This window comes from Oryx dammah, unplaced genomic scaffold (genome assembly GCF_014754425.2).
Source record: "Oryx dammah isolate SB20612 unplaced genomic scaffold, SCBI_Odam_1.1 HiC_scaffold_26, whole genome shotgun sequence".
Taxonomy (NCBI): Eukaryota; Metazoa; Chordata; class Mammalia; order Artiodactyla; family Bovidae; genus Oryx; species Oryx dammah.
This window is the reverse complement of record NW_024070210.1, coordinates 5,091,959-5,164,047: the sequence shown is the minus strand read 5'-3', so window position 1 is coordinate 5,164,047 and position 72,089 is coordinate 5,091,959. Positions and strand designations below refer to the sequence as shown.

Sequence of the window (72,089 nt, the reverse complement as noted above, 5' to 3'; positions counted from 1 at the left end):
TTTATAAAATATTTTTAATTTATATTTTTCATTGTCAAAATATGATGACACATTTACAGGAGACTTGAAAAATATAGAAGAAGGTTACATATGGTTTCACTATACATTTTATGTTCTGTTAATGAGACAAATACAAGCTGGAATCAATATTGCCAGGAGAAATATCAATAACCTCAGATATGCAGATGACAACACTCTTATGGCAGAAAGTGAAGAAGAACTAAACAGCCTCTTGATGAGCTGAAAGAGGAGAGTGAAAAAGTTGGCTTAAAGCTCAGCATTCAGAAAACTAAGATCATGGCATCCAGTCCCATCACTACATGGCAAATGGATGGGGAAACAGTGGAAACAGTGTCAGAATTTATTTTTCAGGGCTCCAAAATCACTGCATATGGTGATTGCAGCCATGAAATTAAAAGACAATTACTCTTTGGAAGGAAAGTTATGACCAACCTAAACAGCATATTAAAAAGCAGAGACATTACTTTGCAAACAAAGGTCCATCTAGTCAAGGCTATGGTTTTTCCAGTGGTCATGTATGGATGTGAGAGTTGGACTGTGAAGAAAGCTGACCACCGAAGAATTGATGCTTTTGAACTGTGGTGTTGGAGAAGACTCTTGAGAGTCCCTTGGACTGCAAGGAGATCCAACCAGTCCATCCTAAAGGAGATCAGTCTTGAGTGTTCACTGGAAGGACTGATGTTGAAACTGAAACTCCAATACTTTGGCCACCTGATGCGAAGGGCTTACTCATGTGAAAAGACCCTGATGCTGGGAAAGATCAAGGGCAGGAGGAGAAGGGGACAACAAAGGATGAGATGGTTGGATGGCATCGCCAACTCAATGGACATGGGTTTGGGTGGACTCCAGGAGTTGGTGATGGACAGGGAGGCCTGGGGTGCTGTGGTTCATGGGGTCAAAAAGAGTTGGACATGACTGAGCGACTGAAAGGAACTGAACTGAAGATTTGTACCTGGAGTTTTAATATCAAACTCTCAAAAATTAATATAATGAATAAACAGAGAGGTAGAAGAATATAGTAGACCTGAAAAGCATGTGAACAAATTCAACATAATTAAGATTCAGGCAATATTCACACAACAGTAGGATACAAACTCTGTTCAAGTTCCATAGACTGTAAACTAGTAGACACTGGAACACATCCAGGGACTTCAGTTCAATTCAGTTCAGTGGCTCAATCATGTCCCACTCTTTGCAAACCCATGGACTGCAGTACGCCTGTCTTCCCTGTTCATCATCAACTCCCAGGACTTACTCAAACTCATGTCCATTGAGTCAGTGATGCCACCCAACCATCTCATCCTCTGTTGCTCCCTTCTCTTCCTGCCTTCAATCTTTACCAGCATCAGTCTTTTCCAATGAGTCAACTTTTTGCATGAAGTGGACAAAGCAATGCAGTTTCAGCTGCATTATCAGTCCTTCCAATGATCATGCAGGACTGACCTGTTTTAGGATGGACTGGTCGGATCTCCTTGCAGTCCAAGGGACTCTCAAGAGTCTTCTCCAACACCACAGTTCAAAAGCATCAATTATTTGGCGCTCAGCTTTCTTTATAGTCCAACTCTCACGTCCACACATGACTACTGGAGAAACCATAGCTTTGACTAGTTGGACCTGTGTTGGCAAAGTAATGTCTCAGCTTTTCAATATGCTGTCTAGGTTGGTCATAACTTTTCTTCCAAAGAGCAAGTGTCTTTTAATTTTATGGCTGCAATCACCATCTGTAGTGATTTTGGAGCCTAAAAAATAAAGTCTGACACTGTTTTCACTGTTTCCCCATCTATTTGCCATGAAGTGCTGGGACCAGATGCCATAATCTTAGCTTTCTGAATGTTCAGTTTTAAGCCAAGTTTTTCCTTCTCCTCTCTCACTTTCATCAGAGGCTCTTTAGTTTTTATTTGCTTTCTGCCATAAGGGTGGTGTCATCGGCATATCTGAGATTATTGGTATTTCTCCTGGCAATCTTGATTCCAGCTTTTGCTTCTTCCAGCCCAGCATTTCTCATGATGTACTCTGCATAGAAGTTAAATAAACAGGGTGACAATATACAGCCTTGACATAGTCCTTTTCTGAATTGGAACCAGTCTGTTGTCCACGTTGAGTTCTAACTGTTGCTTCCTGACCTGCATACATATTCTCAGGAAGCAGGTCAGGTGGTCTGGTATTCCCATCTCTTTCACAATTTTCCACAGTTTGTTATGATCCACAAAGTCAAAGGCTTTGGTATAGTCAATAAAGCAGATGTTATTCTGGAACGCTCTCACTTTTTTGATGATCCAGTGGATGTTGGCAATTTGATCTCTGGTTCCTCTGCCTTATCTAAATCCAACTTAAAGATCTGGAATTTCATGGTTCATGTACTGTTGAAGCCTGGCTTGGAGAATTTTGAACATTACTTTGCTAATTAGTGAGATGAGTGCAATTGTGTGGTAATTTGAGCATTCTTTGGCATTGCTATTCTTTGGGGTTGAAATGAAAACTGATTTTTTCTAGTCCTGTGGTCATTGTTGCATTTTCCAAATTTGATGGCATATTCAGTGCAGCACTTTCACAGCATCATATTTAGGATTTAAAGTAGTTCAGCTGCAATTCCATCACCTCCACTAGCTGTGTTCACAGAAGTGCTTCCTAAGGCCCGCTTGACTTTGCATTCCAGGATGTCTGGCTCTAGGTGAGTGATCACACCATCGTGATTATCTAGGTCGTGAAGATCTTTTTCGCACAGTTCTTCTGTGTATTCTTGCCACCTCTTCTTAATGTCTTCTGCTTTTTTTAGGTCCATACCATTTCTGTCCTTTATCGAGCCCATCTTTGTATGAAATGTTCCCTTTGTGTCTCTGATTTTCTTCAAGAGATCTCTAGTCTTTCCCATTCTATTGTTTTCCTCTATTTCTTTGTATTGATTGCTGAGGAAGGCTTTCTTATCTCTCCTTGTTATTCTTTGGAACTCTGCATTCAGATGCTTATATCTTTCCTTTTCTCCTTTGCCTTTCTCTTTTCTTGTCACAGCTATTTGTAAGGCCTCCTCAGACAGCCATTTTGCCTTTTTGCGTTTCTTTTTCTGGGGATGGTCTCGATCCCTGCCTTCTGTACAGTGTCGCGCACCTCCGTCCATGGTTCATCAGGCACTCTGTCTATCAAAATCTAATCCCTTGAATCTATTTGTCACTTCTACCATATAAACATAAGGAATTTGACTTATGTTATACCTGAATGTTCTAGTGGTTTTCCATACTTTCCTCAATTTAAGTCGGAATTTGGCAATAAGGAGTTCATGATCTGATTCACAGTCAGGTCCTGGTTTTGTTTTTGCTGACTGTGTAGAGCTTCTCTATACAGCCAAAGCTTCCCTTTGCCGCCATCTTTCACTGCAAAGAATAAAATCCATCTGATTTCAGTATTGGCCATCTGGGGTTGTCCATGTGCAGATTCTTCTCTTGTGTTGTTGGAAGAGGGTGTTTGCTATGGCCACTGCATTCTCTTGGCAAAACTCTATTATCCTTTGCCCTGCCTCATTCTGTACTCCAAGGCCAAATTTGCCAGGGACATGAAGCAAGGTGGAAAAATTTCATGGTCTAATTGCATTTAAATAATACAGAGTCTATTCTCTTATCAGTGTGGAATTATATTAGAAATCAATATCAAATAATGTTTGAAAATGATGCACAAATTTTTAAGAGCAATGTGACATTTACAAAGAGAGATGTTTGACTTAACCATTGAAAGTCTCCATAAAATTATACTATAATATGTAATACTTATTGTGTTAGATCATAATACTAAGATCAATTAAGAAAATGTTATTCTTTCATAATTGTATTCTGAACTACTTGGAGATGAATTTTCTAAGAATTATTTTAAAATAACATTTCAGTAGAGAAAAGAAAAATATAACAAGCAAATATGACAAAATGATAATTCTTTAATTGAAGTTTGGGGTTTATTATGTTATCTTATCAATATTTATGGATGTTTCAAAATCTCATATTATAAAATTTTGCTACAATATTAATAATGATAATAAAATGCTTTAGCTTCTCATCTACCATCAGTAGCATCCAGATCATTAACGTTCACTAAAAGTTGCTATATCTTCATTTAAATTAATTTGGGAGTATATATTTACTAAGAAATATTTTGTTAACTACTCAGCTTTATGAAACTGTATGTATTCTTGAAAGTTGTAAAATGTATGATTCTTAGAGTGTCATCTAGCTTAATTCAGTCAACTTCAAAACAATTCTCAACACTTATGGATTTATTTTAATAAATATTTAAATTTAGAAAACAGTTTTAAAAAAGGAAACAAAATTATATACTGATGTCTACATATCATTGGTGCATAATAGTTCCTTTTCTCATTCAGTTATTGCTTCTTAATATAGACAGTGAGAATTTTTTTTCATTGCCTATTAAAGACTTTCCCAGAAAAGTTAGAAAGAAAATATCATAAAATTCATAGCATCCTGAGTCATTCAGTCAGTAATTATATATACTGTAAAAGAAAGTCATCTTGCTAAGATTTCTTGAAAAAGAAGGTAAAGTTATGGAGATTGCTGTATTGCATATAGCAGAAAATCAATGTAATAAATTCCATATTTTATATCCACCTGGAAATACATTAGATACATTCTGATCATTCCCCACATTCTTGCAACTTTCCGTAATGCACATGGGTTATGTTTCTCTATAAACAAAGACTTTTCAGATAGCTAGTTAACCACATAGTCAACTATAATCTTTGACATGATATAAATTTGCATCTAAATCATTCTTCATGTATAAATTTCTAGTCACATTCAAAATTAATTGGAAATCTCCCCTAAAGCTTATACCATATAAAGGTCAGTAAAGACATAGTAAAGACCTGGAGAAGGAAATGGCAACCCACTCCAGTATTCTTGCCTGGAAAATCCCATGGATGGAGGAGCCTGGTGTGCTTCAGTTCATGGGGTCGCAAAGAGTTGGATGCGACTGAGCGACTTCACTCACTCAAAGACGTAGCAGCAATTATTAAAAACAAAATTGAATACAAGGTGAGGATCTTAACTGACCACTTTATCTAGAGATATTTCATACAAATATGTTTTTATGCTGTAAGTTCAGAATAAATAAGTCTGATAATTTTTAAATTATCTCTAGCTAGAGCAAGAAACAGCAAGGGTACTTGTTATGTGGACTTCAATTACTCAGTCTTATTAATGGTAACAGCAATTTGAAGATTCATATGGACATGGAATTGCATGGTAAAGGGGAGCCATGAAGAGGGAAAAATACATTCTTATTTGAAATAAGTCAACACAGGCACAAACAAGTCAGCTCAGTTTCTTCTTATAAAATTGTTCTTAACTGCTTAGAAATTTTAATCCAAGTTTTCCCATCTGTGCTGGGAAATGTATCTATCATCTTTGATCTATAACTAGCCATTGGGTTCCTTGAGGGTCACTGAGCCCTTACTTCCCGGGTTCATCTCCTAGAATGAACATATAATTTATCTTCCAAAGCACAACAGGATTTGAGAGGGCAAGAATGAATTTTGAAAAATTGCACTGCTCTAATAAGCATCAGTATGAACAGCCCTGGACAGACTGGAGAGTCTGCTTACCCTGTGCATGACCCCTCTATTCTTTTCTCTTAATATTGATTTTATTTTTTGCCTTCCCATTTGACACTAGTGGTGGTAAAGAACGAGTCTGCCAATGCATGAGACATAGGAAACAGGAGTTCAATCCCTGAGTCAGGAAGATCCCCTGGAGGAGGGCATGGCGACTCACTCCAGTGTGCTTGCCTAGAGAATCTCATGGACAGAGGAGCCTGGCAGACTACAGTCCATAGGGTCTCACAGAATCGGACACAACTGAAGAAACCTAGCACATAAACGCTTTTATTTTTTCTTTACTTTTTTCTTTGGCTGTGTAGGGTGTTAGTTGCAGAGGGTGGGATCTTTGCTGCATCCTGTGGGATATTTCAGCCTGCAACACAAACTCTTTAGTGGTGGTATGGGCTCCGTTACCCCATGGCATGTGGGACCTCTTAGCTCCCCAACCAGGGATGGAACCCCTGTCCACTGCACTGTACAGTGGATTCTTACCTGCTGAACCATCAAGGAAACTCCCTCTCTTCTAAGTCATAGACAATAATTAGAAGAAGACTGTGGGATGTGAATCTTTGCTATAAAATCTGGATCTCAGGAAGTCTGTCAGATGTTCGCCCAATGTGGAATTTACAGGACACACTGGACCCAACAGTAATTTAGGAGAGCACACAGATTAACTGTCTCCTTGTTTGGAGTTCCTTCAATACCCCTAACCGCAGCACATCCCTAACCTCATTCTCAGGGTTATATACTTACCTTCTTTCCATCTCCCCTTGTTTGGTTCGAAGTCTTCTCACCCAACTGAGGAGAAGCTGGCATCAGATCGAATCTGTTACTTGAATTCTCTCCTGAGATATGTGTTCTCAATCACAGCATCTCAGCACAAGTGGTAAAGAATCCGCCTGCCAGTGCTGGAGATGCAAGGGATGCAGGTTCATTCCCTGTATCTGGAAGATCCCCTGGATAAGAAAATGGCAAAACACTCCAGCATTCTTCCCTGGGAAATTCCATCGACAGAGGATCCTGGTGGGCTACAGACCTTGGACTTGCAAAGAGTCGGACACGGCCGAACAGACACATGCCACACCTTAAACATAATGATGTATTTCAGAGAACGTATGGCATCAGCCTTCATTCCTCCGTTTTCTTGCTGATTACCGGAAGGTCTGTCTAAACCAAGATGTCGCATTTAAGCTATTAACAACATGCATCTACTAAGCACTTGAAATTGTCTAGTGTAAATTGAGATGGAGTTAAAGTGTAAAATACACATTAGATTTGCAAGGTTTGGTATGAAAATCATAATGTAAAGATTTCATTAATAATTTTATATTGATTACATTTCAAAATGGTAATGATAACCCTGTATGCAAGACAGCAAAAGAGACACAGATGTATAGAACAGTCTTTTGGACTCTGTGGGAGAAGAAGAGGGTGGGATGATTTGGGAGAATGGCATTGAAACATGTATAATATCATATATGAAGCAAAATGTTAGATATATGTGGTAAAATAGAATATTTTATTAAAATTGACTTGCTTTCCTTTTTTAATGTTTACCAGGATATTTTAAATTATATATACAATCTTCTTTTAGCTCCCACTTTATTTTCCTGTTGGGCAGTTCAGGTAAAGATTTGCCCTGCTTTGTCTTCTGTTGATTATGGAGTGCCTTGCCTTTTTCTGTCTTTTATATCTTATGGCATCAGCCAAGACTGAAGGAAATAATATTTTTCAGTCCACATTTAACCTTTTGCAGCCTATTGAAAAAATGTTGCTATGCCATGTACTGTGATATGCTAACAATCGAGCACCTCCTGTGGTATCAATAAGACTTTCAGAACAGAATCCAGTGCTTCCTGTGGTCCTGTTTAGACACATTTTCAATAGGCAGAACCGCAAGGGCACCCCACTCCAGTACTCTTGCCTGGCAAATCCCATGGATGGGGGAGCCTGGTGGGCTGCAGTCCATGGAGTCATTGGGAGTTGGACACGACTGAATGACTTCACTTTCACTTTTCACTTTCATGCATTGGAGAAGGAAATGGCAACCCACTCCAGTGTTCTTGCCTGGAGAATCCCAGGGATGGGGGAGCCTGGTGGGCTGCCGTCTGTGGGGTCGCACAGAGTCGGGCACAACTGAAGCAACTTAGCGGTAGCAACACCCAGCACAGCCACCAGCACTACCTTCTATTAGCATTGCATGTCATAAGATACTCCAAATGCAAAATGTTACATTTTTATATTAATTTAAGGAATGCATTTCATATAACCTTGATTGTTATTAAACCAAAAAGAACATTCTTTCTGATTGAAATTGCAAGATGTACAATCACCTGCAACCCACTTCCTTATGTAGATCGCATCAGCCAAAAATCAATCTCTCTTACCGCAGGATTTCTTCTTCCTTACCACCCGTTGCCACTGGCAAAGGAAGGATATTTTCCTGCTCTAAGAGAATACAACAGTTGTTCCTTATTTATAGTCAGGAAGCACATACAATTTTATATCTCCTAGTCTGCCTCCTATATGTTAGCAAAGATATATATGTGTGTATACGTGTGTTTTTATGTGTGTGTGTGTGTATACATTTAAACTATATTCTTTGTATCCACTGTTATCAGTTATTCAATAAAAGCTACTTTCATGGCATTACATACTTTGAGATGACCATTCATAGATGTCAAAGAAATAAATTATCATCCATGGTAATCTGACAGTTACTTAATGTAACTAAATCTTTACTGAATATATTAATGCATGCCTCTCACACTAAACATTCATAAGACTCAGGAAAAAATAAACCTCTGTCCTGATTTATGGATGGAAAATTGACTTCCAAATTTACTATCCACTACCAATAAATAAAATGATTTTAAACTTTGTTAATTCTTCACTCTGCTTACATTAGTTTTTGGTCAATTTAATCCATCCCAGGAAATACACTTGGCATAAACATGGCTCAGAAGAAATGAATCATTGAAATTCATTCCCCCACACACACAAAAAAAGGAACTGTGCAGAGATGGCTCTGAATAACTACCCAACATTATCTTCCCCTTGTAACTCATTTTTTGGTTTCATTGTCTGTTCCTAAGAAAGCTAAAAACATCATTTGGAAAACTGCTGATGGCTTGGAAGATGGAACATCTCAAGATACGGCCTGAAGTCCAAATGCTGTATAACAATGGAGTGAATAAAAAGATACAGATAGAGTGAATTAAAATGTTGAGCCCATTCACCTGTCCTTTAAGCTATGTAACTCTTATATGTGAATTTATTTCACATGTATATGTGTTAAGAAAATATTTGTTAAGCAGGGAAATATAGTTGGGATTTGGCACAAAATGCATTAAATAGTTATCAAGCATCCTTTATGACCCAACACACTAATATGTGTGACTTGAACTGTCACCAAAATTGACAGCTGAAAATAGGTTGTCACATGTGTGCTTCAAGGTGCTGTAGGATTTCAGAAAGCAGGGACAGTTGAGAGTTATGAATTATCAGAAAAAAAATTGTTTATTCCCCTTAGCAATGATGAATGAGAAGTGGGAACATTGATTGGACACCATAATATGTCATTGAGCTTTTCCAAATACACTGACATAAACATGGAAGAAAAATGCTATTTTTTTTCTCATATTTTGGCTTTTCAATTGAACATTGTTTTCAGTTTTTAAGCAATTTAAAGTGTGTTGTGACAGTTAGAGGTAACATACATAGCGTGACTGCAGAAGTCTTTATTCCAGTTGTTGTGCTTTTATATCCTTACCATCATGGACATTTATTAATAAAGGGAAAATATAACAAGCAAACTTTGCAGACAATCTGCAAATATGTGGTGCCATTTCTTTTTAACAAGAAATACCACATACCTGTATAAACAGAAACTATTATCTGGACATTTTTTGAAGCTACAATTAATTTCCCCATTATTTCTTTCAGAAACAAATTGAAGGAATTAAAATACATCATTTACAGAAATGCCTGTTAATTCTGCTGTAATAAATTGCTATTTACAACATTATGGAGTCCCAGCTGATTAGGTGTGTGTTTGGAGAGGGAACTAAGAGATAAAACTTTGTGTAGCACAAGAGAGAATGCTTCTCCTTTGGACCAGTTGTTTTGGAATTAGTCAGACAGAAACTTATACCTGAAAGATATGTATTTAACCTTTTTCCTTATTTTTTTATATACTCTTTATTCCAGCTCTGTTGAATTGGATTCAAGTCAGTGGGCAAAGATTCTTCAAAAGCTGAACAAATTATAGTCTCAGGAACTCAAATTGAAGGCATTTTTTTGTTGTTTTGATCAACCACAAAACAGTAGAAATGTAGACAATGGTCAAGCCATCAGGGATCAAGCTAAAAACATATAGAATATTCACAGTGTTAAGAACCATGGAATCTGCCACTGAGGCTAAACTATGACTGACCCATCATTTTGCTGGAGTTGATTCTTCTCAGTCTTTTTGCAACTAGCCTTTTAAATGGGTTCCAGAGCTTAATTAACAAAGGCTCTGACAAGTAATTCCTTAGAAAAAGAAAAGTCTACTGCAAAAAAAAAAAAAAAAATTAGGCTATGAACTGCAGTTTGTATCACCAAACAGTCGGATAGCAAAATTAGAACTGAGAATACCTAATGTGGATGTCGAATTTAGGGTCCCTCTTAATTCAGATCACAGACACAGAAGAACAATTATACTATTTTTTCAATATGATTTAACATCTTCTGGCCAAATCTCATTCTCATGTTTGACTATTAAGGTGAATAGTACTAACGCAATGCAGGCAGAAATGACATCTCTTTATAGGTCCTATCTAGGTCCCTTGAGAAGCTATTTCTCTTGTCAAGAGGTAAATTGCAAAAATCAACTCTGGCACTTCTGTGGTGGTCTAGTTGCTAAGACTTGTGCTTCTAATGCAGGGGCTATGAGTTAGATTCCTGGGCGAGGAAGCTCTGAGTGCCTCATGGTGTGACCAAATTAAAGAAAAGAACTCTGGAATATGGTAGCTAACACCATATATTGAATATTTTATTACACCTGATATCAAATAATTTATGAGAAAATCAATTTAAATTAGGGTTCTTTCTCTCAAACATATGTTTGATTTGTGATATAAACATCACATTTTAAAAATGGAGTAAAATTTATGTGTGACTGCATGAGTGTGTGTAAGTGGAAATGCTCACTTAAACAATAGTAATCTATTGTAAAAGCAGGTTTAGAGAAATGATGACTCCATTTTCCTTTGAAAATGACACAAGATAATATAACCTCTTAATTATGTGGAAAATGTATGCATACATTTAAACCTAAATGTGGCTTTATTTATGCTTATTTTTGTCAAACATTTCAAAAACACTTTTTGTCAAACATTTCAAAGACATTTGCATACAGGACTAGGTGAGATATAAATGCAAAGTGAAATTAGTGGAAGCTCTATGCATTCTACATGTATGTTTAAAGGGTAGTGCTATTGGACAGGCAGTTCAGTTCAGTTGCTCAGTCATTTCCTATTCTTTGCAAGACGATGGACTGCAGCACACCAGGCTTCCCTGTCCATCACCAACTCCCGGAGCTTTCTCAAACTCAAGTCCATCAAATTAGTGATGCCATCCAACCATCTCATCCTCTGTCATCTCCTTCTCCTCCTGCCTTCAATCTTTCCCAGCATCAGGGTCTTTTCCAATGAGTTAGTCCTTCACATCAGGTGGCCAAAGTATTGGTGCTTCAGCTTCAGCATCAGTCTTCCCAGTGAATATTCAACACTGATTTCCTTTAGGATGGACTGGTTTGATCTCCTTGCAGTGGTAGTGTGATATAGTAAATATGTTCTGAACTAGAAATCAGAAACCTTTTGAGTTCTGATTTTATCATTAACCAGTTATGAGCCCATAGATTAATCACTAACATGATTCCAGACTTTGAAAATTAAAAAAAAAAAAAAAAAAAAAAAAAAAACAAAAAACTAGGCCATATATCTCAAAATATTTTTTGAATCCTCTCTGATCTATATTCCTAATGTAGTCCATTTTTTCAACAAACCCTTATGAGTGCCTGCTATGTTTTTGCCAGTTTTCCTTTCAGGTATAAGGAAAATAATCATAACTCCATCCAACAGCATCTCAACTTTAATAAAGCCAAGTCAATGGGAAGCTATGAGTTAATGCTGTGTGTTATGAAAAACACAAAGTGTGGTGCTATGCAAAATAATGCCTGGGGTTACTCTTGATGAACTAATAAGGTAGGGCCATTTAGAGGGTGCTACTCAAAGTCAAAGCTAAAGGGCGGAAAAAAAGATCCAGAGGGAAAGAATTCCAAGGAAAGAATCAACAAGTGCAAGAACTGAGAATTAATCAGAAAAGAGCGAAACAACAACAAAAACGGATTAGTAGGCCTGGAACCAATGGACAAGGGGGATTTGGCGGCCACGCCATCAGAGAGAAGATCTTGGAAAGAAAGTGAAAGTGTTAGTGACTCAGTCATATCCTATTCTTTGGGCCCCCATAGCCCCCATGTGACCCCATGGCCCCCATGTGAGCCCGCCAGGCTCCTCTGCCTGTGGACTTCTCCAGACAAGAATGTTGGAGGGGGTGCTAGTCTCTTCTCCAGGGGATCTTCCCCACCCAGGCATCAAATCCAGGTTTCCTGCACTGTAGGCGGATTCTTCACTGTCTGAGCCACCGGAGAAGCCCCGTCAGCATTTGGTGCACGTATTTCATTTCAGACGCCTGATAATGGCATGCCCTGTTGACATTTCTAAAATGATCACCCTGGTTGTTCATGGGGATGGGACGTGGGGGGAATTGTTAAGAGGATTTCTCGGTTTGAATTGCCAAAACAGAATGCCATAAACTGGGTGGCTTAAACAACAAAAATGTATTTTTCACAATTTTGGAAACTAAAGACTGTGATCAGGGTGCCACCAGCTTGATTAGCTTATGCTAAGGACTCTGTTCTTGGTTTGTAGATGGCCGTGTTTGGTCATCTTGCTGCCTGAGGGAGAGGGGAAGTAAGCTCATCCCATTCATGAGAGCTCCATCCTCAGAAGCTAAACACCCCCCAAAGGCTTCCCCTCGTAATATCACACTGGGGTTAGAATTTCAACATGTGGATTTGGTTGGAGTTGAAGACAGGGGACACAGAGGGCACAAAAGTCTTCACTCTATGCAGAGGGAAGGTGGAAGACTGTTAGACCGTTAGTAAGTATTAGGATAATAGCAAGAACTGATTGCTGTGTTAACAGAATGAATGAATTGAACCTCAAAAATGTTTGAAACGAAGAGTTGGCAGGAATTGCTATGATGGTTTTGTTTAGGGGTGAGGGAGAAATCAAGGCCAGATGTCCAGGTTTTATGTTTGAACGATTAAATAAGATGACATCATTTACTTTAGTGGGGAGGAGTAAAAGAGAGAGGGCATTTAGAGGGTGTATCAGGAGTTTTGAACTGATTTATTGAGATGCTTTTAGACATTCAGGTGCAGATGGATAAGTCAGTAGCTAAGAAGTTTTGAACTGATGGTAGAGGTTTGGGAATATAGCTAATCTAGAAGTCTTAAAATCACAGCAGCTTTTCCACAAAGTCTAGGGTAACCTGAATGGTTTAATGGGAACTTAGATCTGGATGTTTTCAGAAGAGGGCATCACAACCTTGAGGATGGACCTCAGCAAGACCTGGTACTCAGATATTCATGATCAGGAACTTGATAACGTCTACACATTGAGAACTGGTCTCTTTCTCAGGGAAATGCACACACCATTGAGTGCACATAGACTTTATCTTAATTTATCCATTCATATATGTGGCCATATGGAACAGATATTTCAAAAACAAAAGTAAGAATTTTCATAGTAAGAATTTCTAAGATGAGATCAAATTTTCTTCTGGACCTTTCTTGTTCAGTTCAGTTGCTCAGTCATGTCCGACTCTGTGTGACCCCATGAATCACAGCACATCAGGCCTCCCTGTCCATTACCAACTCCCGGAGTTCACTCAGACTCACGTCCATCGAGTCGGCAATGCCATCCAGCCATCTCATCCTCTGTCATCCCCTTCTCCTCCTGCCCCCAATCCCTGCCAGCATCAGGGTCTTTTCCAATGGGTCAGCTCTTTGCATGAGGTGGCCAAAGTACTGGAGTTTCAATCCTTTAATGCCTGTGTTCTCATGCCAATCTCACTAAAATTAGAACTTCCTACAGTAAAAAGAATGTGCTATGTATGGTAATAGTTAACCTAAGGTAGTCTTTCTCTCTCCAGGAATGGTTTACCAATGGCACCATAAATACTTTGGTGAAGATTTTCTTTCTTGAAGAACCTTGGAATTGTATTTGAATGGATGTTATTGATACTCGCCCTGAAAATCATGCTCTAAGGATCCTATTCCTGACTAATCCTTAAAAATTTTTTTTTCTGATTAGCACATTCCTTCTCTGAATATATTAATGTACTTAATGAGATCTCAGTATCCTCAAAAATTATTTACTTTAAATATATTTGCATACATCTACATTTTGTATTGACTTAAAATCTTAGCTTCCTGGTAGCAATGCTATATTTTCTTTGGTGCAACTTCTCGGGGTAAACAATTTTTAATTCATTTTCCCAGTGTGTCTGACCATATGCGACCCCATGGACTGTAGCCCACCAGGCTCCTCTGTCCATGGAATTATCCAGGCAAGAACACTGAAAGGGGTTGTCATTCTCTTCTCCAGGGGATCTTCCCAACCCAAGGGTTGAACCTAGGTCTCCCACATTGGAGGAAGAGTCTTTACCCTCTGAACTACCAGGGGAGCTGTAATAGGTGCCTAATAAGATTGAGAATCACTGAAGAAACTTTTAGTAAAGCTTGCTTGGCTGTATTTATCGAAATAACCACAAAGACTAAAATTTCCCTCCATACTATGAATGGAAGAAAAATAAAATATATTCATGATATGTTTGAATTATCCATGTATTCAATTAACCATATTTTTGCCAACCTCAATATGTCAGGGAAACATGGTACTTTTATAGTAGTTTATTTCTTTAATTTCAGAACTCAGATGACATTATTTAAACATTCATTTCTTCCAATCTGGGAACCCAGAAAAAAATTATTTTAAAGTAATTGCAATTCATCTAACAATTTACAGATTACACTCGAAACTCCAAGCAATTCTGCTGTTTGTGAAATTTACTGGTCAGTAAATATTAAGCCAGGGCCTAGAAACTCCTGTCTCCTAACATTCAATCTTTTAACATTGATAATCAAGATTTCTTGGCTCTCATCTATGAGAGTGGTACTTTCTAGATGTTTTATGAAGAATATTTCATTTAATCAGCACACAAATCTATAAGATAGGTTATTGTGTTCTCTTCACTATATAGCAGAAAGACTGAAGTATTTAGGGAAAACATACTCTGCTTAAGTCTTCAGAACTATGAAGAGATAGCATAGGATTTGCACCAAGGCAGTATGAGTTCAGAGTTCAAAGCCCCTAAACCATAGTGGTAGATGATGGGAACTAGCACTCTGAGTGGTTCTCATTTTCATGACACCTCAGAAGCATGATCATTTCTCTGAAGATTTTTTTTTAAATTTTTTAATGCCGGGAGCCAGCGTGAGGAACTCCGCCCATGGCAAAAGTCATGAGGAAGGAGGCTTGGCATACGCAAAGGCGTGATCAAGCCTCAGGAAACCCCCTGTTCCCGAGCATCTACCCCAAAACTAGAGTCTGTTTTATGCTCTCCCCCATAACCGTTTCTCTCGGAGAAGGAGTAAACGTGCAGCTCCAAGGCAATAAAAATTCCTGGGCGTGACAAGAGTGTTTCAGCTTACGGACTCCTCTGAAGGTTATCTAGCCCGCCTGTATAGGTTCGTCCAGCCACATGTGATTGTTTACAGCCTCCCAACCTGAGAGGCACGAGATGTTTTAGACTTACTAAAGGCAAATTCTTTTGGGGAGTTAGAAATTATTAGTATAGTGGGTTGGTTAGGAACTATATTGGTGAAGGGTTTTTCATTTGTTGTGCCAATAATTGCTGCTAATTCCCTGCTCTGGGTGGGACAAGGATGTCTCAGGTCAAACCTCTCTGCTGACAGACTAGCTTGTGTGACAGGATTATCCATACTCCTGCCACTAGCACATGATTGTTTACTACCTCTCAACCATAAACAGCACAGACAGTTTGGGAGTATTTTGAGAGTCTTAATTAGCATAGGGCTTTTCTCATTGTTGAGTCAATGATTGCGCCAGGCCTCCATATCCTTAGGCACCTGGGAATATATTAATCAATGTATTTGGAATATAGAAAAGGAAATATAGTAGTTTTGATGTTAGCAATACTAGACTTTTTGAGTTAATGGATTTTCTCTTTTGTAATAGATCACTGTGCTTTGTTATAAATCACTGTGTCCTTGTTATGTAAAAATGTAACTTTATCACTATCTTAAGACTAGATAGATCTTAAGGGGAGCATTGGTGAAAGGATTTTCATTTGTTGGGCTGATGTTTGCTGCTAAATCTCCATATTCCCTGCCCTTATAATGAATATAACTAGCATATAGGAGAAATAAGCATTAACCTTTAAGCATATAGGAGAAATAAGTATTAACCTTTAAGATTAATCATGTTAACCTTGAGTTAAATAAATTCCTTTCTTGATTATAATTCACTACACCCTCACCCTATAGGAATGAAACTTTATTTGGAGGGTGGTCCTGGTTTAAGAAAAAACACCCTTGGAAAAAATAAGTTTTTTGGTTATCAGAAAGAAAGGATCATAAAATGTCAGCAGATCTCACTCATGGCCAGAAGATGATATAATATCCCTAAGACCTTTTTTTTTTTTTTATTCATTTATGTGAAGAACCTGATTTTGATAAAGGTCAGGACTGCTGACCCCCGCGTGACTCCATATTCATCCCTATGTGTAACAAAAGGTATATAAGCAAACTGAAAAATAAAGAAATCGGATCAGTTTCCAGAAAGACTGATTCCCCCATGTCGCTTCTTTCTTGCACCCGTTTCTCTGGCTGAATTCCCATCTGGATTCAGCCTCCTTTTCTCCACTACACTATCTCCTACTACACTATCCGTTTCTAATCTCTCTATATATCTGTAATTAAATATGTATTTTTCCAAAGACGCCGACGCTGTCCCCCCACCTTCGAATCACCCTGGATCCACCGGGGCTGGACCCTGGCATTTTAACTTATGAAACAGCTATCCATTTTCCTTTGTAACTGACAGACTATATATATATAAATATATATGATATGTATATATATATTATTTATATATATGACAGTTTATTTTATATATATATAATCTTATGAAGGAGTAGGGTAGTGATATAGCTCTTAAAGAAATAATTTACAGCTCAGCATTCAACTTTGCAAATGAATTCTATACTCAGTTCAGGATCATGACCAGATTTATATAATATTACCTAGCACACACAGTAAAGTTTACAATCTGCCATACATATACTTTATATATGCTGCTCATTAGCTAAAAACATGCTATGCTAATAAAGTCAAAACAAAATGAGTTTTGGGAATTACTTCCTAATTTTGTTTGAGTCCACAAGTATTTAACTTCAACCTACCTTCATTTTTTTTCCCCTTCCCTATAGTAAAACTGCAACAAACACGAGTCTGACAATGTGCCTATATAACATTATCTTATCATGCAAAAAATAGCAAAATGTATAAAAGAGTTCAACTTCTTTGTTTTTCCCAAATGTTATAATAAATGGCACCTACTTTTGGTTATTTCATAGATTCTCTATTGTTCTCACTCAGTCGTGTCCGACTCTGCAACCCTCTGGACTATAGCACGCCAGGCTCCCCTGTCCTTCACCATCTCCCAGAGTTTGCTCAAACCCATGTCCACTGAGTCGATATTGCTATCCAGCTGTCTCATCCTCTGCCCACCCCTTCTCCTCCTGCCATCAATCTTTCCCAGCATCGGGGTCTTTTCTAATGAGTAGACCCTTCGCATCAGGTGGCCAAAGTACTGGAGCTTCAGTTTCAACATCAGTCCTTCCAATGAATATTCAGGATTGATTTCCTTTAGGATTGACTGGTTTGATCTCCTTGCAGTCCAAGGGACTCTCAAGAGTCTTCTCCAACACAACAGTTCAAAAGCATCAATTCTTCAGCACTTAGATTTCTTGGTCAATGTCAAATTTTCTTTTGGACAAAGGTCTCATTAGTATCTCATTTACAAAAGAAAACATTTCACTACCTCCTGTTTAACCTTTATTCAACCACACTATGCCCTCAATACAATATATAATCTCAGAAAGTTGAGACAGTACATCCTCTCTGGTGCTTTCTCTGAGACCTGTAGAAATACTGGTGTCCTTAGTCACGGAGGGTAATAACTGATGCTCCTTCGTACCACCTTGTTTCTAATAAATTGGAAGCAGCTTTCACTCGTTTAACCATCACTAGTGCACTCCAATACTCTTGCCTGGAAAATCCCCTGGGCGGAGGAGCCTGATAGGCTGCAGTCCATGGGGTCGAGAAGAGTCGGACACTACTGAGCGACTTCACTTTCACTTTTCAGTTTCACACATTGGATAATGAAATGGCAACCCACTCGAATGTTCTTGCCTGGAGAATCCCAGGGATGGGGGAGCCTGGTGGGCTGCCATCTATGGGGTTGCACAGAGTCGGACATGACTGAAGCGACTTAACAGTGCTCCAGGCATCCCGTCCCATCAATTCAAGGGAAATAGATGGGAAAACAATGGAAACAGTGTCAGACTTTATTTTTGGGGGCTCCAAAATCAATGCAGATGGTGATTGCAGCCATGAAATTAAAAGATGCTTACTCCTTGGAAGGAAAGTTATGACCAACCTAAACAGCATATTAAAAAACAGAGACATTATTTTGCCAACAAAGGTCCATTTAGTCAAGGCTATGGTTTTTCCAGTAGTCATGTATGGATGTGAGAGTTGGACTGTGAAGAAAGCTGAGCACCAAAGAATTTATGCTTTTGAACTGTGGTGTTGGAGAAGACTCTTGAGAGTTCCTTGGAATGCAAGGAGATCCAACCAGTCCATCCTAAAGATCAGTCCTGGGTGTTCATTGGAAGAACTGATGCTAAAGCTGAAACTCCAATACTTTGGCTATCTCATGCGAAGAGTTGACTCATTCGAAAAGACCCTGATGCTGGGAGGCATTGGGAGCAGGAGGAGAAGGGGATGACAAAGGATGAGATGGCTGGACGGCATCACCAGCTCAATGGGCATGAGTTTGGGTCAACTCCGGGAGTTGGTGATGGACAGGGAGGCCTGGCGTGCTGTGATTCTTGGGGTCGCAAAGAGTCGGACATGACTGAGCGACTGAATTGAACTGAACTGAAGTGCTCCAGGAAACCTTTAAAGTGAAAGTGAAGTCATTCAGTCATGTCCGACTCTTTGTGACCCCATAGACTGTAGCCTACCAGGCTCCTCCATCCATGGAATTTTCCAGGCAAGAGTACTGGAGTGTGGTGCCATTTCCTTCACCAAGGAAACCTTTAGGGTGCTGCTATCCTGATCTTTCTATCAATCTCTGTTTTTCACGTATTTCTCTCTCTCTCTCTCCTCTTTTTTTTTCCTGTTCATAGTCCATTTAGCTAAACAAAGGAAGCCCAACAATTCTAAAGTGGGTAGTCTATCCCTTCTCCAGCAGATCTTCCCAACCCAAGCATTGAACCAACCAATCCTGCACTGCAGGAAATTTCTTTACCAACTGAGCTATGAGGGCAGCCCCTTTTGCTAAAAAACATGAGGCAATTTCAGAAAGCAAGAATAGAATTTTTCTCTGAGATGCTATTGTGTGCTTTTGAAAAAGCTTTCTTCTCTGCTATCCATGGAGTAGTTTACTGCTCTATACGCCATTCTCTGCAATTTGGCAAAGTCCTCCATTAAGAGTTTCTATCCTACTACTGTGAACTCTTAATACTTTGTCTGAAAGTTCTCCTGACTTTCGTTCTCTTGGTGTGTAGCAGAGAAATTTCTTTTAATTAAAGGTTCTCAAGTTAAGGATGATAGTAAAATCCTATTTTTGTAGCAGAGACAATACCAGGTGCTCATGGAATCCTCTTTACAACACCTCCAACACACTTCAGAGCAGGCCTCAGCCACCTTCGTATGAAATGGTCACACACTTACCAGGCCACTGGTGGTTGGCCCAGTCTTCAACACAATATGGTGTTACTTGTTCAGACATTAGGGATGAGCAGAGAAACTTCAGGTATCTGACCAATAAGTGCACAGAGAGGGTCAAGGAGGACTAAATTGAAAATCAATCCCTGCATTCTGTCATCAGTCCCTACAGCAAGTTATATAGTGTGCTGTTTTCCTACAAACCGATGTGATTATACATAAAATGAGACTGAACTAGATGTTACCAAAGGCCCCTTGCTTGAGTTCCTGTGAGTTTATCTTTGGTTGTGTTTACTGAGTTTAGATTGTCTTTTCCTGATACTACTTCCTGAGCTTCCAAATGCGCACTGGAAACTCTTTCTCTCCAGCCCCAGTGGCACCCTGTGAATGGCCACACCCTATCTATTGGCACACGGTATTGTAATTGTCTGTTTATTTGTGAAATGCCACAACTAACCTCTGAGTTCACTGAGACCAAGAACTCTGGAGCCTCACCCAGAGAGGACTCTTAGTATTGAGTAAATAATAAATCTTTTAGTGATCATATATGCCAAAGGGTTGGGCTTATAAACATATTTTACAAGAAAATGACAGATAATTCTGTTTTGACCAGAATTCTCTCTTGTCTCTGAAATGGCTGCAATGTGCTGCAAGCAACAAGACCTTTACCAAAAGCAGATGTTGTGAACTTGGATGGAGCCATTATTCAGACATGTGGAAACTCCAAAACTCTCTGTCACTATTTGGCTGCTGGGACCATATGTCTGCTCTGATATCTTGATTCAGAGATGTAGACTATTTTAATCAGGGATATATTATAAATATTTTATTTAAATCTCAAAATTACAAAGAATATTTAAACTTATATTTGGGGTCTCACATGGATAACTACCAATTCTATTATTATATGTTTAGCTCTTATCAGATTGGCAAATAGCATGTATTAGATCATATTAAGCTTTATTTAATATTATGAAAACCATTTTATAAGTTTCATGTGGATATCATATAGTTTTGGATGGTAAAATGTTAAGTTGGGGATATTATTACTAGTGTTTTCAAGTTATTTCTGAAGCCATACTTTTAAATTTCAACCACGGCCAATGTAGGCTAATTAAAAAGCATAATGTGGTTTTACTAGTCACTGCATTTTTCTTAGAGTTGTATTCATGACTAAATGGAGGTTGTGACTAAACAACTACCAAAACGCTGTCAAATTAGTACTTCATGATTACTCCTAGGAAATACTAGAATTTAGGAAAATGTTCCCAGATTGGCAAATATATACATATGTATCAAAATAAATATTTTATCATATAAATATTCTATTACAACAAAATTTCAGACAAGTAATCACTCTAATGATAAATAAAATCTTTACAAAACAGAATTAACTTTCTAACTATTGATGTTGGAGGTGGCAAATCCATTCAGTGAGAGGCAGCAGGAATGTCCATCGGTCGACAAGATAGTCAGCAACCAGGAAATAGAATGAGAAAGGAATAAGGTCAGGAAATTTTGTGAGACTGTAGGAAGCCTGTGAGACCTGTTGGACAAAGTATTAAGGAGTTCAATTAAGTTATTGAGAAAATGTTTAATTATGAAGTTGCTTTAGTTTCACCTTTTCTGGAGAGTAGCTTTCTTTTACTTTTCTACCTTTTTGCCCCTGACTTCCTTTTCTACTTCTAATGTGTTCCTGCAAAGCCATTTTAGTTATGTCCAGCTCTTTGTGACCCTATGCCAGGCTCCTCTGTCCATGGGATTCTCCAGGCAAGAATACTGGGGTGGGTCGTCATTTTCTTCTCCAGGGGATCTTCCTGCCCCAGGGAGCGAGTCCACCTCTCTTAAGTCTCCTGCATTGACAGGCAGGTCTTTACCAGTAGCACCACCTGGAAATTCTAAATACCATGAGCACTGTCATCAGAAAAATCACTGAATTCAGCGTAGTAACGTTATCTTCTCAATTCTATGATTCCAAATTCTTCAAAATTGATATTCTCTTTTTTATAAAATCATGAATAATATCTATGGTGAGCATTTAAACAAAGCCCTAGATATGACTGATTTTTCATTCATTTAAAATTCATCTTACATCTTAAGATGGAAATCTTGTAAGAGAAATAATTTCCTGAATCCATTTCTGCCTTCTAGTTTCTAGTTCAATGTAGAAGTGCCATGGCATTAATTGGAAGCATACAGAAGGATCTAGAAAAAAGTCATAAATCTAGAATCAAAAGCACAAAGTGTTTTAGACCCCTAACATTAAATGCTCTTATTTATTGCACTCCATCATAGCTTTTTGACAAAACCCTAGAACCTGAGCAGTCTTAGCAAAAGTTTTTGAATTGTGAGCAACAAAATCTGATGTTTCCTACCACCAGAAGAATGTATTAGAATAGAACAAGCATCATCTAATCTGTCCTGTGTGTTGTGTAATTCTTTGACTATAGAAAAAAACATGTTGAAAGTAGTCACCTGTATTTCTACTTGTGGTGATTAATTTCCTTATATATAAGCTGTCTTACAATTATTTTCTGAAAAGTCAACTGAAATATATGCACTAAATCACTCCTAATCAATAACAATTGCTTGGCACTGTTTATATCAATTTTCTTGTACATAAATACTCCTCCGTGATTCACAGGCTTCCTTGGTGCCTCAGATGGTAAAGAATCTGCCTGCAATGTGAGAGACCCAGGTTCGATCCCTGGGTCAGGGAGAACCCGTGGAGAAGGAAATGGCAACACACTCGAATTATTCTTGCCTAGAGAATTCTATAGACAGAGAATCCTGGCAGGCTACAGTCCCTGGTGTTGAAAAGAGGAGGATAGGACCGAGTGACGCTTTCACTTTCGCTTTTGCCTGTTCACTCTCAGATTCCCTATGGAAAATCTTATAGGCAGCTACTTTTCAGAAATTAAGTAAAGCAGTAAGAAAGATGAATTCATTTATTTTAGTCAGTCTGGATTATTATAATAAAGTCCATAGATCTGATGTCTCAAACAACAGAAATGTATGTCTTACAGTTTTGGAGACAGTGAAACCCAAGATCAAGGTTGCTGCTGATTCAATTCAGATTTGCAGGTACCCATTCTTTCATTTTGCCCTCACATGGCGGAGACTGTGAACCCTCTTTCTCTTCTTATAAAGATATTATTTGCATCACAAGGGTTCCATCCTCTTGATTTTATCTAAAACTACCTCCAAAGTCCCCACCTCTTAGTACCATCCCCTTCAGTGTTAAGGTTCCAATATATAGATTTGAAGAGGAAAGAGGACATGAATATGTAGGCCAAAACATCTTTAAATTAAAAAGTAGAAATGCTATCTGTCAAACTAAAAAAAGAAAAAAATCTTCTTTTTGTATTTGATATATATTATAAAGAAGTGGCATATTGTAAATATCAGTATTTTTACACACAAAAGGAAAACATATCAGAAGTGATGTATATCGTTTCCAGATCAAGAATTTAAGAAATAAGTATATCTCTTCACCCTCAACCATCCTCATTCTCCTCTTTTCCTGCCTGGAGGCAGAAAATGACATGTCTCTAGGGGAACAGGGAAGTCAAAATCTGGAAAGACTAGGCAGCTGAACCACCGTATGGAAATGAGCCATCTGCTGAGAACACCCTCTGTGAATCAGTATATAAGAAATAAGCTTTAATGGCAATTGGACTGTTACCACCCATGTGGGATTATTTTGTAATACAGCCTTATGCTAATCACTCTTTTCTCTTTCTTCCTTATCTAATACTTCTTGTATTTTTATGCTTTGACTAGATAAAATATTTCTCATGAATATTGTGCTTGAAATTGGAATTTCACTTGTGAAAATTTTAGGTGACAATATTGATATCGTGTTGAGTCATCCTCTCAAGATGGAAAGAATTCTCAATTTTTAAAAAGTTTTCTTTTTTCCTCAAAAATTCTTGGAGTCAATGATTAAATGACAAATATTTAAAGGTTATGTTTAATCTTACGAATGCTAAAACAATAAACACTTGCATGCAATCTAGAAATTTGTTATGTCAATTTTGCTCCAATTTAAAATTGTTTAAATATAGTGAACTCCAAAAGAGTATGTCTTTGTTCCCAAGATTATTCTGCCAAGGATAACTTCTTGGTATTTGTATTATTTGCCAGATTATGTATCTCTTTAAATACTCTTTTAGTTAATCAACAGCATTCAATTGTTGGAGCACTTAATTTTTGCAAAGAAAAACATGGATTTATAATTCTAATGATATCATTTTGGCAAAGAGATTCCAAAAAAGATTTTACTCTAGTTGTGTCTGGAATGCTAACATATACTTAAACGTGACTACTCACGTATTAACCCTAAAGCTAAATGGGTTGCTTTGATTGTATTTGATGTTTGAGAACTGATAATTATGAGCTTAAAAGTGCGATCACTGCCGTATTGATCGTGTACAAGATCACAAATGACAGAAATGACATGATGTGGGTATTTGACAGTTTCTTGGTCCAAAGCCTGAAGGCAACACTGAGCAGCAGATTTTTCCCAAATACTGAAGATGAACCCTAACATGTTAGTGTATGATTACTGCTTCCGCAGTAAGTGAGTTCACACCTCAGTACTTTCACACACATCACTCCCTTTCTCTCCATGTGACCCATCATTACCTCATCTGTCTGACAAATGTGTCTTTGCAGATCCACATGGATCAGCTCTGCTTTTCAAGAAGTCCATCTTGAACATTATTTTGTCAACATCTCAACCTCTAAAATCTTATGTCTCCTACTTAAAATTTAATTATTTGTTTGCATGTCTGTGTGTGTTGTGTATCTTACGAAAAGTGAAAGTGAAAGTCGCTCAGTCGTGTCCGACTCTTTGTGACCCCATGGACCACACAGTCCATGCAATTCTCCAGGCCAGAATACTGGAGTAGGTCACGTTTCCCTTCTTCAGCGGATCTTCCTGAAATAGGTATAGAACCAGGTCCCCTGAGTTGCAGGTGGATTCTTTACCAACTGAGCTATCAGGGAAGCCTGTGTATCCTATAGTAGGTCAATAAATGTTTATTGAACATCACAGTAGCATCTCTTTACAGGGTTTGAATATAAAGAATTTCAGATTTTTTTTTTGGCAATTTCTTGTTAAATAGGAAAACATGAGCCCACATATAGTCAGGCATTAATCACTAGTTTGCAATAAAATGCCTGACTGTGTGCCAGCTTATGACAGTGAGGACAGCTGATTGCTTTGAGCATGTGTGGGGATGATGGACTTACTGAGGTCAGAGGCATTTACTTGGTTTCTGGAAAACAGGAAGTGTGAGGGAAAACACTCACGGATAAAAGAAAGCTGAGGAAGCCCTGTAGTATGAGGAAGATCCCTGTGGTAGAGTTGGGAGTGTTTGCTGTTAAGTCGCTTCAGTTGTGTCCAACTCTGTGCAACCCCGTGGACTGCAGCCTACCAGGCTCCTCTGTCCATGGGATTTTCCAGGCGAGAGTACTGGAGTGGGTTGCTTAGCACCAACTTAGAAAGTTTCCAGCAGTAGACGTGGCTCCTCTGCAGAATTAGAGTAGACGTCTGAACACAAAACAGGGACATTCCTTGAGGAGCTGCCGATGGCTCAGGTGTGAGCACAGTTCTCCATGCTGAGTACACTTTTATTCCACGCCTGAGAGTCTCAATCACCTGTTGTTTAACCCCTGGGGCCTGGGATAGGGATGATGACAATAAAATAGCACAGTCTTTGATCTCTCTAGCAATAACTGGGGCTTCTCTAGTTGCTGTGTTTCATTCTCACATTTGGGAAAAGCCTTCAGTGTGTCAGCCCCCACCACCCACAGTGATATTTGACAGCCACCACCTTCTGTCCAGAAACAGCTTTGCTTGCAGCAAGCTCTCCCATTAGAGAAAGGCCAGCTGGGGAAATGGCCCTGACTACATAACACCAGGGAGCTTCCCAGGTGGCACTCGTGGTAAAAAACCTGCCTGCCAGTGCAGGAGATGTGAGAGATGCTGGATGGATCCCTGGGTCGGGGAGATCCTCGGGAGCAGGAAATGGCAGCCCACTCCAGCATTCTTACCTGGAGAATCCCATGGACAGAGGAGCCTGGTGGGCTACAGCCCATAGCGTTGCAAAGAATCAGAAATGAGTGAGGTGACTTAGCACGTATGCATGCATATAGCACCAGAGGATATACAACACTAGGTTAATTGCGCAGGGCATCCAAGGAGCAACACTCGTTTGAAGAAACTCCAGAGCACAAAAGAGAAAGGCCAGGATCAGAACAAAGAACAACAGGGTAAAACAATAAGCCAAACATTTAAATATGTTCTGATCGATATCTTCAGAGGAATATATTGGATCACTAGAACAAGAGTTAACAAACCAGGAAGATAAGCAATTAGAGATTAAGCAGTACTTTTATTGGCAAAATTACAGGAAAAATAGATGTGCTGAAAATACAGTTGAAGAACTCTCTGGAGAGTTGAAAGAGACAGTGGCATAGTTCAACCCTTAGTCACAGGAGTTCCAAAATAAAGAGGAAGAAGGGGATTCCTCAGCTAGGAATTTCAGTGGTTGAGACTGTGCTTCGAGGCAGGGGACAGGATTTGGAACTCTGGTCAGGAAACTAAGATCCCATACGCAGCTAATAATTTCAAAATGAAATTAACCAAAAAAGAAAGAGGGGGAGACAATAAAAGGAAGACAACAACCGAAGCAATAATAAGAGAAAGTGTTACAGAGCTGAAGTAAGGCAAACACCTTCAGACTTCTTAGACCCATTGAATAGCAGACAGGACAGAAGCAGACAGACCTCTACATTGAGTTCTGAAAGCTGGCCCCACGTAGAGTGAACTCTTGAAGAGAAATATTAAAACAATTTACCTGCAAAAGAAATAGAATGATAATAAACTCGTATGCTTCTGTTATTAAAGCAGATTCTAGAAAAAGCTGCAAATTACTTAGAAACAAAATAATCAGGAACTAAGGGTAATAATATATGTTGAAGATTAAATAAATGTTGTAGTTAGGGGTACACCAAAAAAAAAAAAAGAATATCTTTATCTTTTATGTCACATTGTGAAATTTATCTTTATAAGCACATCTGTCTTTTAACACATCTAATGTATATGTGCTTTCCTTTTGGTACTTAAAAAAGTGTCATTCCTGTGAAAATTCCTACATTTATTTGTATCAACTCTTTTCTCAGTACATTTTCTATCCCTTCTAGTAGGTATTTGAGGCATAGAATTATATTGAGTTCACTCAATAAATTGTAGGGGTAAGCAAACACCTAATTCAGCTGATTTCCCTATTAGAATAAAAATTAAAACAAACTAAAAAAAAAGAGAGAGAGAGAGAGAAAGAAGGAACTGTTTGATATTCCATCAAGGATCAAGCATTTTGTTTATGTTTTCCTTAATTTTTGTGACAATCCTGTCCAAGGTTTCTGTCATTTTTCATTTACAGATGATGAAACCAAGGTTCAGGGCCTCTCGATGGAGTCACCAGGACACAGGCTCCACCTGCCACGTGTCATTTTCCTCCATTGCCTCTGATGTCGGTTTTCACTTAAAGGTTCCTAACTGGGATTTGAAAGTTGAAGGATTGATTGGTGAAAAATTCAGTTTTATTGTGGAAACTTTTTTTAACAATCTGGGCTGAATTAACCTAAGGAGAACACAGATCACAGTATGTGTTTTCTTCAGATCTTATGAAAGACCTGGAAGAGAAATACCAGCAGAGCCACATGCACTGGAAAAATAAATGGGAATGCCACCTAGTCCCACTCTGCATGTGTTGCAATAAATTATTAATAAATGCAGCATCTTGAGAGATTTCAAATGAGGTTGCTGATAGAGAATTTGCACAGATTAGATGTCAGTAAATGCTATTTTGCTGTCATACTTCACATTTTGCATTGGAGGTATCTAAAACGTGAAAAAAAAAAAGGCTACTATGCTGATTAGAGTATACTCAAGAAATCTACTCAGAGATTAGCCAAATTAAAAACCATAGGCCACTTCAAAAAATAAGATGACTTTTCACTGTTACATTCAGATCAGTTGGTGCAGTGAATTTCCATCAGAGTCACTGAAAAATGCTCATCCCGCCTAACATTCAGATTCTTAGACAGAATGAACTACAAAATGTGTAGAGCCCAGTGAAAAAATGAAAATGTAGAGTCCCTTTTTAACAATTATTCAGAATTTTAAGGCAGAGATAGCAGACTATTTAACCAAAAGTGGAAGATTTCCAAACAGGGGGCTCCCTATGGCTCATATGTGCATGAGGCCAAACTACCAGGTAGGCAGTCCAGGTGACACCATAAGATAAAATGAATCAGTAAAACAGGGCGGACAGCCTGCAAGGAGCTGTATTCCTGCGCTGAACACCAAGCATCCTTTTCCTACCGCCCTGAGCTTGCTCTGCTTTACCAAATCTTTCAACGCTAAAATTTATGAGTGATCTGTGACTCAAACTACTTTAAACAAACCATTCTGCATACCAGTAAGCTTCCTTCCTGGATTAGGGCTGTCAATAATATTTGCACAAGGCTCTCAGTTGGGATACCTAGTCCTGGTTCATTCTTCCTTTGCCTTTCCCTGCTCCTTTCTTTGTATGTCTTGGAAGTCACCCTTTCCTTTTGTAATCAGTGACTCTGTGCATTGATTGGCCTTCCTGTTGCATTTCTGTAAAGAGGGCTTCAAGTTGTATGAATTCATTGCTCCACAAACTTGAATTCACTTATTACTATTAGTTATTACAGAGATAGAGAAACTGCTCATTTATCTACATCCTCCCGATGGTAGAGCTGGATCTCGATTTTTGTCTCCATTATTCTTTGCTGCGTTACTTCATTATTGTTTCAAGCTCACAGACATGGGCAATGAGGCACAATCAGGGTGAGTCCCTTAGTAAAAAGCACACAGTCTCTTTATGCAAGTGCCAGCTGTGAGACCTCAGTCTCTGATCATCTTTGCTGTGGTCCTTCTCCCCAAATTTTGCCTGTCAATTTTATCTCCTATTACTGTGGTACATCAATACTGGCCTAAGATTTATATGGATGACTATACATAAAGGGCTGCTCCTAAAGTTCTTCCTTTTTCTGCAACCCTAGGAAAATGCTTCTTCTCTTCTCAAGCCATTTTTTCTGTGAAAGCTATTTAATGCAATATATTTCAACAATGCTATGATCCTTTTGATAGAAATGACATGGAAGACGGGCTAGGTCCATGACGTGCTGTGGTGAATAAATCTGCTGCATTAATGCAATGATCTCAAATAATTACAGCCATTAATTCTTATATACTATTTCTGCATGCCAGGCACTTTTTTTAATGTGTGACATAATCTAACACATGTAATTTTTACAACAAACCTAAGATAATAGATATACAATTCTCCCCTTTTTACAGATGAATCAACTGAGGCACAAGAAAATTAACCAATTTGCCCAATTTGGCCTTAGAGTACAGAATAAGGCAGGGCAAAGGCTAATCGAGTTTTGCCAAGAGAAAGCACTGGTCATAGCAAACACCCTCTTCCAACAACACAAGAGAAGACTCTACACATGAACATCACCTGATGGTCAACACCGAAATAAGATTGATTATATTCTTTGCAACCAAAGATGGAGAAGCTCTATACAGCAAGCAAAAACAAGACCGGGAGCTGACTGTGGCTCAGATCATGAACTCCTTATTGCCAAATTCAGACTCAAATTGAAGAAAGTAAGGAAAACCTCTAAACCATTCAGGTATGACCTAAAACAAATCCCTTATGATTATACAGTGGAAGTGAGAAATACATTTAAGGGACTAGATCTGATAGACAGAGTGCCTGATCAACTATGGACAAAAGTTCGTGACATTGTACAGGAGACAGGGATCAAGACCATCCCCATGAAAAAGAAATGCAAAAAAGCAAAATGGCTATCTGGGGAGGCCTTACAAATAGCTGTCAAAAGAAAAGAAGTAAAAAGCAAAGGAGAAAAGGAACGATATAAGCATCTGAAGGCAGAGTCCCAAAGAATAGCAAGGAGAGATAAGAAAGCCTTCCTCAGCAATCAGTGCAAAGAAATAGAGGAAAACAACAGAATGGGAAAGACTAAAGTATCTTCAAGAAAATTAGAGACACCAAGGGAACATTTCATGCAAAGATGGGCTCAATAAAGGACAGAAATGGTATGGACTTATCAGAAGCAAAAGATATTAAGAAGAGGTGGAAAGAATACACAGAAGACCTGTACAAAAAAGATCTTCATGACCCAGATAATCACTATGCTGTGATCACTCACCTAGAGCCAGACATCCTGGAATGTGAAGTCAAGTGGGCCTTAGAAAGCATCACTACGAACAAAGCTAGTGGAGGTGATGGAATTCCAGTGGAGCTATTTCAAATCCTGAAAGATGGTGCTGTGAAAGTGCTGCACTCAATATGTCAGCAAATTTGGAAAACTCAGCAGTGGCCACAGGACTGGAAAAGGTCAGTTTTCATTCCAATCCCAAAGAAAGGCAATGCCAAAAGTTGCTCAAACTACCACACAGTTGTACTCATCTCACAGGCTAGTAAAGTAATGCTCAAAATTCTCCAAGACAGGCTTCAGCAATACGTGAACTGTGAACTCCCTGATGTTCAAATTGGTTTTAGAAAAGGCAGAGGAACCACAGATCAAATTGCCAACATCCGCTGGATCATGGAAAAAGCAAGAGAGTTCCAGAAAAATATCTATTTCCTCTTTATTGACTATGCCAAAGCATTTGACTATGTGGATCACAATAAACTGTAGAAAATTCTGAAAGAAATGGGAATACCAGACCACCTGACCTGCCTCTTGAGAAACCTATATGCAGGTCAGGAAGCAACAGTTAGAACTGGACATGGAACAACAGACTGGTTCCAAATAGGAAAAGGAGTATGTCAGGCTGTATGTTGTCACCCTGCTTATTTAACTTCTATGCAGAATACATCATGAGAAATGCTGGGCTAGAAGAAGAACAAGGTGGAATCAGGATTGCTGGGAGAAATGTCAATAACTTCAGATATGCAGATGATACCACCCTTATGGCAGAAAGTGAAAAGGAACTACAAAGCCTCTTGATGAAAGTGAAAGAGGAGAGTGAAAAAGTTGGTTAAAGCTCAACATTCAGAAAACGAAGATCATGGCATCTGGTCCCATCACTTCATGGGAAATAGATGGGGAAACAGTGGAAACAGTGTCAGACTATATTTTTTTGGGCTCCAAAATCACTGCAGATGGTGATTGCTGCCATGAAATTAAAAGACATTTACTCCTTGGAAGGAAAGTTATGACCAACTTAGATAGCACATTGAAAAGCACAGACATTACTTTGCCAACAAAGGTCTGTCTAGTCTAGGCTCTGGTTTTTCCAGTGGTCATGTATGGATGTGAGAGTTGGACTGTGAAGAAGGCTGAGCGCTGAAGAATTGTTGCTTGTGAACTGTGGTGTTGGAGAACAATCTTAAGAGTCCCTTGGACTGCAAGGAGGTCCTACCAGTCCATCCTAAAGGACATTAAGTTGGGTGTTCATTGGAAGGACTGATGCTCAACTGAAACTCCAACACTTTGGGCACCTCATGCGAAGAGTTGACTCTTTTGAAAAGACCCTGATGATGGGAGGGATTGGGGGCAGGAGGAGAAGGGGATGACATAGGATGAAATGGCTGGATGGCATCACTGACTCAGTGGACATGAGTTTGGGTAAACTCTGGTAGTTGGTGATGGACAGGAAGGCCTGGGGTGCTGCAATTCATGGGGTAACAAATAGTTGGACAGGACTGAGTGACTGAACTGAACTGATCAACAATGTAATAACTTGTTTGTTTGTTTGTTTGTTTTTCTCAGTTACAGGTTTTTACTTTAAGAATTTAAAAAAAAAAGAAGAAATTAAATGGTTGCATACAAAATGAGGAAATTTTGTCCTCATTTAATCCTTACTGTGAATATAGGCCCAGTGATTTCATTATTCTGAATCTATTGATTGCTCTTGAAATGTCCTGCTTCTATAATTAAGACATGCTGTCATCAACTACGTTCTAAATCTTTCCTTCAGTAAATTTGTTGGCTTTATTTTTAAATTTTCCTGTCTTAAATATAATAGTGCCTCACACAATTTGAGGTTTTCAGGTAAAGCATAGTTTATGTGGTTGTTCTTGTTAAACAAGCCTGATTCAAAGTAAAATGTGTCTGATAATGTTCCCCTACAGGACAGCTTTTTATATTGCTTATTCATCTCTCAAAAACATTTCTCTGCTGGGTGACACTGCATAAATTAAACTGTTGATTTATGTTATAATTAGTTGTATGGTGCAGTATCTTAAAATAATTTCTCAAGGAAAATTGCCTTTTATTTTAGAGAAAAAAAATGGTTTAAATGTTTTAAGGACTTAAAACCATTTGACTGAAAAAGTCTGTAATTAAAGGGCAAAATGCCACATGCATAATGTCAAAGATACTGCTACAAAGTACTAGCCAGTATGTTTAAATTCTTTTGAAAACAGTTTGTATTTTAAAAAATTGATAAATTTTCAAAATATTTTTAAGATCCTAAGACTGTTCTTTAGTCTTTTCAAGTTATCTGTGTTTCCGTACTGTGTTTCTAAAAAGTTATATATATAGACATACAAACACACGTAGTTTATATAATTAAATAATTGCATCTGTTCTAAGTCAAGTATCTGCTTTAGATTTCCATGTATTGCAGAAATAAACTGAGAAATAATATCATTTCACCTAGCAAACAATTGTTTAAGGGAAGTAAAATGCAAGCTACAATCTTGGAGGAAATATTTGCAAATATATATCGGCAAAGAACTTCAATCCAGACAATATAAAAAAACTCTCTAAATTAAACAGTAATAAATGGGCAAAAAAATCAAAAAGATACTTTACTATAGAAGATATATGATGACAAACAAGCAGTTGAAAACATGTTCATCATTGACCATTCTATAAATACAAAGTAAAAACCGAGTGAGATACTACTGCATGCATGCAAGATGGATGAAAAAATACAGACAGTGTCAACTGCTGATGAGAATGTGTGAAATGAGAATGTGTGACTCTCATGCAATGCAAATGGAAATTAGAATTTAGTAGTCTCTTAAACAGCTAAACATGCAATTTAATAGGAAAAATACTAGACATTTTCTTATAAAATTAACATACAACTTAGCAATGACAATTCAAGGTGTTTACTCTAGACAAGCAAAAATTTATGTCCAAACAAAACATTAATGTTCTTCGCATTTTTTAAAAATAATAGCTCCAAACCAGAAACGGTTCAAACAAATGTCTTACAGTGGGTAAATGGTGATATAAACTGTGGTATACCCATACAGTGGAATATAACTCATCCATAAAGAAACAAATTATTGATATAGACAATAATTTGTTTGGATTTCAATAATGTTTCACTGTGGAAAACAAGCCAGTCTCAAAAAGTTATGTACTGTATGATTCCATTTACATAACAACCTTGAAATCAAGTGTTAGTTATGGAGAATAAATGAGTAGTTAACAGGGTTAGAGGAGGGGAAGGCATTCTAATGGATAAATGTTATAAATGAGTTTCTTTGTGGTGATGGAACAAGTCCATATCTTGATTGAATAGTGGCTATATAAATCTACACATACAATACAATGTCACATATTTACACATCAAAAAGGAGTTTCATTTACAAGCCGGTAAACTAAAAACAAAGTCTGTATGTCATATGTCCATATTACTGTGCATACGTGCTAAGTGACTTCAGTCATGTCTGACTCTTTTTGACCCTATGAACTATAGGCCACCAGGGCGCTACATCCAAGAGATTCTCCAGGCAAGAATACTAGAATGAGTTGCCATACCCTCCTCCAGGGGACCTTCCCAACCCAGGGTTTGAACCCCACATTTCTTTCATATCCTGACTTGGCAGGTAAGTCCTTTATCATCAGTGCCGCCTATGAAGTCCCAGTTATACTGTGCAAATGTCAATTCCCTGCTTTTTGGAATGTATTGTGGTTACACAAGATATATAAGATATTACCATGGGGAGAACTGAATGAAGAGTATATAGAAACTCGCTGGGATATGGATGCAACTTCTTTAGGTCCGCAATAATTGTTAAATAAATATGTTGAGTAAATAAACTCAGAATATTTATGTACTATTAGTGAGGAAGGCATGGCAATGCACTCCAGTAGTCTTACCTGGAGAATCCCATGAACAGAGGAGCCAGGCGGGGTACAGTCCATAAGATTGCAGACTGGGACACAACTGAGGCAACTTAGCATGCATGCTGCAAGCCGTATGGTATGCATTTCAAATTAGAATGACAACGTATTACCTATGTAATAGGTTTTAAAGCAGCTAGAAACTGCAAAATGATGTCTGTGAAGTTTGACTATTTTCTCTGTGAAAAATATACTCAAATAACTTCCTAGCAGTACACAATCTTTAAAATAGGTGGGTATATGAATTAAAAAGCATATGAAAGTGAAAATGTTAGTTTCTCAGTCTTGTCTGACCTTTGCGGCCTCATGGACTGTAGCCTGCCAGGCTCCTCTGTCCTTGGGATTTTCCAGGCAAGAATATTGGAATGGGTTGCCATTTCCTTCTCAAGGGGATCTTCCCAACCCAGGCACTGAACCCAGCTCTCCCGCGTTGCAGGCAGACTCTTTACTGTGTGAGCCACCATGACAAACCAAAATGGTGCACGAGTTAAAGTATTTTCTCTGTGAAAAATATACTCAAATAACTTCCCAAGCAGTATGCAATCTTTAAAATAATTAGATACGTGAGTTAAAAGATATATGAGCTAAAATAAATGGGTACATGAGTTAGAACACATTATTATTTTAGGAAGAACTTTTATATTTGGAATTTAGCAGGCATTTTAGCTAAATTGAAAGAAAATAAAGTATGGAATGGAAAAATAATCACACCTGTATTATTTTATAATTTTTTTTCTTTATACTGATAAAATATATTTCTAGCTAAATTTTGTCATATACATGGATTCACCTTAGAGAAGAAGATAACAGTACACAATGACAAAGAATGTAATTTGCTAATTTGATCACTACTCATTTTGTCTCGCTTGTGGTAGACAGAAAGATTTCCCTTATGGACCCTTGTCCCACTTTTCCCTGAATGGTTTCATGGGTCATATTTCTGAAATGAAGCAGAGAACTAAGGAGAAAGAGAAGTGTTCATTTCTGGCTTTGGTTCTCCTATTTTCCTGAGACTGTTGATTTTCATAGTAAAAGCATTGTGTTGAATGGCTCCTTTGTGAAAAATCTATTATAATTTTTTTTCAGGCAGACTAATTACCTAACAACAGGAACAGTGTATTACAGAAAATTCACTATTATCTTTTCTAAAAAGAAACAGAACTTTTCAGAAGAGAGAGGAAATAAATCAACAGAACACACAAAGCAGTATGTTTGAGGACAAAGGAAATTTAATGAAAGAGACACCATGATGGCTGGTTCTTTGTTATGAGGACTGGTGATTATTCTTAAATAAAAGGGCAAATCGTTATTAGAAATTTTAGGTAATTACTTCAATAAATTCTTTCCTTTCATATTGAAGATCATATCTGACTTTGATGAGATTTTTTTTTAATGTGTGCTTCAAAAGATTGTGCATAAGAGAGAGAGAGAAAGAAATCAACAGAATATGATAGCAGAAGATGCCATCCAAATAATTTTAAGACAGTAGATTTAGGTAGTAAATCTATGGCTATACAAAAAAGAAATTCTGATTATTCTAGCATGCATTATTACTTTTAAAAGAAATAGTTGCTATATCCTTGAATAAAATACTTTGAAACACTGTTTTAAAGCAACTGTTTATTGATTTCCAGGCTTTTTACTGGACAGCTGAGTCTGAGACATGAATAAACATGGCTCCTTTCCTTGAGAAAGCTATATTTAAATGGACAGAAACATAATACAATTAGCATTTGGTAGTAGATTGAATTTTGTCCCCTGAAGAGATAAATTCAACTGCTAACTCTTGATTTCATGAATGTGACCTTATATGGAAACAGAATCTTTGCAGATGTAATTCATTAATGGTCTCAAGATGATACCTCACTGGATTTAGAGTGAACTGGAAATCTGATGACTGGTGTTCTCATACGAGTAGGAAAGGACACAGAGACCCATGAGGGGAGAAAAAAAATACCATGTGAAGAGGGAGACTAGAAAGCTTTACATTATGTCTTTTTCATCCTGTCACTAGCAAGCACATTCTCCTGAGAAAGGCAAATGTACAAGAGTGGAAATGGAAACATGAAGATGTAGGAATGGACCAGGCCCACTAAATTTTCTGCTTTATTCCAAATAAATCCAAGGTATGGAAAAATATCCCACCCTTTTCATGGGAGGAACTTTGAAGTTTCCTCGGAAAAGATAAGAATACAAGAGTTGTTGAAAGAGGCGAGTAATACAATCAATCATACTTGGCTATATGGTGCAACGTATTCCCACATTTTCTGCTGCATTTCAGAATAGTTTCCTCCCTCAGACTCTAAGTTATTATGTCTCACTTCTTAGATCTCTAATAAACGGATTGCCCTTTGGTTCAGTCCTTGAAGCCCTTTTCTTTTCTACGTAATCTCCTTTTCAGTATTTTCATCTAGATTCCTAAGCCACAGATAATACACATTCCATAAAAGAAGGGATTTTTTTAACAGATATGATCCATGTGTATATACAAGAGCTTGGCCCACATATATGCTCATCCATTAAAATCTATTTTTGAATGAATGAATCTGTAAATCAGTAGGATGATGACTCGGGGACTCCTTCGTTAACCTGTCCTTTGAACTCTAGACACGTATATCCCACTCTCTCGTTGATATATCTGTTCCAATGTCTTTTAAGGATTTCAAGTTAACCTTTTGTTTAACTACATTTGATTAATTAAGCTTTTGGTTGATTAAATTACATATATTTTGGTTAACCTTTAGTTAACTAAATTACATATCTTTCCTGCCAATGTTCTACAAATAAGCAAATGGCAAATCTATCTTTCCACTTGATAATACCGAAAACCTTGAAATTGTCTCTGATTTCTCTCTTTCTTTCATGCCTGATATTAATAGTACATATGTATATGTCTGTAACCACTTTGGAAGTTGGCCTGGCAATTTCTTATTAAGTTAAATATGCTCATAGAGGCATTTTTCACATTAAACCCATGCTGGAAACAACCCAAATGCCCATTAACAAGAGACTAGATGAACAGAGTTTGGATATTCACACAATTAAATGCTACCCAGAAATAAAATGGAAGAATTTACTGATGTATGCAACACCATAGATGAACCTCAAAAACACTGTGCTGAGTTAAAGAAATCAGGATAAACAGGAATACATATGATTCAATTCATATAAATTTCTGAAATAGGCATAACTGATTTATGAAGAAAGTAATCAGAACATTTGCCTTTGATGGGGCCATCGATGGACTGGGGAGAAAAATAATGAATATTACTGAAATGATAAAAAAGCTCACAGAATGATACAATGTATGTTATTGCAGGTAGAAAAAATTGCCAAAATTCTCTGGATTCTGAGCTTTGGTGTATGCATTTCACTATACATATTTTTCCTTTTTTACCCAAAGTGGATAATTCATTGAAATATCTTTTTTTTTTAATTCCCCTTTGTTAAATATATACATGTATTATATGTATATTATGTACAATAGTTTATATTTAAGTAATATATTGCATAGATTTGCATGTTATAACTATCATGATATATTATATCATGTGTGATTCTGAAATTTGCTTCAAGTTTCTTTTCGTGAGGCAAAGTAATCAGATTTAATATAATTAAATTAATCAATCTTCCTTTCAGTTTACAGTTTACTTTGGTTGTGTTTTATTTAAAGCTTTCAATTCCACTCTGAACATCTGAAAGTATCTTTAATAATTTCTTTTCTTAAGTTTTGGTTTTCAGATTTAAGTCCTCTGACCACCTGATAAGGATCTGTATCACTTATTTCCATTTGGATGACCGATTGTTCCAGCAGATTATTGAAGATGTCACCTTTTTGTGTTTGTCTGTTTTCTTTCCCCTCTGAACTACCCTGTTCTGTCATATAGAATTTCCTGTAAATACGTGGGGCTCTGTTTCTAGAGTCTTAACTATGCTGTGCTTCTCTACCCTTTGGTACCATCACTCTGTCCTGATCTCTAGAAATGTTTCTAGTTACACTGTAATTAAGTCAATACATACCGCTGCTACTGCTAAGTGACTTCAGTCATGTCCAACTCTGTGCAACCCCATAGATGGCAGCCCCCCAGGCTCCGCCATCCCTGGGGTTCTCCAAGCAAGAATGCTGGAGTAGGTTGCCATTTCCTTTTCCAATGCATGAAAGTGAAAAGTGAAAGTGAAGTCGCTCAGTAGAGTCCGACTCTTGGCGACCCCATGGACTGCAGCCCACCAGGCTCCTCTAGCCATGGGGTTTTCCAGGCAAGAGCACTGGAGTGGGGTGCCATTGCCTTCTCTGCGATACATACTATTACCCGTCAACTCCTTGGTTGCTAAGATAATTCATCAACAATGGTTTGAAGACTTGCACAAATGCTTTTCCATTTCATTTATGGAAAATTTCACATGGTGTTTTGCCTTTAATTTGTTAATATGCAAATGTTATTGAGTTTCTAATTGTGAATCAAAATTGCATTTTTTTTTTCTTGGCATAAACCTAGATCGATTATAAATTCTTTGGAATACAGTATCAAGCTTGTTTCTGATGTCAAGTCTCTTACACATTTGGTTATAGTGTCTCCTTTTTCATTCTCTGAATAGGTTTGTATAAGATTGATATCATGTGTTTAAATGTTACATACCACTTTATAAATGATATGAACCTAGCATTTTCATATTTTATACTATGTATTCCATGTATTTGATAGTTATAATACTATAAACTATTTAGTTTTTTAGTTGGAAATACGTGGCTCTTTGTCAAGGCTATTTTGAAAAACATAGAGGGTGTCTACATGCTTACATTCTTGTTTGTGTCTAGTTGATTAGGCTATGATGTCCAGTTAGTCGATCAAACACAAATCTAGATACTATTGAAGTATTTTATAGATGTGGGTAAATTCTGTAATCAGATAACTTTAAGTAAAGGAGATAATTATTGATAATTTAGTTAGACCTTATCCAGTCAGTGAAAAAGTCTTAAGAAAAAAAAAAAACTTAGGTATTTCAGAGAATGAGGATATGATTGCAGCAATGGGCACCACTCAATAATCCTCAGCATCCCAGCCTCTTTCACAAATGTTGAACTTGCCAGCCCCCACTATAGGCATAAGTCAATTCTTTGAGATCTCTTTGCTTCTACTGATCTGTTTCTCTGGAGAAACTTGACCAAAATGTATCTCAGTTGAGATCTCATTTTTTAAGCTCTATCATTGTTGTTTCAACTTCCTCAGTCAGAAGCTACTAAGCTACTAAGCTCTAAGTCATGGCTTCAGACTGTGTTGAGCAGCAGACACTTTACAGCCTTTGTTTCCAACCTTGTCTTTTGGTTCAGTCACCAATCTCTCTCATAAACCACTGTTCATCCTCAATAGACCAGAGGAGCTAAAATTTTGGTCCCAGTGCCTTTTACAGAATCCAGCAGACTGATATGTTTCATCCTGATGATAATTTTGGGCTTCAATTCCTCAGGATATCTATCTTGATTTTGAGGCTAGATCATCTTCCTTACATATTATAGTAGAATTTATGCATCAAAGTATTCTGGGCTATATCCCTCACTTACTCTTTCTACATACAGATATATATCTATACATTTAGGAAAATCATTATTTTTGTTTTATTTTTTGAGGGAAATATAACTTTAAATCATTTCCCACTGAGTAGGTAGCTGCTATTTTCTTTCTACTATAAGCATTTAAGATGAAAGAGTTTGAGATAAAACTTTATAGTGATGTGCCATATGAAGAATGAATTTTAGGAAATGGTTGACCAGTTAGAGCAGAAAAAAACTATGCATTGTATTCTGTGTTTTAACCTTCTACTGGTGTCTTATATACATAACATAATTCCATAGACTGATGATAATGAAAACTCAACACTTAAAAACGTAAACATGTCTTGAGAATCCTCAAGGTTAATCCTTAATTTGTCTATAAAAAAGAAATCTACCTTTGGAAAGAAGGATAATTATAAACATATCCAATGGATTGGCAGGTTCACTTGGATTTATCAATTTGTTTCAAAACATTTATTTTACAGCGTTACTGTGAGTCATAATAAAGGATGAAAGAAAGGCACATTTGAGCCTGACACAGGAAATACAACCCTGTGAAGGCAATTTACAGGAAGAAGAGAGTGCAGAGATTAATTCCTAAACTGGGAGAAGCTACAAACTGCTAAACAAATGAGCACAAAGCTTATGGGATAATGGTGGGGTTCACCAGGTTTGCCTCTCTAAAAATAATTTTCAAAAATATCATTCCTGTAAAAGATTAGGGGCTTCCCTCGTGGCTCGGCTGGTAAAGAATCCGCCTGCAGTGCTGGAGACCTGGGTTCGATCCCTGGGTTGGGAAGATCCCCTGGAGAAGGGAACAGCTACCCACTCCAGTATTCTGGCCTGGAGAATGCTATGGACTGTATAGTCCGTGGGGTCGCAAAGAGTCGGACATGAATAAACAACTTTCACTACTACTAAGATATGCAAGGTTAGACTTGTGATTACCACATATAGAAAACTGAGATGTGAGAAGATTGACCTTAACTCACCTGCAAACATTTTTTTTGGCCCTGCAACAAGAATTCAATTCATGGAACGTAGTTTTCACTAAAGCTTCGAAACAATATATCTCTAAATCATATGGAAATAGGTTTTGCAGAGATATTCACATGCATAATATAGAAAAGAACCATGTAGATGGTATCAAAATGTTAAAACTGGGTACCACATCTGGAAAAGCAGTCATAATTTGTCATCTCAGGAAGCTATACTGATCTATGTTTGTTTGCTGTTTTGATTTCTCAAAAAGATTTTAAAAATGTGATATTGCTAGTGAGTTCAAACTTCTAATGATTTGCTCAAACTGAAACTTTTTAAATGTACTTACTGTTCTCAAGTTCCAGTAAAGGAGACTCTTCATGCTTAATAATTTCCAATATGTTTATAGTTCAAGGTAAACAATCTTTAGAATGTAATATATACTAAATGTGAGAATCATGAAAAGTATAATTTCTATGTTGTTTAAAATTAAAATAAATTTTTAGGTGCACATTACTTATAATATCTCTAGCTAAAGTTGCTCAGTTATGTCCAACTCTTTGTGACCCCATGGACTGCAGCCCTCCAGCCTCCTCTATCCATGGAATTCTCCAGTCAAGAATACTGGAGTGGGTAATCATTCCTTTCTCCAGAGAACCTTCCTAACCCAGGGATTGAACCTGGGTCTCCTGCATTGCAGGCAGATTCTTTACCATCTGAGCCACCTATTTTTCAAATGCACAGAAAGATTATTTTAAAATTTAAGATGAGTGGAAGATGATTTCTGGAACTTTGAAGAACTATGCTACCTCTCAATTAAAATATTAGTCATAAGCTGTGGATAAAAATTAAAAAGTCAATAGCATAACAGTTAAGTATGTAACAATAAACTGACTATGTTGTTCTTATTCAGTCACCAAGTTGTGAACCAGACATGGAACAACAGACTGGTTCCAAATCGGGAAAGGAGTCCATCAAGGCTGTATATTGTCCCCCTGCTTATTTAACTGACATGCAGGGTACATCATGAGAAATGCCGGGCTGGATGAAGCACAAGCTGGAATCAAGACTGGCGGGAGAAATATCTCGCAGGAGAAATAACCTCAGATACACAGAAGACAGCACCCTTATGGCAGAAAGTGAAGAAGAACTACAGAGCATCTTAATGAAAATGAAAGAGGAGAGTGAAACAGCTGGCTTAAAACAAAACATTCAAAAAACTGAGGTCATGTCATCCAGTCCCATCACTCATGGAAAATAGATAGGGAAGCAATAGAAACAGTGACAGATTTTATTCTCTTGGGCCCCAAAATCACTGCAGATGGTGACTGCAGCCATGAAATTAAAAGAAGCTTGCTCCTTGGTAGAAAAGCTATGACCAAACTTTGACAGCATATGAAAAAGCAGAGACACTACGTTGCCAACAAAGGTCCACCTAGTCAAAGTTATGGTTTTTCCAGTAGTCATGTATATATGTGAGAGTTGGACTGCAAAGAAAGCTAAGCACTGAAGAATTGATGATTTTGAACTGTGATGTTGGTGAAGATTCTTGACAGTCCCTTGGATTGCAAGGAGATTAACCCAGTTGATCCTAGAGGAAATCAGTCCTAAATATTTGAAAGTGAGATAGTCAATCCCTAGGTAGGTTGATAAGAAGTCCAGCAGTCCCCAAGGAGAGAGGGGTCTGGAATTCTCAAGGAGGAAGAAAGGACAGAATTATTTTTCCCCTCTACATTCCTTAGTCTTGGTCACTTAAAACATTTGTGTGTGTGTGTGTGTGTGTTTAGCCTGACTGATGATTACACAACTAACAACTTGGTTTGGACTCTGTACTAAGGATTATATAGCAGAGATGTATCCTGCTTGAGGACAGTTTCTCCTTCTTGAGGGCCTTCTGGCTAATCCTGTTATCTTGAAATGTAAATTGAGCAAGTGGATCTCTTTGCAACCTTCAGACATTCATTGTAATAGGGGGCACTTTTTCTGCCCCCTTCTGATGTCTATGTCAGAAGCTTTCTCTATCCCTTTTATACTTTAATAAAACTCTATTGCACAAAAGCTCTGAGTGATTGAGCCTCATCTCTGGGCCAGGATTGAATTCTTCTCTTCTGGAGGCCAAGAATCCCAATGTCTTTTCGTTGGTCAGCAACAACCTTTCCAAAAGACTGATGCTGAAGCTGAGACTCCAATACTTTGGCCCCCTGATGTGAAGAACTGACTCTTTGGAAAAGACCCTGATGCTGGGAAAGATTGAAGACAAGAGGAGAAGTGGATGACTGAGAATCAGTTGGTTGGATGGCATCACCAACTTAATGGACATGAGTTTGAGCAAGCTCTGGAAGTTGGTGATGGACAGGGAAGCCCGGTATGCTGCAGTCCATGGGGCTGCAAAGAGTTGAACATGATTGAGCGACTTAATTGAACTGCCTGAACTGAAGCTGTGTCTTACTCTTCACTACCCCATGATCTGCAGCACTCCAGGCTTCCCTGTCCCTCACCATTTCCCAGAGTTTTCCCAAGTTTATGTCCATTGAATTGGTGATGCCATCCAACCATCTCATCCTCGGTCCTTTCCCAATGAGTCAGCTGTTCACATCAGCAGCAGACTATATTTATAAACTTCCAAAAGTGATGAAATATGGAAACAAATTGTGCCTTCTAATAGAGTTAATGTACCCAAAGTGAGGTTTATAAAATCTTTGAGATTTAATGATCTCTTATCTGATAACATGCCCTTGACCTTGAATAATCTGATTGATCCTTTTTTTTCATATACAGTTTTATCATTGTATTTAATTGAAAAAAATAATAGAAACACATTTTTTAAGTGTTATTTCACAGTATGGAAAATCTGAACAGCTCTTACAAAAGCCTGAGCTTCAACTTCTCAAGGTGACTCTAATCTACATTTCCACAGAAAATGAGAGTATATATTGTCATAATGTGTTTCTATGGTAACTATTTTTATGCTGAAAATAAGCTAATGAATCTCACAAGAGGATTGCCCTTCATGGGCTTTAAACAAATGACTGTGTTTTCTTATTTATCTACTCTGAAGGTTCTTCAGCATCCATTATTCTGATCTTGGCTCACTCAAAAATACCAAAAGGACTGAGGTTGTTTGAGGCTCTATTTACTGAGAAGCAACATGTAGTTAACTGAGCAGGTTAGATAAATGATTTAACTAGGAAACAATAGATCAGGATTAGTTTTATTTTGGGGTTTGCATGCTAAGTTGTTTCAGTTGAGTCCAACTCTTTGTGACCCCGTGGACTGTAGCCCTCCAGGCTCTTCTGTCCATGGGATTCTCCAGGCAAGAATACTGGAATGGGTTGCCGTGCCCTCCTCCAGGGGGTCTTCCTCATACAGGGGTAGAACCCACGTCTGTTGTATCTCCTGTGTTGGCAGATGGGATCTTCCACTAGTGCCCCCTGGGAAGGCCATTTCAGGGTATATTGGTGTCAAAACCAAAGTTTCCATAGAGACAGTGATATGGAATGAGATGAAGCATGAATGATGCAAATCCCCAGGAAAATAAAAGATTTACTCAGTTACAAGGGCTTCCTGGTGGCTCAGTCAGGAAAGAACTTGCCGCAGTATAGGAGACGTGAGTTCCCCTTCTGGTTAAGGAAGTTCCCCTGGAGAAGGAAGTGGCAACCCATTCCAGTGTTCTCGCCTGGAAAATCCCATCGACAGAGGAGCCTGGTGGGCTATAGGAGTCGCTAAGAGCCAGACATGACTGAGCAACTGAGCACGTTCAGTACAAGCATAAACATATTTAGTGTTGTGATATTTACTGACAACACAAGTAAGTTCACATTAAAGAAAAACACACACATAAGGCATTGCAGATTTTTTTTAACTGTCAATGTTCCCAAGGACTGGTGCCAAGGTATTGGGTTGGCCAGAAAGTTCATTCAGGTTTTTCTAGTATGGAAAATAAGAATGAACTTTCTGGCCAACCTGGTGTATGAGACAACCAAAGCTCCCTGTCTTGAACATTGCCCTGCATCGTCTCACCTCTCAGGGACTCATCATCCAATACAAAATGGGAACAATGATATTTTTCCTAATTCTTTGATCAGATTATTTTGAGTATAAAATAAGAGATCAAGGTAGGTTCCTCCACTAACCAGTATGCTCTTTGGTAACCAATTGCTTTTTTCTTTCAAGATACTTTTTAAAAAAATCTTAATTGGAGTTAAATTGGTTTACAATGTTGGGTTGATTTCTGCCACACCATGCAAATCTGCCATAATGACATATGTACCATGCCTCTCTTGAGCCTCCCTTTCCTCCCCATCCCAGCCCTCTAAGTTAACAGATAGTCTTTACAGGCTGGGCTCCCTGGGCTGAAGTGCTTAGTGTTTTCAGGTGACATGAGCAGATTCCCGTCTCTCTCCAGTCTGGAGACTTACTCCCAGAGCTCACAAAAGTTCTTGAAATAGAGTAGGGGGAAAGCGTCAAAGCAAAAGATCTGTGATAGTCACGATAAATTGCTTCTGGTGATAAAATTATCTCCAGCTTAAGAAACTGAAAGCCAGTCTTGCTACAGTTGGATATGTAAGTAATGGTCATTACACTGTCGTGGTGGCATCTCAGGAAGATAGCAATTCAGTCTCTTATAGAAGAAATATCCTTCATTCCACCCACATTCCCCACTTTGGCCATACATAGCTCTCAAGTTCTTCAACACTGCTACCATCCCAATCCTTTGGGTCAGCATCAGAGGTGCAGAGAGTCCTGTGATGGTGGGCACCAAACGGCAATGGGTCCCCAAAACACTCACACGTGGAACCCTGGGTTGTCATAACAGGTATGTGAATAGCCTGTAGCCATCTTGTTGCAAGGAAGCCAAGCTCCAGGGAGACAAGAAATGTAGGTGCTCCTGTCACTGCCCCAGCTGAGGCTAACCATTCCCTGGGTAAAACCTCAATTCCCCCAGTTCTGCAAGAATAATAATATGGTGGCTTTGAACTACTGTTGTGGAGTCATTGTTACCCAGCAATAGTGATTGTGAAGCAATTTTGTTCCAGAGGTGAGATGGTGAGATTTATAGGCTTTGAATTAATGTCCTAACAGAATGAAACTGTGGGAGTGTGTGTGTGTGTGTGTGTGTGTATGGGGGAGGAGATATCACGCATGTGAGAGAAATGTAAATAATTTGTTGTCAGTGGACACCATGCAGTGATTCCAAAACAGAGTTCCCAAATTCTTCAACACGTCCCCCATTAAGAAGTGGAACCTGTGCCGTTTTGTATTCAGCCTGCCAATAATGAATTTCTGGCTAACTTGTCATGCGGCACTTAGACCTGGAATAGTCTTTTTCTTTTAAAAGTCCATATGAACTTTCCTTAACAATAATTTACAAGCTAAAATGCACGTATTTTCAGAGTACAGTTTGATGAGTTTTGACAATTATAAACATCTATAGAGCCACCAGTCCTTTAGCTTCTAGAGCACTTCTAGAAAACCTTCTGGAACCAAGTGGTCCTTTCCAGACATGTTTTTCTCCTCTTACTTGCCTGTCAGGATCATGAATCCCCATATAGGTGTGACTCCCCTCCCCCCACCATTGTTCTGAGTTCTATCAGCACAGATTTTATTTTATTTGCTGGAGATATTCTTGAGCTCCAATTTCATGCTTTATAGCGACTAGAGGGATGGGCCAACCCAGAGTGAAAGCCCAGAGTAGCACACCCGCCTCTCAGGAGCAGAGCACCTGAAAGGCTAACCTGGGAGTGAGGCTGGAGACTCCACTCTCCTAGGTCATTAGTGAGACCAGAAAATCCCAGAGGTTTGGCTCAGGACAGCAAGAGACCTCAGGCACTTGGCTGCTGCTGCTGCTAAGTCGCTTCAGTCGTGTCCAACTCTGTGCGACCCCATAGACGGCAACCCACCAGGCTCCCCTGTCCCTGGGATTCTCCAGGCAAGAACACTGGAGTGGGCTGCCATTTCCTTCTCCAATGCATGAAAGTGAAAGTGAAAAGGAAAGTGAAGTTGCTCAGTCGTGTCCAACTCCTAGTGACCCTATGGACTGCAGCCTACTAGGGTCCTCTGTCCATGGGATCCTCCAGGCAAGAGTACTGGAGTGGGGTGCCATTGCCTTCTCCCCAGGCACTTGCCAAGAGAAATAAAATCCCTATTTAGAAGGAAAAGCTAGTGTCCTGTGATGCAAGTTCTGAGAACCATACATCACTTGTATGTATTCTTGCTACAAAAGAACAACAGAGTCTAACCACAAGAAAATAATTTTATAAAGTAGATATTACTTTTTTTTTCCAAAATAGCCAGAACTATTTATCATACTAACATGAGAGGCAAAAAAGATGAACTATCTAGTTTCTGAATTAAAGAAACTAGAAAGGCATGAAAACTAAATGCAAGAGGGAAAAAAAAAGATCTCTGATTGCATCCTGGATTGTTTATTAAGACAATAATACAAATCATTAGGACTATAGGTACATTTAGTTATGAAGTGTATGTGGCAGCCTATAACCTGTTCTCAACCAATGCACCATCTATAACAAGCTTTAGGATCTAGCATCTCATTAGGTAAAGAAACAAAAATCAGCAACACTGTCTTCTAAACTACTGTGAAAACAAAAGTCTTGCTGAGATGAAGTCAGGACAAAGAGAGTCCGTTCCCCGGGTGGGAGACTTGACCTGGAACCCTAAGTCCACTGAGTCTTCCTACTCTTGGAGTTTGCACATCGGTATCTGCCTCTGTGGTTGTCATTTCTGTGCTTTTCACTTTTACAAGGTCAACTTTTGTTACTATATTCTTTATTTAGATATCTCGGTGTTTTCAACTGAGTTTTATTTAAGTCTTACAGTCCCCACTCTGAGATGTTTATGGATGTTTATATCTGTTGATCTAATTTGTTGATCCAAGTTTTAACTTTAAAACAGCAACCTTATTTCTCTCTTATGTTTTCACAATTCTTTTCAGCATTGCTCTTCAAAAGAAAATTATCAGAGAAAATGAATATAAAATACCAGCATTTTTCCTTTAATGTATTTGATGGCTAATTAGTTATGTACATCTGAATATAATAGATGGCTGATACTAAAAACAGAAAAGAAAATCTTTCTTAAGATCTTTAACATCTACTGTTTGATCACTGGTGGGTCATTATTTCCTGTTTATGTTACTATAGCTCAATCTGAAGACTTAATATTAATGTGTTTGCATTAGCTTGTGATATATAGCCACATTTATCCTATGAGTAGGTCATGGGGAATTTTTGTATTGTCTTAAATTTTGGTTTCATTTGTTAATGCAGAAAGAGTTCAAGACTCTTCACTAAATTACTTCTTAAGACTAATATAATTCCCTCAAGAAATTACGACCTTCATTTTTGGATTTAAAAGGAAAGGTCAATAATAAAACAAACAGCCTTAAGTCTCCATGCTAATATATAAGAATTTGGGAATGATTACTTCAATTTCTTTCTCTGTTAGTTTAAAATATCATTTTAACTCCTTTCATATTTTTCCTTTTATCTGAGAAATATTTTGTTTAATGTAAACTAATGGGATTTAAGAATGAGGTTTGGATTTAATACCCAAGGAGATAATCCTTAATGGCAAAAGAAATCTAAAAATATTAGGCCAATGATAAATATATTGTGATTTTCTTTTTTAAAAGTTGGTATCATGACTTCTTAATGTAACAGAAAACAAGCTATCCAAAAAGGCTTCATGTACCCTTTCCATTGCATAAAATTTTTACAGTACATCTTCAGCTGGATAATCTAATACAAATACAAAAAAAATACAAACTGTTCAAATTTTATCTGGAAATGGAAAAATTCAAAATAATATTGTGGTTGTATGATCTCTAGGGCAAATTAAATGAGTTGCTATGATGATTAAATAAAATAATACATTTTAAATACTGAAAATATTTGGGATGATGATTTTTACCCATTTTTCTGGCCAATAATTTAATTTGAAGATGGCAAATATAATAAGAAAACTCACAAGCAATGTACAATGAACCTCAAGGAATCATCATCTAGACTGATTAATTGACCACATCTTGCCATATCTGTACTCCACACACACATACACAAACATCTGATGCCAAAATATTTGAAGAGTATATATGGCATTTCATGTCTAGACATTCAGTATCTTCTAAGAAAAACACATAAACACATTACCTGATACAAACACAATCTATCATACTCGGAAAATGTAACATGAACATCAGTTCAGTTCAGTTGCTCAGTTGTATCCTACTCTTTGGGACCCCATGAGTTGCAACACGCCAGGCCTCCCTGTCCATCACCAACTCCCGGAGTTCACTCAAACCTTTTGTAACAATATACTTCCTAACCAAACCTACCCATTGTCCCAATAATTTGCATTATTGTCCTGAAAAACAATCCAAGATGCAATCGGAGATCTCTCTGCGTGTGATTTTCATGACTTTCTAGTTTCTGCTATCTAGAACAGTTGTCCTTTTTTTTTTTCTTTTTTTGTCTCTCAAGGTAGTGTCATAAATAGTTCCGGTTATTTTGAAAAATGCCATTATCTGTTTTTCATCATTATTTTCTTGTGGTTAGACTCAAGCTGTGCTTTTGGGCAGTAGGGTAGCAAGAATACACACAGGTGATGTATGTTTCTCAGAGCATTCATCGCAGGACACTAGCTTTTCCTTCTAGACAGGGTCGGTTTTTTGTTTGTTTGTTTGTTTTTTTCTCTTGCCAAGTACCTGAGGTCTCTTGCTGCCCTGAGCCAAAGCTCTGGGGTCTTCTGGTCTGGCTAATTCCCTAGCAGAGTACAGTCTCCATCCCCACTCCCAAGTGTAGTCCTCCAGGTGTTCTGCCTCTGAAGAGCAAGGCTGCTACAGTGGGCTTCCACTTTGGGTTGGCCCTGCAGTGCCACCCACTCCTCCAGCTGCTAGAATCAACTGAAAAATGACTGTTCTCCTCTTTGACCCAAGGTTGAGGTCAATGGGGTAAATCCAGAAAGAGGCTGGGAATGCTTCTTTAGGGTTTTCATCCCTGTGTTCTCAGGACTCTCATCGCTATCATCACAGTTGGTTACAGTTATTTTCAGCAGGAGTTGCTCTTCAAGGAGACAAATGTCTTGGGGCTAGATCCTGCTCAGTTTTATGTGTTGGCGTTCTTGTGTACATGCATGCTAAATCACTTCAGTCATGTCCAACTTTTGGGGACCATGTGGACCATTGCTCTCCAGGCCCCTCTGTCCATGGTATTCTGGAGGCAAGAATATTGGAGTGGGCTGTCTGTGCCCTTCCCCAGGGCATCTTCCCGACCCAGTGATCGAACCTGTATCTCTTATGTCTCCTGCATTGGCAGTTGGGTTCTTTACTACTAGTACCACCTGGGAAGTCCTTGGAGTTCTTATACTTACCTTAATATTGAAACAGCAATTTGTCACTGTTTTAGTACAGTTTTCATGCTACTAAGATGTGTCTTTTTTTTAACTTTTAAAAATATCTTTGGAGGGAGATTCGATTGAAATGGTGTAGACTAACAATATTAAAAGAAGAAGTCTTACTGATTTTTTAATTCTTTATTTTCAAATTCCTTCATTTAGAAAGAGCAATATACACACCATTTCAGTTTATTTCAAAAGACCAGTCACTTCTCAACAAAGTTGAGAAGTAAAGTTGACTGTTTTCTTTTCAATTAAAATAAATTGATCTTCCTAATTTTATTACAGACTTCTATATTGCTAAGCCTAGTATGGTTCAACTTATTAGTTCTCAACTCACAGTTTTTATTAGCTTATGTGATAGTCAACCACTGAATCATAAAACACCATTCTTGGCCTAAATTTTGAAAACCTATTTACTTTGGGTCCATATTCTACATCCCTTAAACCTCTATTTCTCTGCCTTCTCATGTTTATTCTACTTTAGACTTATGTACTGTTACTAAGAAAAGCTGACTCTTTGGGAAAAACCCTGATGCTGGGAAATATTGAAGGCAAAAGGAGACTAGGGAGGCAGAGGATGTGATGGTTAGGTAACATCACCAACTCAGTGGACAGGAATTTGAGCAAACTCTGAGAGACAGTGAAGGATAAGGAAGCCTGGCATGCTGCAGTCCGTGGGGTCACGAAGAGTTGGACACAATTTAGAGACTAAACAGCAATAGCAATTGTTACTAGGGTAACACATGGCAGACATAAAAAGGACATAATAAATATTAAATCTATCTTTAAGTTATAGGGAAGACTCCACTGAGTTCCAGACCCATATATCCATTTACTTACCAGATCTTTCCACTGGTATATCTCACAGACACTATCAATTGCACATATCCAAAGCTAATGTCATAATGCCTCTCTAAACGTGATGCCAGTCTTGTGAATCATTTCTTGGAAAAGGATAATTTCATGATTTCAGTTTCCTAAGTCATAAAATGCAGAGTTGGTTTCCCATCAAACTTTATACCATTTCCCAATTCTTCCATTTCACTCATATCCAATCTATTATCATCCTTTGTGGCTGTCTTCTTAACATCTCCTGAATCTGTATCTCTTTCTCCATTTTCATAATACCTCTCCTAATTCTAGTGTGCATTACATTTTTCTTGAACCGTTGCCAGAGCCTCTCCTCTGTATTAATTTAATACAGAGTTTAATTCTCTCCAATATATCCTCCACCCTAACAATGCAATCTTAACAACATAACTTCCCTACTCAAAATGGCTAGGAACTCCATTTAAATCACTTACAAATTTAAGTCACCTACAGAGTATAAAGGTCATTTAAAATCTGGTATGTATCTGCACAGTCCACCTCACCACACTACATGTTTATGCTCTAGAATTACTGCTATTTTTGCTTTCCACATCTTATCATGGACCAACAGTACCTCCAGGTTTTTTTGCAGAGTGCTCCCTGATATTCATTGATATATCCTCACTTTGCCCTGCATTCCTTTCTTTTATTTTTCCTCTTTGCATTTCATCTAAGATAACATATTTGTGTTAAATTTTCCCTGAAGTCCAAAGAACTATAAGTGCCCCTGCTGTGGAATTCCACTGCATTTCATATTTAAAGTAAGATATACTGGAATAGTCTGCTTACTTATTAAAGTGTCATCTCTTTTAGGACAGGGTTACTAAAGAAAGTTGCATATGGTTTCAAAATTAAATTCTAGGAAAACAGTTTTGGAATTAAATTCTGGAGAAGAGTAAGCATAACATAAGTCTCAGCTATTAATACTATTTTTTAGCAATCATGATTAATTCACAGATTGGTTAGTCTTAAAAAATCTTTAATAAACATGCATGAAATTTATGAATGTATTTATAAATATGGTGCATTCTTATATTGTGACCTCAGTGGCAGTCAAAGGAGCATATCTCTAATTCTTTGTCAAATAAATCAGGAGATTTCATAGAAATTGCTAGATCAAATATTATTTTGAGACACACCAGAAATTATAGGTGTCTAAACTCCAGGGAAAAAAAAGTAGATACAAGAATCTGGAATGAGATCAATGTACAACATTGGCTTTATACGCCAACCTACCACAAATAAAGGACTTCTTATTGAGGCTGTGTTGAGGATGTGGTCCTTTGTAGTACTCAAAGCCTTAGCTATTTCAAAGCCTATGGAAATACAGGATAAATATTCTCAGCAGGTGGTCTAACCTCTTGAATAGATGTGGAATATGATATACACAAGTTGTAAATCTTGCTAAGATTACTTTCTGCACTTTGCTCTATGAAGCTATGACTTTGAAGATGGTTATTATCATAACAGAAATATCAGAAGAGATTGCTTTACAATGAAGTTGTATACATATTCAGGTCACTGCTGTGCAGTTTCTGAAATTATTGGAGGGGAAATCCACCAGAATCAGTTTCATTTTTTCTTGCACAAGGACTGGAGATATATGTATATGTGTATACATACACACCAATGCACAGTTCTACACAACTTATAAATAAATTATACAGATGGAAAATACACAGAATTTCTTTCCTTTAAAGTTAAATCTGTTTAAAAATTTTTGGAGGACCATCCGTTAAATGTTACTTGTTTCATAGACATGTAAAATTGATTAATTGGATAGAACAGCAGCAAAATTGATGAAGTCACACACGGATTCCAAGTCAATTTTTTTTTTTTTTTGACTGCAGTTTTATACTATCCCTAAATACCTGCAATTCCTGGGGCAGAGTATTGCTAGAAATGTCATTAGAAACTGAATACAGTTTTCTGTCACAATGCCAGAGAAATCTTTCGGTTCAGAGATTTAATCAAACAACTTATAATGACTATATACCAGAAATATACCCAGTTACATCTCCCTCACTCACACAATTTCTTTTCTTTGAACATGTAAAGCTCTATGACAAACACCCAGCCCCTTATCCACTGATTATCAATGTTGAGTTACCTGTTTGATTATATCAAAGGAACAGAAAGATATTTCTTTTCATGTTATCAAAATTTCATATTGAAACACCAAAATTTGTTCTTGCACTCAGTTCAGTTCAGACCCTCAGTCATGTCCGAATCCTTGTCACCCCATGGACTGCACCACATCAGGACTCCTTTTCATTTTCCAACACCCAGAGTTTACTCAAACTCATGTCCATTGAGTCAGTGATGCCATCCAACCATCCCATCCTCTGTCGTCCCCTTCTCCTCCTGCCTTCAGTCGTTCCCAGCATCAGGGTCTTTTCTAGTGAATCAGTTCTTCGCATCAGATAGTGAAAGTATTGGAGTTTCATCTTCAACATCAGCCCTTCCAATGAATAATCAGGACGGATTTCCTCCAGGGTGGACTGGTTGGATCTCCCTGCAGTCCGAAGGACTCTCAAGAGTCTTCTCCAACACCACAGTTCAAAAGCATCAATTTTTCTGCGCATCCATACATGACTACTGGAAAAGCCATATTTTTCACTAGACAGACTTTTGTTGGCAAAGGAATGTCTCTGCTTTTGAATATGCTATCTAGGTTGGTCATAACTTTCCTTCCAAGGAGCAAGCACCTTTTAATTTCATGCTGGCAGTCACCATCTGCAGTGATTTTGGAGCCCCCCAAAATAAAGTTTTTCACTGAATCTGCTGTTTCCCCATCTATTTGTCATGAAGTGATGGGACCAGAAATGGCAACCCACTCCAGTGTTCTTGCCTGGAGAATCCCAGGGACAGGGAAGCCTGGTGGGCTGCCGTCTATGGGGTCGCACAGAGTCGGACACGACTGAAATGACTTAGCAGCAGCAGCAGCAGCAGCAGATGGGACCAGATGCCATCATCTTAGTTTCCTGAATGTTGAGTTTTCAGCCAACATTTTCACTCTTCTCTTTCAGTTTCATCAAGAGGCTTTTTAGATCCTCTTCACTTTCTGCCATAAGGGTAGTGTCATCTGCATATCTGAGGTTATTGATATTTTCCCCGGCAATCTTGATTCCAGCTTGTGCTTCCTTCAGCCCAGCATTTCTCATGACGTACTCTGCATGTAAGTTAAATAAGCAGGGTGACAATATACAGCCTCGAAGTACTCCTTTTCCTATTTGGAACCAGTCTGTTTTTCCATGTCCAGTTTTAACTGTTGCTTCCTGACCTGCATATAGGTTTCTCAAGAGGCAGGTTGGGTGGTCTGGTATTCCCATCTCTTGAAGAATTTTCCACAGTTTATTGTGGTCCACACAAGCAAAGGCTTTGGCATAGTCAATAAAGCAAAAGTAGATGTTTTTCTGGAACTCTCTTGCTTTTTCAGTGATCCAACAGATGTTGGCAATTTGATCTCTGGTTTCTCTGCTTTTTCCAAAACCAGCTTGAACATTTGGAAGTTCATGGTTCATGTACTGTTGAAGCCTTGCTGGGAGAATTTTGAGCATTAGTTTGCTAGTGTGTGAGATGACTGCAATTGTGTGGCAGTTTGAGCATTCTTTGGCATTGCGTTTCTTTGGGATTGGAATGAAAACTGACCCTTTCCAGTCCTGTGGTCACTACTGTTTCCAAATTTGCTGGTATATTGAGTGCAGCACTTTCACAGCATCATCTTTTAGGATTTGAAATAGCTCAACTGGAATTCCATCCCCTTCACTAGCTTTGTTGGTAGTGATGCTTCCTATTGCCCACTTGACTTTGCATTCCGGGATGTCTGGCTCTGTGTTGGTGATCACACAATCTTGATTATCTGGGTCATGAAGATCTTTTTTGCATAGCTGTTCTGTGTATTCTTGCCACCTGTTCTTAATGTCTTAGGTTTCTGCTAGGTCCATACCATTTCTGTCCATTATTGTGACCATCTTTGCATGAAATGTTCCCTTGGCATCTCTAGTTATCTTGAAGAGATCTGTAGTCTTTCCCATTCTATTGTTTTCCTCTATTTCTTTGCATTGATCACTGAAGAAGGCTTTCTTTTCTTTCGTTGCTATTCTTTGAAACTCTGCATTCAGATGGGCATATCTTTCCTTTTCTCCTTTGCTTTTTGCTTCCCGTCTTTTCACAGCTATATGTGAGGTCTCCTCAGACAGCCATTTTTCTTTTTTGCATTACTTTTTCTTGGGGATGGTCTTGATTACTGCCTCTTGTACAGTGTCACAAACCTCCTTCCATAGTTCTTCAGGCACTCTGTCTATCAGATCTAATCCCTTGAATCTATTTCTCACTTCCAGTGTATAATCATAAGGGATTTGATTTAAATCATACCTGAATGGTCTAGTGGTTTTCCCCACTTTCTCAATTTAAGTCTGAATTTGGCAATTAGTAGTTCATGATCTGAGCCACATTCAGCTCCCGGTCTTGTTTTTGCTGACTGTATAGTGTTCTTGCACTACCCTTATTTAATTTCTGCATCTTCCTCCAACTTCTTTTTCTAATTCTTTATTGATTTATAAGTATATTATGTGTTCTTCCCTTATACCACCTGATTTAAGGTTTATGAGATACTGCTAGTTAGGTAAACAGGTATAGTTTCTTCTTTGGGGCTCTCAAAGTTCATGGGAAACAACGAAATAGGTGAAACTTCCCAGAAGCTCAGTAAAGACAGGCAGATAGCTTTACCAAAGCACAGTGCTTTTATCTAAAATTAGGTGAACTACTAGTTCTGCCCTCTACCCATTTCATCTGATTATTTTGGCTCTTTGTGTATTACAGGTTCACAGTGAGTTAGACCGTTCCATTTTTACCTCAGTTTCTTTTTCTTCCAGTTTTACCCTCAGCAAGTTTGGTTTTCTCTATTTTCCTTTAACTGTTAATCTTAGAAGCCCCCAGATTGGCAAGCTCCTGGTACCGACCCAGGATCCCCAAACAGTACATTTAAATCTCATTTCATTCTTCTTTATTTTTTTTCTGAATGTTGACTTGAAAAGCTGATAGATTTTACTGGTCTGGAATTAATAATATTAATTCTCCATTCAAGTTTCTAAAATAACTCTGTTGATTTTAGTAAAGAATTATAAAATACACTTGCAGATTAAATTTTTCTTAGAATTGCCTCCCAGGAAGAAAGACAATGGCAAACCAGAAATAAATGATGAAGGATCTACTTTTTTTTAGAATTTTATAGTGCATTAGCCTTCAATTTTTGTTCTTATTATACAGTGTTTATTCTAATAATTGTGATAACCACAGATGCATGTTTTTTGAATTATACTAAAATACTAAATATTGATTACTAAAAAATGGATAATTATATATATATAATTTTTTTTTTGCTTGGATACACACCTAAGCAAGCCAGCAAGCTAGTTTGCTTCAGTCGTGTCCGATTCTTTGTGGCTCCATGGACTTTAGCCCACCAGGCTCCTCTGTCCGTGGGATTCGCCAGGGAAGAATAATACAGTGGGTTGCCATTTCCTCCTCAAGGGTATCTTCCCAGCTCAGGGATCGAACCCGTATCTCTTGCATCTCCTGCATTAGCAGGCAGGTTCTTTACCACTTGTGCCACCTGGGAAGCCCATCAGTTCAGTTCAGATCAGTCGCTCAGTCGTGTCCGACTCTTTGTGACCCCATGAATCGCAGCACACCAGGCCTCCTTGTCCATCACCAACTCCCTGAGTTCACTCAGACTCATGTCCATCGAGTCCATGATGCCATCCAGCCATCTCATCCTGGGTCATCCCTTTCTCCTCCTGCCCCCAATCCCTCCCAGCATCAGAGTCTTTTCCAGTGAGTCAACTCTTCACATGAGATGGCCAAAGTACTGGAATTTCAGCTTCAGCATCATTCCCTCCAAAGAAATCCCAGGGCTGATCTCCTTCCGGATGGACCAGTTGGACCTCCTTGCAGTCCAAGGGACTCTCAAGAGTCTTCTCCGACACCACAGTTCAAAAGCATCAGTTCTTTGGCACTCAGTTTTCTTCACAGTCCAACTCTCACATCCATAAATGACTACTGGAAAAACCATAGCCTTGACTAGATGGACCTTTGTTGGCAAAGTAATGCCTCTGCTTCTGAATATGCTATCTAGGTTGGTCATAACTTTTCTTCCAAGGAGTAAACGTCTTTTAATTTCATGGCTGCAGTCACCATCTGCAGTGATTTTGGAGCCCAAAAATATAAAGTCTGCCACTGTTTCCACTGTTTCCCCATCTATTTCCCATGAAGTGATGGGACCAGATGCCATGATCTTCGTATAGTTAGCAGTAATTTTAACTGACCCTGAAGGACTTGAATATGATGCATGATATAGCATGAACTGCAGTTTCTTCATCTTTTCTAAACTTCCTAGAACCAAGGAAGCTCTGGTTAAAAGAAAAAAAAAATCAATAATTCCCTTGGAAAACATCAACAAGAATCTTTGAAGATGAGAAAAAATTTTAGACAATGTTGATTGGCATAAGCCACGTAGGATCAGAACCGAAAAAGGAAACCTCAGCTCAAAGGTACATAAGAAAGTATTCCTGCAAAATAGTACCAGGAAAAAGAGTTTTATTCCTGAAAGATGGATGCTAGTTACAAAAACAAGTCTATGTAATTTATAAGGGACTAAATAGGGCTTCATGGAAGCCCCACCTTCATGGAAGGTGAATTCACATCTTGGGAACACCTGTAAACATACTGATGCCATCGTGGGCCCTTTGGCCATCACAGGTGTTTGAACCTCCCAGTGTGAGCAGCAAGTGAAAATGAATAGGAGAGTGAATGAATGGCTGGTGATTGCAAAGAAGAAAGGGAAGCATCAACATACAAAAGATGAAATCACTCTCCAACAGTTTCATTCTTCCTACCAATTTCTTGGTAAAGACTGAAAGTACCAAAGATGAGCTACCCTACACGCATACACCTGCCATGCAAATCTGTCCTGGAAAGAGATAAAACATTGGATGGGACAGGGAACTTCAGCTACAAAGGAGAACACTCATTATGTACTGTCAAACATTTAAGAAAAAGTCATACGATGAAAAATAAAGAAACTCAATATAGCAACATTCATGTGAGCAATCATAGTAAACAGTAAAAATATATCATATCTTAACATTTCATGCACTTCTCTGGTGGCTCAGATGGTAAAGAATCTGACTGCAGTGTTCAGTTCAGTTCAGTTCAGTCGCTTAATCATGAATGACTCTTTGAGACCCCATAAATCGCAGCACGCCAGGCCTCCCTGTCCATCACCAGCTCCCGAAGTTCACCCAAACTCACATCCATCGAGTTGGTGATGCCATCCAGCCATCTCATCCTCTGTCGTCCCCTTCTCCTCCTGCTCCCAACCCTCCCAGCATCAGGGACTTTTCCAATGAGTCAACTCTTCACATGAGGTGGCCAAATTATTGGAGTTATAGCCTCAGCATCAGCCTTCCAATGAACACTCAGGACTGATCTCCTTTAGAATGGACTGGTTGGACCTCCTTGCAGTCCAAGGGACTCTCAAGAGTCTTCTCCAACACCACAGTTCAAAAGCATCAATTCTTCAGCGCTCAGCTTTCTTCACAGTCCAACTCTCACATCCATACATGACCACTGGAAGAACCATAGACTTGAATAGACAGACCTTTACTGGCAAAGTAATATCTTTGCTTTTAATATGCTGTCTAGGTTGGTCATAAATTTCCTGTGAAAGAGTAAGTGTCTTTTAATTTCATGGCTGCAATCGCCATCTGCAGTGATTTTGGAGCCCCCCAAAATAAAGTCTGAAACTCTCCACTATTTCTCCATCTATTTCCCATGAAGTGATGGGACCAGATGCCATGATCTTTGTTTCCTGAATGTTGAGCTTTAAGCCAACTATTTCACTCTCCTCTTTCACTTTCATCAAGAGGCTTTTTAGCTCCTCTTCACTTTCTGCCATAGGGTGGTTTCATCTGCATATCTGAGGTGATTGATATTTCTCCCGGCAATCTTGATTCCAGCTTGTGTTTCTTCCAGTCCAGCGTTTCTCATGATGTACTCTGCATAGAAGTTAAATAAGCAAGGTGACAATATACAGCCTTGACATACTCCTTTTCCATAGAAGTTAAATAAGCAGGGTGACAATGTACAGCCTTGACGCACTCCTTTTCCTATTCAGAACCAGTCTGTTGTTCCATGTCCAGTTCTAACTGTTGCCTCCTCACCTGCATACAGGTTTCTCAAGAGGCAGGTCAGGTGGTCTGGTATTCCCATCTCTTTCAGAATTTTCCACAGTTTATTGTGATCCACACAGTCAAAGGCTGTAGAAGACCCATATTCCAGCCCTGAATTAGAAAGATCACCTCAGAAGGGAATGGCTACCTACTTCAGTTTTCTTGTCTGGAGAATTCCACAGACAGAGGAGACTGGTGCATCACAATTCATGGTGTCACAAAGAGTCAGACACAACTGAGCAACTAACACTTTCAATTTTTTAAATGTGTCACTACAGCACGCTTAGGTCTGGTACACGGGGATGACCCAGAGAGATGTTGTGGGGCGGGGGGTCCGCGTGGGGTTCATGTTTGGAAACGCATGTACACCCGTGGTGGATTCATGTCAATGTATGGCAAAACCAATACAGAATTGTAAAGTAAAATGAAAAATAAATTAATTAATTAATTAAAAAAATAAAAATAAAAAATAAATGTGTCACTACTTTAATATCCTCTGGAAAATATAAAAGTGCATTGGGTTCATACAAAAGAATAAACTATTGATCAAAATTTCAAATTATGAGAACTGAAATGCAGAATAAAAATTTAGATGGACACATTAGAAATCTTTAAAGTAACACAGAGTGAGACGAGATACAGCATAGCACTTTAGGTAAATAACAGTTATGGAAGAGAGTAAGGTTTAGACCCAGAAATTACAAATGTATCCTTGGTGTTCCAGGAGAAGATAAAGAGAAGGTTGAGGAGAGGACACAGCCAGCAAAATAACAGAAAACAGTTTCTCAAACTGATGAAAGACATAAGTCATCCAAAAGTGGCTGTCTAGTGCCAAGAGTATTAAAATAGAAACACACACAAACACACACTCATATATACCTACTGAACCCATTATAATAAAACATGAAACTAGCAGAGAGAGAGACAGACAGACAACCATAAAAGTTTCTAGAAAGGGAGGGCAGAGGAGAAATATCTACAAATGAATGAAAGTTAACTATTAGACTGCAATCATGGACTGAATGCTTTCTGTCCCTAATCTTTAGTCCCTAAGTTGAATCTGTAACCCCTAATGTGGTGACATTTGCAGATGAGGCCTTTGGAAGTAATTATGGTAACTTTAGATGGTTGTCAGAGTTGGGCTCCCATGATGGGATTAATGTCCCTACAAGAAGATGTAGTGTAAGTACCCGCCATTTAGCTTTTTTGATTATAATGTAAGTGCTTGACATTGTTTTCTTTCCTTCTTTTCTTTTTTTTTGCTTGTCACTTTCTATTATTATTATTGTGTCTGCACACGCTTGCTAAGTCTCTTCAGTTGTATCCAACTCTTTGCTATTCTTTGGACTGAAGTCCATCACACTCCTCTGTCCATAGATTCTCCAGGCAAGAGTATTACTGGGTTATAATTGCTTTGCAATATTTTATTAGTTTCTGCTGTACAATGAAATGCAGCTCTATGTATACACCTATGCCTTCTCCCATGGCCTTCCCTCCTTTCTCCACCTAGTTTTTGTTGCAGCATGATTATTAATAGCCAATACATGGACGCAACCTAAATGCTCATTAACACAGGAATAAATGAAGATGTGGTACGTATATGCAATGGAATATTATTCAACCCTTAAAAGGAACAAAACTGAGCCATTTATAGAGATGTGAATGGACACTGAGTTTGTCATTCAGAGTGAAATAAATAAAAAACAAAAAAGCAAATATTGTATATTAATTCATATGCATGGAATCTATAAAAAGAGGGACATTAAACTTTGATTGCCAAGGTATTCTTTTATTTTATTTTTTAGTATAAATTTATTTATTTTAATTGGAGGTTAATTACTTTACAATATTGTGTTGGTTTTGCCATACATCAGCATGAATCCACCACAGGTGTACACGTGTTCCCCATCCTGAACCCCCTACCATCCCTCTGGGTCATCCCAGTGCACCAGCCCCAAGCATCCTGTATCATGCATCGAACCTGGACTGGCGATTCATTTCATATGATATTATACATGTTTCAATGCCATTCTCCCAAATCATTCCAGCCTCGCCCTCTCCCATGGAGTCCAAAAGATTCCTTTCTCTTGAATAAACACACGTTGCCAGCTACACAAATAGTCAAGGAGACTGGCTATCCCACCCATGAAGTTTCTGTTTTAGGGAGCCTTGCCCAACTTAGGTAAGTGCCTTTTTGAGGGACCCTGCTTTATCCTCTTCACACTCTAATTCCCAGTCTTATATTTTGAATTCACCAATAAAGAGTAAATCCATGAAACCCCAAGCACCCCGTTTTTCATCCCAGTAAAGACATAACCCTTGGTCCACACTGTCCCTGTCTTTCTCCCTGCTGCCATGCTGCCGGCCCAGGGTATGCAGTGTATCCTGTAGGACCTAACAGTAAGAGTCATATTTTCAAAGATCATAGATGGTTGTTGCTGAAGTGGGACTTGAAATCATAATACGAACTACAAAGGCTGTTCTAGTCAACACTGGCTCAGTCCAGAGATGCCCCAGGGCTGTCACAAGTAGTAAGGCCCAGGTGAGCAGCCCCCAGGCACTTCTAGTCAATAGCATTGCTACCAATGGGTTGAGACCAACCCAGAACAGAAGAGGAGGAGAGCTCAGATCTCTCTCTCTCAGTATCTGTGTGTCTCTCCCTCTCTCTCCCAAGCCACCATGTGAATAAGGCAACCATCTGCAAACCAGCAACCAAACACGCAGGCATCCTGATCTCAGAAACCCAGCTCCCAGAACTCTGAGAAACACATCTCTAGTGTTTGTTTGTTTGTTTTCACCCTCCCTCACCCATTCCTCCCCTCTAGGTCATCATAGAGCACCAGGTGAGGTCCCTGTGTTATACAGCAACTTCCCACTAGCTAGCTATTTTAATACCTTCACAGTTGACACATCTCTGTTGTTTTGCCACTCTGTCTGAGGGTATTTTGCCATGGCAATCGAGCTCACCAAATCAAACTCCCATTCTCAATGCTCTCAGCATGAAGCCAATAGAGCAATAGATTTAAAATTTTGAAGGAAAATCCTCTTAAGATTATCTTTAGTAAGGATGTTCTTGATGACATGAGGACATTTAATATGCACAATAATTCTTAAAATTAACCCACCCAGATTCTATCTAAAAATGTTATTAGATAGAGATAATGGTTATGGTTGGACAGCATTGTGAATGCAACTAATGCCACTGAATCATAGAGTTAAAAAGAGTCAAAATGGTAAGATTAATGCTGTATATATTTTGCCACAATAAGAAAAATAGTATTAATGATGAATTCTAGTAAGAAAACTATGAATCAAGAAGAAAGAAGGATGAAAGAAGCAATGGTGAATAGGTGTTATATGATGATTAAATATATCAGTTTCAGACATCAGTTCAGTTCAGTCACTCAGTCGTGTCCGACTCTTTGTGACCCCATGAATCGCAGCCCGCCAGGCCTCCCTGTCCATCACCATCTCCTGGAGTTCACTCAGACTCACGTCCATTGAGTCCGTGATACCATCCAGCCATCTCATCCTCGGTCGTCCCCTTCTCCTCCTGCCCCCAATCCCTCCCAGCATCAAAGTCTTTTCCAATGAGTCAACTCTTCGCATGAGGTGGCCAAAGTACTGGAGCTTCAGCTTTAGCATCATTCCTTCCAAAGAACATCCAGGGCTGATTTCCTTTAGAATGGACTGGTTGGATCTCCTTGCAGTCCAAGGGACTCTCAAGAGTCTTCTCCAACACCACAGTTCAGAAGCATCAATCCTTCGGCACTCAGCCTTCTTCACAGTCCAATTCTCAAATCCATACATGACCACTGGAAAAACCATAGACTTGACTAGACGGACCTTAATCAGCAAAGTAATGTCTCTGCTTTTGAATATGCTATCTAGGTTGCTCATAACTTTTCTTCCAAGGAGTAAGCGTCTTTAAATTTCATGGCTGCAGTCACCATCTGCAGTGATTTTGGAGCCCAAAAAAATATAGTCTGACACTGTTTTCACTGTTTCCCCATCTATTTCCCATGAAGTGATGGGACCCGATGCCATGATCTTCATTTTCTGAATGCTGAGCTTTAAGCCAACTTTTTCGCTCTCCTCTTTCACTTTGATCAAGAGGCTTTTTAGCTCCTCTTCACTTTCTGCCATAAAGGGTGGTGTCATCTGCATATCTGAGGTTCTTTATATTTCTCCCAGCAATCTTGATTCCAGCTTGTGCTTCTTCCAGTCCAGTGTTTCTCATGATGTACTCTGCATAGAAGTTAAATAAGCAGGGTAACAATATACAGCCTTGACCTACTTCTTTTCCTATTTGGAACCAGTCTGTTGTTCCATGTCCAGTTCTGACTGTTGCTTCCTAACCTGCATACATATTTCTCAAGAGGCAGGTTAGGTGTTCTGGTAAAACAAAAAAAATATTTTTTACAGTACTGTTTGAAACATGGGAATAGGTTAAACGATCTCAACCTATTCCCACGTTTCAGACATAGTACTGTAAAAAACTATTTTTAAAGCAGATGAAATGCACAAAAATGATCATGTACTAAAACACAAAGGAAAATAAAATAATACCTCAAAGCTGATGTAATACTGGCCATGTCCAATGACTACCATGTAATGATAGCTTGACAATCATAAGCTCATAACCTAGAAATTGATCATCATAAGTAGCTAAACATGTATATATAAACATACAATATACTCTATGAAAATCTGGAAAAATATTTTCCTGCTTAAATATTAAAGTTTTATTTTACACTTATTACAATCTATGTGCACATTCTACACATGATATATGGAATTCTCTGTGTTTAACTTTGGAAAATATAGACATTCATTAACCTACATTAAATTTTAAATTCTCTATAGAAGTTATATTAAAATATTAGCATGGACTTTCAACTGTGAAAATATGTAATTCTGTATGATTCATGTGTGGAAATGTGAGTGCAGATTTTCCTAAATATGAAATCATGGATATCTTACAGATGATAAGTGTAAATTTTCTGCTATATTGCTATATGGGATTCTGCATCTACTTCACATTTATGTATGCTATACATGACCGGGGTCTCCTGCATTGCAGGCAGATTCTTTACCAAATGAGCTATCCGAGAAGCCTATATATGTGTGTGTGTGTATATATATATATATATATGCCAAATTTTTAACATTTTGACTTAAAGAAGAAATTCAATTGGAAATTAAATTTGCTTTAAAAACAAAAATGTGTTTTATGCAGGCAAATATAATGTATAGAAAATTCATAGCTCTTTGCTATAAACTGACAAGAAGTTCTCAAAATAGAAAGCCTGAATATACAAAAACTATAGGATACATTAAAACACTCATAAAAAATCTACCTCTTAGAAGTAAACAAGCACAGATGTTTCAAGAGTGATATCAAGCTCTCAAGGAAAAAATAACTCCTACCTTATAAAAACTGCTTAGAACATAGAAAAAAGGTGGGAAGCTCTCCAAGTCATTTTGCAAGGCATCTATAAAGACAGCTTTACTGTCTTCTGGGGACTTCAGCATTGATCATGAAGCTAGAGAACAATAGTTGCCAGACTGGCAGTGCATAACATGCAGAGGTATCATGAATATTTGTGAATATTTCAGCCCATCTCCCAACTTAAAGCTTTAAAAGTGCAGGTATGTAGATGGACCAGATGTGTCCCTTAGTCAAAATTTCTCTGGAGAGAATTGATAGTATATTGTGAATCCCCAACCCTTTCCCAGTAGAGAAGAGATTCAGATAGCCTTTTAGATGCCTTGAAATGAGAAGACTAAACATGGGATTACTTGGGAGATTGGCACCGACTTCCAGCTGAGTGGGACAAGGACTCATGAGTCTTTCTGTGGCTTGGGAGGAGTGAGGTACTTGCCTGTCAAAGATTCTGCATAAGAAGAACTGATGGGGGCCAGGAACTACCAGGCCATAACAGAGCAGCAAGAAAAGGCATCTCATGCATCAGATGATACGAGCGTGGCCTTCTGGATACTGTGCATCTTCAAGAGTCAATGAAAGCTCTGCACAGGAGAGAAAGCCAGAACTCAGACCAGTATCACAAGGATGATCCCAATACCAGGTGAGAATGGCCAGTTGAGCCACATAAGACTTCATTCTTGCTCTCTAATCCTACTCCCTAATATTGCTTATTTTCCTCTAATGTTGCTCCCCACACTTGACCTTGGAGGAGCAAAAAGATAGGCCAACTGGAGAAAAGGGAGATAGAGCAAGGAAAAGAGTGAGAGAACTGGCCCCTTCCCCATTCTCCCTTTCCTTTGCATCAAATAATTCAGGGTAGCTTTGATGTTATGCTGGACATGCAGGTAATAAGGAACTGTCTGCTGTTATAATAATTCAGTAAGTTATGGGTTTTGCACAACAATCACCCCTGGTACAAGCTTATAATTCCACCCCTACTGAGCCAATGTCCTTCAATCTACTGGTAATACTGTGACATCTTGATGAAAGTGAAAGTGAAAGTGAAGTTGCTCAGTCATGTCCAACTCTTTCGACCCCATGGACTGTAGTCTATCAGGCTCCTCTGTCCATGGGATTTTCCAGGCAAGAGTGCTGGAGTGGATATCTTGATAACCAAATAGATTTGACTAGCACAATAAAAGCAAAGAGTAAGAATATCTCCTTAAAAGGAAGATAATGAATGAACTGGCGTTAGGCTAGCTCATATAGCAAAGTAGAATTTATTCCTAGTTTTAAAGAAATATGTTTCAATAACACAAAGTATATAGATATGTATATATACATACATTTATATATTTGTATGTATATATACATATACACATATAATATATGTGTACATATGTTTTTTCTACATAGAGTTTTTCTAATTATGCATTCTACATAACATTGGATTGGCTACAAAGTTTGTTTGGGTTTTTATGTAGGATCTTATAGAAAAACAAACTCTTTAGTCAATCCAATACACACTCTACATGTATGTATAATTTAATTATCTATATTCATAAATCAAACTGGAAAATATGATCCCAGTACATGCCCATTAAGCCTTAGCTAAAGTTAAGTAGCTATGATGAAACTAAATCCAAAAAAAATCTTAGAAGTTATGAAGTAGGGGGGTATTTTTAATAAGGAACATATTCATTAGTATAGCATAAAATTTTTTTTCAATGCAAGAAATAAGAGATAGTAGAATTTACTATCATAACCTTTCAGGATAATACTGGACTTTCCAGTCAATTGAACCAGATAAGATTTTGATAAGGTTTTATACACTAAAAAGAAAGCAAAAGCTTTTTTTCAGATAGTATAGTTTTCTACCTAATAAATCCAAGCAAATCAACAACAAAGTAGCAAGGGGCTATATAAAAAAGTAGATCATAGAATTCAATACCATTTTCAAATAAACCTTCCAACAACAAAAAAGTCACAAGAAAAAAAAAAGCCCTCTTTTACCAAGTGTCAAGACTATTAAGTACCCAGGAATAATTACAAATGTACTTTTCTTTTTTTTAGTATAATTTAACTGAAGGATTTAAAAAAAAATTGAATTAGTGGAATAAAACTGTGGTCATGAAGGGGATAAAGTAGAATAAAGGTATTACATTGTGGTCATTAGTCAATTCCCAGATATTATTCATAGAATCTGATAAAATAATTCAAAACTACTCGTGAGGCATTTACTATGCTATAGTAGACAAGATGATTATGAGCTTACAAGAGAAACAGAGCATCAGAGACAGAAGGAAAGAAATTATCACATTCCAAAATACTCATTATATGATTTCAGTCACTATGATACTGTGCAGAAATGGACAAAGAGATTAATTGACCAGAACATACAGTCAAGAAACAAACCTGTATGTATAGGATTTTGCCAATGGGTAAAGAGTATTTCATCCCATGGACAGAGGAGCCTGGCTGCAGTCCATGGGGCTGCAAAGAGTCTGACACAACAGAGCAACTAATGCTTCACTTTCAAAGAGATTTTCAAACTGGTAAGTAAGCAATTCAATAAATACTGCCAAGAAAGCTTATGTTAACATGAAAATAATAAAAGTATAGACTTCTTCCATTTATTCAAATCCTAGATAGAATTAAAAAAAAACACGAATAGCAAAATGATAAATACACTGGAAGGAAATATAAGAAAATATGTTTATGACTTTAGGGGAAAACATCTTTGCACAGAGAATATAAAGTAAACATCACAAATTAAAGAAGGCATAAATTCACCAAACTGAACTTTTTAAACTTCTATAGGAAAAAAGACAACCAGAGTAAAAGTAAGAAGTATACTAGGAAGATACTCTTATAATGTGAAAAATTCTAACAATTGCTCTCTATAATACAAAAGGGCATCCCTCAGAATCAATAAAATACAAGCAAGTCAACAAAAAATGGATAATTCCTATAACAGACAATTTTCAGAAAAGGATGTGAAAATGACTGAGAAACTAAGAAAACTTTAGAACTCCCTAGAACTTTAGTACTGCCCTTATGGAAGAAAGCAAAGAACTCAAGAGCCTCTTGATGAAAGTGAAAGGGGAGAGCGAAAAAGTTGACTTAAAGCTCAACTTTCAGAAAACGAAGATCATGGCATCTGGTCCCATCACTTCATGGCAAATAGATGGGGAAACAGTAGAAACAATGTCAGACTTTATATTTTTGGGCTCCAAAATCACTGCAGATGGTGACTGCAGCCATGAAATTAAAAGACGCTTACTCCTTGGAAGAAGTTATGACCAACCTAGATAGTATGTTCAAAAGCAGAGACATTATTTTGCTGACTAAGGTCCATCTAGTCAAGGCTATGGTTTTTCCTGTGGTCATGTATGGATGTGAGAGTTGGACTGTGAAGAAGGCTGAGCACTGAAGAATTGATGCTTCTGAACTGTGGTGTTGGAGAAGACTCTTGAGAGTCCCTTGGACTGCAAGGAGATCCAACCAGTCCTTTCTGAAGGAGATCAGCCCTGGGATTTCTTTCAAAGGAATGATGCTAAAGCTGAAACTCCAGTACTTTGGCCACCTCATGCGAAGAGTTGATTCATTAGAAAAGACTCTGATGTTGGGATGGATTGGGGGCAGGAGGAGAAGGGGACGACCGAGGATGAGATGGCTGGATGGCATCACGGACTCGATGGACGTAAGTCTGAGTGAACTCCAGGAGGTGGTGATGGACAGGGAGGCCTGGCGTGCTGTGATTCATGGGGTCGCAAAGAGTCGGACATGACTGAGTGACTGAACTGAACTGAACTGAACAGACTTAGTCCTGTCTGCTGCTGCTGCTAAGTCGCTTCAGTCGTGTCTGACTCTGTGCAATCCCAGAGATGGCAGCCCACCAGGCTCCCCCGTCCCTGGGATTTTCTAGGCAAGAACACTGGAATGGGTTGCCATTTCCTTCTCCAATGCATGAAAGTGAGAAGTGAAAGTGAAGTCGCTCAGTAGTGTCTGACTCCTAGCGACCGCGTGGACTGCAGCCCACCAGGCTGCTCCGCCCGTGGAATTTTCCAGGCAAGAGTACTGGAGTGGGTTGCCATTGCCTTCTCCGTTAGTCCTATCTAGCTAAATGCAAATCAGAACGACAAAATACTACATTTCAAGTTGGAGGGCTTAGGTGCACCTCTCAATAGAGGTAAATTCATTCAATCAATGTGAAGTGGTGGAGGAGATTGGGAAGAATCTTCACAAATAAATAATAATATTGAAAATTCCAATGGCCTAATTAGCCAAGTATTCAACTTTTGAATCACCAGTTTCACAGGTATGTAGACAGTATTCTAGATAGCGGTTTGAAAGAATGAGATAGACCATGTGGTACTGGTTACATACAAGCGCCCCTTGTTTGTTGCAGCTTGTATCACGCTTCACAGATGCTGTGCTTTTCGCAGCTGAAAGCCTGTGAAAAGTCTACTAGGGCCATGTTTTCTAATCTATTTGTTCCCTTTTTGTGTATCTGCTGCATTTGGTAGTGCTTGCACTATTTCAAATTTTTTCACTATTATATGTTTTAGGGTGAGTTGAGGAGTTACTACTAGGACTCACTGAAGGCTCAGATAATAGCATTTCAGCAATGAACTTTTAAAAATTAAGGTATATACATAATGTTTTAGACATCATGCTATTGCACATTGACTTATTGCACAATAGACTTATTGCATAAATCTATTGCTTAATAGACTACATGCAGCATAGTCACATACTTCTATATGCACTGGGAAATCAAAATACATATATATATATATATATATATATATATATGACTTGCTTTATTGCAATATTCACCTTATTGGGATATTCCTTTAACTGTGGTGGTCTGAAACAAAACCACCATAAATATCTCTGAAGTATGCCTGTAGCAAGGGGATGGTTTCATGCTTATACTGAAAAACTATTTAAAGGAAAAGTTGGAGAATAATATTATTTCATGAAGGTGCACACATATATATGAAAATGCATAGACTATCTGAAGGGGGATACATCAAACTGATGACAGGGGTTTCCTTTAAGACAGGACCAGGACCTCGGTGGTGTATGGAATGTGGTTAAAGTGATGTTTGAAAAAGTGAAGGTATTAGTCACTCAGTCGTGTCTGACTCGTTGAGACCCCCATGGACTGTAGCCCAACAGGCTCCTCTGTCCATGGAATTCTCCAGGCAAGAATAATGGAGTGGGTTGCCATCCCCTTCTCCAGGGGATCTTCCAAACACAGGGATCGAACCCAGGTCTTCCACATTGCAGGCAGATGCTTTACCAACTGAGAACCTGAGAAGCCCAAAAGCAGTGTTCAGCCAATTCCATTTTCCTTTTGTATAGCACGCAAGCTGTCACACGATGCTGTGGTGGGTCAAACGAGAAAGAATATTGGATCATCTCGAGTGATTCATATGAATTTTTTAGCTCATCTTTACAGTCTATCATTATAACTTCTATCACTTGTGCATTGCAATTCTAGATCAATTGATATCCTCAGGCAAGGGGAAAATGCATTTATGTCTTTACATTCTTATTAATGTACACATGCAAGGTTGCTCTTCACACTTCTCAGAAGAGTGGTCATCTCTGCAAGTTGTGTGGCCCTCGACCATAACTGCATTTAAATAAGGCTGCGGTTAATAACACAACTACAATGTATTTTCCTTCAGTGATTCCGATATACTCTATTTCTTGATCTACTTATCTATGATTTATCTATCTATATATCTATTTAAAACATTTCCAACTATTTAAATTTTTGCCTAAAAAATAAAACTTATTTAGGAATGAAAGAGAGAAAGTTTAAACTGCAGTGAGGAAATAAAAACCATCAACCTTTCTTTAAAGATCAGGCCATTCATTCCTCCCAACCCTCATCAGCTCTACCCTGTGTATTAACACAGAAAAGCAATCATTTACAGTTTCTCTGCAGCTGAGAGCCAGTGACAGCAGGCAAATATTGTAGATCAAGCACTTGAGCATTTAGGAAAAAAGGGGTGCCACTATCACTCCAGTCTGTGAGACAGCAATTAAGATGTGGTGTCCAAGTGCAGCGTGGGCAGAGCTGATGAATACTTTGTCCTTTAAAACGTAACTTTGAGTAATGTCCTGCAGGGAGAGAATTCAGCAGTTGTTAATTTCAGGGGCTGACCATTCTAATGTGTAATAGTTTGGGGCTGGGAACTATTACAAAGTTTAAGATGGGATTAAAATATGCCCCATACCTAGACGGTTTAAAGTTACAGACAAATGTGAATCTAGTTTCACTATGCATCAGTTCAGTTCAGCTCAGTTCAGTCACTCAGTCGCGTCCGACTCTTTGTGACCCCATGAATCACAGCACGCCAGGCCTCCCTGTCCATCACCAACTCCCGGAGTTCCCTCAGACTCACGTCCATTGAGTCTGTGATGCCATCCAGCCATCTCATCCTCTGTCGTCCCCTTCTCCTCCTGCCCCAAAACCCTCCCAGAATCAGAGTCTTTTCCAATGAGTAAACTCTTCGCATGAGGTGGCCAAAGTACTGGAGTTTCAGCTTTAGCATCATTCCTTCCAAAGAACATCCAGGGCTGATCTCCTTCAGAATGGACTGGTTGGATCTCCTTGCAGTCCAAGGGACTCTCAAGAGTCTTCTCCAACACCACAGTTCAAAAGCATCAATTCTTCGGCGCTCAGCTTTCTTCACAGTCCAATCCTCACATCCATACATGACCACTGGAAAAACCATAGCCTTGACAGGATGGACCTCTGTTGGCAAAGTAATGTCTCTGCTTTTCAATATGCTATCTAGGTTGGTCATAACTTTTCTTCCAAGAGTAAGTGTCTCTTAATTTCATGGCTGCAGTCACCATCTGCAGTGATTTTGGAGCCCCCCAAAATAAAGCCTGCCACCGTTTCCACTGTTTCCCCATCTATTTCCCATGAAGTGATGGGACCCGATGCCATGATCTTCGTTTTCTGAATGTTGAGCTTTAAGTCAACTTTTTCACTCTCTTCTTTCACTTTCATCAAGAGGCTTTTTAGTTCCTCTTCACTTTCTGCCATAAGGGTGGTGTCATCTGCATATCTGAAGTTATTGATATTTCTCCTGACAATCTTGATTCCATCTTGTGCTTCTTCCAGCCCAGCGTTTCTCATGATGTACTCTGCATAAAAGTTAAATAAGCAGGGTGACAATACACAACCTTGATGTACTCTTTTTCTTATTTGGAACCAGTCTGTTATACCATGTCCAGTTCTAACTGTTGCCTCCTAACCTGCATATAGATTTCTCAAGATCAGGTCAGGTGGTCTGGTATTCCCATCTCTTTCAGAATTTTCCACAGTTTATTGTGATCCACACAGTCAAAGGCTTTGGCATAGTCAATAAAGCAGAACTAGATATTTTTTGGAACTCTCTTGCTTTTTTGATGATCCAGTGGATGTTGGCAATTTGATCTCTGGTTCCTCTGCCTTTTCTAAAACCAGCTTGAACATCTGGAAGTTCACGGTTCATGTATTGCTGAAGCCTGACTTGGAGAATTTTGAGCATTACTTTACTAGCATGTGAGATGAGTGCAATTGTGCAGTAGTTTGAGCATTCTTTGGC

General features: G+C 38.4%; 1 long non-coding RNA gene across 1 annotated transcript; it reads right to left on the bottom strand.

Moving 5' to 3' along the window:
• Positions 1 to 42,585: 42,585 nt before the first annotated feature.
• LOC120853565 lies at positions 42,586 to 64,566 on the bottom strand. The gene is made up of 3 exons (XR_005718811.1): positions 64,556 to 64,566; positions 52,824 to 52,829; positions 42,586 to 42,689 (listed from the first exon to the last, which is right to left on the bottom strand). It is a non-coding gene; the product is annotated as an uncharacterized LOC120853565 (long non-coding RNA).
• Positions 64,567 to 72,089: the final 7,523 nt, after the last annotated feature.